The sequence below is a fragment of the Elephas maximus genome, chromosome 7, assembly GCF_024166365.1.
Source record: "Elephas maximus indicus isolate mEleMax1 chromosome 7, mEleMax1 primary haplotype, whole genome shotgun sequence".
NCBI classification, from domain to species: domain Eukaryota; kingdom Metazoa; phylum Chordata; class Mammalia; order Proboscidea; family Elephantidae; genus Elephas; species Elephas maximus.
In genome coordinates this window covers 59,164,352-59,236,440 of record NC_064825.1, presented here as the reverse complement: position 1 = coordinate 59,236,440, position 72,089 = coordinate 59,164,352, and the positions used below count along the sequence as shown (strand labels likewise).

Here is a 72,089-nt window from a genome sequence, read left to right as displayed (position 1 = left end):
CTTAAGGGCAAACCTGCACATGACATTAAATTAGCAAAAATTTGTTGAATTAACCTAAACTAGTCCAAAGAGCCACCTTTTGGAAATAGGGCCAGAGTTTATTTTCCTAAAGATAGTTCCTTCCCTAGGCTTCTCCTTGAACTACTTTTCTTTACTCACTGCAGAAAACACATTTTGGTTATAGGATGCTCCTGTTTCCCAAAAAGTATGTTGGAGATGTGTCTCAGGATATCTGTTAATGAGAATGTAAAGAGGAACAAGATGAGATGTGTGTATGTGTGTATGTATAAAACATCACTATGTCACTGAACTAGGATTGAGTGGAGGTGACACAGCCAGTCTGATGGTTGAGGAGCAAAACACATTTGTGAAAAGCAGTCCTGAGAAATTAGGAAGATGCTATGTGGAAGGAAATCTAATGAAGGTGGGAGATCAGAAAGTTGGTGTTTGGATCTGAGCTAAGGGATGGAACTGGTAAACTCACACATATTAGGGGCCTTTACATAATTTCAGCTCCCGCTTACAACTACAACGTACCATCACTCACTAACTATATCACGTTCCCTTTCCAGAATAGGGTAACTTGGATGCTCCCAGCTATTTTACAGAACCTATTGTGATCTATGATTTCTGAACTTCTTTTCTGCCTTTTTCATGGTGCATTATAAGTATGGACAATCCCATCATGGCAGTGTCGGTGTTAATGTCTCTGTCTTTTTTAAAGTTAGAGCAGTACCGAGTTCAGAACATGCTGCAACATGAAAACATTGTAGAGTTTGTATTTATTCATGCTGTGGTTAGTTTCACTGATACAGTGATGGGAGAGAATATTTTTAAGTTTGCAGTAAACTTGTTGAACTGAAACAATTGAATCTCTCTTGTATGCCTTGGGGTTGAGTCTGAGTTGTAACTGGTCCTGTGCCATGTGCAGTGCTTCGGTGTGTATTAATGTTAATGAGAATAGGCCACAGTTAGAAACTTTGTCATTACTGGTGTGTTCTGTGATAGACTCTGGGTATGGGTAAAATACCTATGGTGACTGGGCTTGTGGGATCTGGGAAGTGCCATATCTAGAGCACACCTATGTGTTGTCTTGCCTTGATGGTACTCTGAGTGCAATGAGATCTGATGTGGTGGCACCAATTAAAAAACAAAAAATCTCTTGCCTTGACTCTAACAGGGGCTCCAAGGGCTGTTGAGGAGGTATACTGGCATGTGCCATTTGGATTAGCACTTGCTCATGGTGTTTCCGATTTTTTCAAATAGCATATTGTGGAATCGCTTTAAAAATGTCATAATCCTACTATAGAAAAGGAAGATACTTCATGACGCATTCACTCCCTAAGTTGCATTAGTCAAATCTTTTTCTCCAGTGGGTTCCAATCATATGAAAGTCAGTGTCAACACCTTTTCATCCATGAAGGACCTGCAAGTAGATTTACCTTTTTATTAACCTCTTCCCTTGACCTTTCAAATCTGCCAGGTTCTTTTAATTTCACTTTCTAATAAAAAGAATAATAATTCAAGTTGTAGTAGGGGAAAGAGCCCACCTAAAATTATGTTCCAGGCATTTGCTCAGTGTGCTGCAAGTATTATTTTATTAAAGTTAATAACAAGTCTAAAATTGGTAGTACTATTGGGTGTAGTGGTTAAGAGCTAAGGCTGATAACCAAAAAGTTAGCAGTTTGTATCCACCTTGGCAACTCTGTGGGGCAGTTCTACTCTGTCCTATAGGGTCTCTATGATTTGGAATTGACCTGATGGCAACAGGTTTGGTAATTTGCGCCCATAAATATTACAGCCTAGGAAACCCCATGGGGCAGTTCTACTCTGTCCCATAAGGTCACTGTGAGTTGAAATTGACTCAACGGTGCACAACAACAACATTGTCCCCATTTAGTCCCTGGGTGGAATAAACAATTAAGCCCTTGATTACTAACCTAAAGGTTGGAGATTCAAACCTACCCAGAAGTGCCTTGGAACAAAGTCCTGGCAATCTGCTTCCAAAAACTTCCATCTTGAAAACCCTATAGAGAGTGCAGTTGTACTGTGCACACATGGAGTTGCCATGAGTTAGAATCAACTTGACGGCAAATTGTTTTTATTGTCCCTGCTTTCAGAGAAGTCAAATTTGGCTCAGGCCAGTCAAGCAACTTCCCCCAGAAATTCAAAACTATGTCTGTCTGACTCAATAGCTGCTGCTTTTAAGTAGTTTTTTTTTTTTTAATATGTAAAACTGGGTTAATAATACTGATCATGTGGAGCTGTCCTGAGAATTAGAAGTTATTGACATGTGATGTGCCTTCTCTGCCTTGCATGTCTCTAAATAAATGTATCATTATTATTATTATTACTGATGATGAGGAGAAAGAGAAATATTTCCCCGGGTCATCCTTTTTCATCTTACCTGCGATTTACTGCATTTAAATTCTCACTATTTTTCATGCGGTGTATTTTATATCTCTACTATTTATATGTAACTTCTTTCTAGCTACAAATATTTAAACAGTCGGAAATTTTTTTTTTATTGATTCTAACATTCCTTCTTTTATGATCAATTATTAGCCCTTTTGGTTCTATTTTGAAATTTGTATCTAGTTTTATCTATTTTTCTACCTATTCTTCTTTTCACTAATATACTTCAAATGAGCAATATTGTTAACCTGACCTGTTATTACCAAATTGCCCTACCTTCATAAGAGTCATTCCATCCATTTTCATGAGTTCAAGTGCTACTTTTTTTTTGGTTGGTTTTGGAAGTATTTTTCTAGCATACTTTTACCCTGGACTCTCTATTTCCAGCTACTTACAGAATATCTTCATCAGATATAATCAAGGCATACCTTATTTAATAAGCTCTGTACCAAGTTCATCATCTCTACCCTGAAGCCATTGTTCTCCACTTTCCCCAATCTTAGTTAGTGGTGTTATATACATTGTCCCAGAAAATAAACCTTGGAGACATCCTCAATATTTTCCTCCATATCCTTCACTCTTCAGGTCTGAACACTCATTAATTTTTGTCTATTCTTCATTCAAACAAGTACATTATACTAGATAGCCACTAGGTGCCATCTGACAGTGTTCAAGCTACTGGGTGATAAAAATCAAAACCAGGATCTGTTCTCGTGGATCATATAGTCTAGGTAGGGGGACCTACATTAACCAAATAATCACTCACATAAATGGTAAGTAACAACTGGGCTACAAAGAAGACATACTATACAGTAAGAGCTTATGTAACCAAATCAGAGGTAATGGGGAAGTGCTAAAGAAATTGATAGGTGAAGGATGAGAATCCATTAATAAGTGGAAGCAGAGGAGGGAAAAGTATTCTAGTTAACAGGAACAGGATGTGTACAGGCTGAGTGATGGCACATATGAGGAAGTGAAAAGCCAGCGTGACTAGGGCTTGGAAAGCACAGGGTAGGTGAGATGAGAGAGAGGTAAGGAAAGATCATGTAGACTCTTGTGGTTAACTTTGAGGAATTTTATCTTCATCCTAGAAGCAATGAAAGGAAGTTGTAGGATTTGTAGCAGTGGTTTAGCATGACTCAATTTAAATTTCAAAGATTGCATCTGATTGTGCAATCAAGAACATAGTAAAAGCAGCTAGAGCCTGGGGCAATTCTACTCTGTCCTACAGGGTCTCTATGAGTCGGAATCGACTCGACAGAACTGGGTTTGGTTTTTGGTTTTTTAGAGCCTTTGTAGGCAAATGAGTTAGAAGGTTATCACAGAAGCCTAGGTTAAGGATGTTGTTATCTTGGACCATGGTGATAGTGCCAGTCACACAAATTGGAGCAGGTGAGTTTTAAGATCGTTTAGTATGTTTAGTTCTCAGAAATAGCTGCCTAATCCAATTTTCTTTCCCTTCACAATTGTTGCATTAGTTAAAGCATCTATAATCTTTTCTTTTAACTGATTTCTCAAACTCATCCCTCTTTACCAATGGTCATTGAAAATTTTGAAAATGCCTGAGGGATCAATACAGTCCCATTAATAAAACATGATTGAGAAGCATCGACTTATACCTTAAGAGGTGAGGGCAAGGAGATATGTGGGGGATTAAGGGAGAGGTATTGAAGGTTATATGTCATTTGAAAAAGTACTCCATTAATTCCTAGGGTAGCATGTAGGGTGGGCAGGGAGGTGAAACTTATTGTACCTGTTTGGATTTGCTGTATCATTCTTGTAAAATAAATTAGGCTCCATGTCTCAACATCCTGGAATTTTATAGGTTGTGACATAGTCCTGCAACTGCTCTTAATGACTTAGGTTTACTTACCACAACCACCAACCTCTGCTCTGATCTGTTTCATTATAGAAATTTTCATTTATTAATTGATTGAAATTGCCATGGATTTAATTTTACTTGGGTCCACAATGAAGACCCATGGAAGCAGCAGTTAAGAAATCAAAACATGCATTGCATTGGGTAAATCTGCTACAAAGGACCTTTTTAAAGTGTTGAAAAGCAAAGAAGTCACCTTGAAGACTAAGTTACACCTGACCCAAGCCATGGTATTTTCAATTGCATCATATGCATGCAAAAGCTGGACAATGAATAAGGAAGACTGAAGAGGAACTGATGCCTTTGAATTGTGTTAGTGAGGAATATACCATGGACTGCCAAAAGAACAAACAAATCTGTCTGGAAGAAGTACAACCAGAATGCGCCTTAGAAGCAAGGATGGCGAGACTGGGTCTTACATACTTTGGACATGTTGTCAGGAGAGATCAGTCCCTGGAGAAGGACATCATGCTTGGTAAAGTACAGGGTCAGAAGGAAAAGAGGAAGAACCTCAACGAGATGGATTGACAGGGTGGCTGCAACAATGGGCTCAAGCATAACAACAATTGTGTGCACGGTACAGGAACAGGTAGTGTATCTTTCTGTGGCACATAGGGTCACTATGAGTCGGAACTGACTTGACGGCACCTAACAGCAACAATTGTTTAACTCATTTAACAAATATTAATAAGGTGCTTATTATGTGTCAGGTAGTGCTGTACATAGAGGGTACAGCAGAGACTGAGTCACACTAAGCATTTGACGTCATGAAAGTTAAATTAAAGTAATGCTAGTATTTTGTTTCTTTCCTCCAAACCAGGTCCCTATTGTCATAATAATAATTTTTTTTAAACATTTTGTAGGGAAAATTTCTAAAAAGATGCTTTGGTATTCTAAGAATATTATGGATTCAGAATGCTCCAGGTCTTAAGATTAACATCAGAAAAACTATTGTGTACGCTTCAGCCGATACCATTACTACGCAGTCATCCTCACCTTTTATGTGCATAATCTCTTTTTGTGTTTAATAAGCACTTCCATGTATATGATCAGAGTTTATCGTCACCATAATTTTCAGAGGCTCTCTTTGCCACTTCCTGAATCCCTCTCTGCTTTCAGACTCTTAATTCCCTTGGGAAGCTCTGATGAGCTTCTCCCTGGAACCGATTTCCATCCTTTGCAGCAGACTGCAATTATTTCTTGACACAGGCTCCTCATATCTCCCAACCTCTTTTGTGCTTCATTTTCAGATATGCTGCAAACTTTTCCCACTAAGTGGCTGATTACTCAGGGTAAAAGTTTCCCTTCTGAGATGAGAAAACAGAAGGAAAGGCTTCCTTTGTGTTAGCTGAGGAGCATTAGCATTGATAGTTCCCTCACGTTTGCATGCGATGTTCCTCCTTCAGGCGCCTGTGTCTGTTTGTGTGGCCCTGTGTTTGTTGATACCAGTTTATTTATCACTGTGTGTCCTCTGCTGCGTGCTTTTGTGTTAGGGTCTGCTGTGTCATTACGAATCCAGGCTATTCTCAATCCACTTTCTGTCTCTCTATCTTGCTCACCTCAGTCATTGTTGTGTGCCGTTGGGTTGCCTGTCGACTCACAATGACTGCATGTGACAGAGTAGAACTTCCCCACATGGTTTTCTAGGTTGTAATCTTTATGGGAACAAATTGCCAAAATCTTTCTCCCGTGGAGCTGCTGGGTGGGTTTGAATCGGCAACTTTTGGTTAGTAGCCGAGTGCTTACCTTTTGCACCACCAGGGCTCCTTTCTCTCTTGCTACTTCCCTTGAAGGTGGGTCCTATCTAATAGAGACCCTGGCTGAGTCACTGGAGCACCATAATTCAACAAATCTCTTTAGTTACTGCCACATGGGCCTCTTCCAGCATAGCCAGGAGCTGACTCACCTACCTTTGCCCGTCATCAGGAAATAGTTTGTAGGGAACTGCAGGCCACAGACCTGTGTGTGGTCAGATTCTCAATAGTCAGGGCCGAAGAGTTATATCAGAGCTCTAGACCCTTGGGAGAGGCATCTACACAGTGAGCTCTCTCTCTGGACTTGGGGACTTCCATACACAAGAGGAGAGAGCTCTGTGCTTTCTGGTCACAGACACCATCTGGTTTCAGATGACCTGTGTGCATCCTCTCAGGCAGTACTTTCCCTGATCTAGTCCCAGGAGTATAGTCCTTCAGAGGCATGATGGCCTCGCACCAACACTTTAAATTTCACCATAGTACCAGGTTAACAGTTATTTTTGGCACATAGACAGTGAATTCAGGAAAAGGTCACTATAGGAAACAAACCAGAATTTCATCAAAGTCAGCTTAGAACATTTTGTACATTTGGTAAATGGCTGAGCCAGAATTTTAATTTAAGAATTCGAAATCTTGAGCTGTATCTGTTAATAAGAATAAAATAAGATAAATTCATTAAAGTACTATAGGGTTGCTATGAGTACTGTACCTCTTATGAAAACCCTGGTGGCTTAGTGGTTAAGAGCTATGGCTGCTAACTAAAGGGTCGGCAGTTTGAACCCACCAGGGGGGCCTTGGAAACCCTATGGGGCAGTTCTATTCTGTCCTATAGGGCTTCTATGAGTCGGAATTGACTCGATGGCAATGGGTTTTGGTTTGGTACCTCTTATGCTATACATATGATACTTATTAATATAAACTTAAAATAAATATATTTATATAATAATGTATTTATATAAATATAATTAAATAAATATACATTAAGTAAAAGAGAAAAAAAATTATTTATAGAAACATACTAGTTAAGAATATGCCTTTTTGTCCACTTACGTGTTCTATGATCTTGGCCAATTTAATTTGCTTTTCTAAGCCTTGTTTTTTTTTTTATTTTCCACAATTAAAATGATAAAAATTGTATCTATTTTTAGGATTGTTGTAATGATATGAGAAAATAATGCTTAGACAATGCTCAGCACACTGTTTACCAGAGATAAGTTGATAAACAAACACTAGCTGTTATTAGTCATCTTTATGGAATCCAGCAGCTTAAATTTAAATCCCTTTTCTGCCATTCACAGCGGGGATATGTTGAACACATTTCTTTACCTCTGTGAACCTCATGTTCCTCCTCATAGATTCACAAAGGTGGTAAAAAATAACAACTCACCTTTCACATGGCATTTCTCAGAACTGGAGCGCTGGTGGTGCAGTGGTTAAGAGCTTAGCTGCTAACCAAATGGAATTCCGATTGGAATCCACCAGCTGCTCCTTGGAAACCTTGTGGGGCGGGTCTGCTCTGTCCTGTAGGGTCCGTAGAGTCGCTAAGAGTCAGAATCAACTAGAGTAAAATGGGTTTTTCTCAGAATTAAATATGATAATGCATTTGACTAGAATAGAAGAAGGTTTTTACAGTTTATTAAAATGGACATTGAACTATTTGAAAGAGCTTTTTTTTTTTTTTGGTGTTGAATTTGAATAGAAAATGTACAGGTACTTTTTAGTTAACGATTAACTTGTCTCTTACTTGTTCAAGAAATGTAGTTGTTTTGACCACTAGATGTCAGTAATGCTCAAGTTACAAGCAAAGTTTGGGTTTTTCCACCCAAGTTTTTTTGAACATCTGCTATGAGCTAGACAATCTATCTTTTAGGGGCTCTATTTTTTATTATGAGTCGGAGTCGACTCGCCTGCACTGGGTATAAATATAAGTTGGTTCAAAGAAAGTTTGATTATTATTTGGACATTACTAATATCTAGTGGTAAAATAAGGTATATTTCATGAACAAATAAAAAGAATCTAGTGTGAGCTCTCTTATTAGGTGCTGACAAGTTGATTCTGACTCACAGCAACTCTATGTACTTTGAGGACTAAGGTACACCTGACCCAAGCCGTAGTATTTTCAATTGCCTCATGTACACGCGAAAGCTGGGCAATGAATAAGAAAGACTGAAGAGTTTAGCGTTAGAATTATGGTGTAAGTAAAGAATATTGAATATACCATGGACTGCCAGAAGAAGGAACAAATCTCTCTTAGAGGAAGTATAGTCAGAATGCTTCTTAGAAGTAAGGATGGCAAGGCTCTTTTTTTAACTTACTTAGGACATGTTATCAGAAGGGACCTGGACAACATCATGCTTGGTTGAGTAGGGGATCAGTGAAAAAAAGGAAGACTGTCAATGAGATGGATTGACACAGTGGCTGCAACAGTGGGCTTATAAATAGCAACAATTTTGAGGATGGCACAGGACTGGGCAACATGTTTGCTGTTATACATAAGGTCCCTGTGAGTTGGAATCAATTCAAAGGCACCTAACAACAACTACACATATATATTATTTTACTGGTGTTAATGTTTCCTTTTGTCACAGAAGTTTTATCTCTGAACTTTAAGTTCTCCGAGGCATTGGGACTAAATGCAAATATATTTCAAGTAGTTAATTTTGCAGTTGTTGAAAAAGACTAATACAAACTTCACAAAAGAATATTTAAGGATGGCCAATAGGTACTGAGGAAATCCTGGTGGCATAGTGGTTAAGAGCTGTGCCTGGTAACCAAAAGGTCAGCAGCTCGGACCCATCAGAGCTCCTTGGAAACCCTGTGGGGCAGTTCTGCTCTGTCCTACAGGGTCGCTATGAGTCGGAATTGACTTGATGGCAACAGGCTTCTTTTTTTTTTTTTAAATAAGTACAGAAAATATGCTCAATGTTACCAGTCATCAGGGAAATGATAATTAACACTGCAATCAGATACCAGTTCCACCTCACTGGAGTAGCTAACATTCAAAAGACTGGAAACAGCAAATGCTGGTGAGAATGTGTAGCAACAGGAATGCTTATATTTTGTTGGTAGGAGTGTAAAGTGATGAAACCACTTTAGATAACTGTTAAGAATTTTATTCAAACTTGGCACCTGGAAAACAGAAGGGTCTCAAAGCATCTGAAAATTTTTTATAAGCTTTTTTGAAACACAATAATATCAAGGCTCTGATTAGATATTTTAAGTTGTGGATTGATAAACTGATCGACTGGATCAACTTTGAAAGGGTTTGAAAAAATATTGCATCTGAGTTGAGCTTCAGAGACGTTTACTTCTTTAAGTTAGACCAAGCTGTATCTTTTTCCATGAGTGGGAACTGACTTGGCAGTAAGGATTTTTTTTTTTTTTTTTTTCCTCTTATATCTGTTCCCAAGGTGCTGGTAGATAATGAAGTGAGAAAAAAATGTACTAATATTATGTGAGTTCAACTGGTTTCTATGTTCTGGAAAGTATCGTGTAATACACAAAGTTCTCCCAAGGAGAAGAAAGTGTCTGGGAGAGTAAGAGAGGTTTATGGAAAATGATATTATATTGGAACATTTAATCCTAATAGAATATAATTAACTCTGGCTTCATCTTATCTCTTGTCACTATTTCCTAATTTATTATCTTTTTTCTTCGTATGATGTCATATATATTTTTATTAAGACTGTGTCTAAGTGAACTTAATATCCTCAGGACTGGCAGGTCCATGGCTTACTTAATGCATAAACATAAGCATGTGTGCACACATACTCGTGTACACAGCTTCATACACAAATCAGTACTCAAACTGCATACAGATTATTCCCAGAATTCTAGGGCCATGTTCCGGTCTAGGGCAATGATGCTTTGACACAGATCACACAAGTGAGTGAAGCTTGAAGCTAGACACTGGGCATTCAGAGGCTGAATGTAAAAAAGTATGCAGGGCCTTCGCTAGGATGTGCGGTATCCAGGACAAATTTTTTTTGTGCGTGTGAGTCACTTGCTATATAAATTGTTTGACTAAAAATGTGTTACTAAGTCATGGACCCATATGATATATAGCAATTTATCACTGAAGGCTTACAGTAACAGGTACCGAAGCAGTGCTTATATATTTCATTGTTGTCAAATCACCACACATGAAGATTCTTTAGCGTAGAAGCATCTTCTCTTTCTGCTAGGTCCCAGAACCATCTATTCATGCTTTTTTATTGTCAGACAGGCCATTCCCGGCCATCCCATTTCTCCTGGCACAAGCAAAAGTTAGCAACACTGTTATCACTCACAATGTCATGGGTCTTCAGAGCAATGTAGATCTTCTTGCCTCTAGCAAAAATTCAATTTGTTTAATGCTAATTTGCACCATTGCTTATGATACTGCGTCATTCATTGTGCTGCCCATGAATAAAGACTTCCAATGACTATCTCAGAGGTTGTTTCTGTGCTTCATTGATCAGGGCCACAAATACCAATCTTAACCAGAGCATTAAGGAAAACGTGAATGATAATCCCTTTTTTTTTTTTTTTTAGCTTGAAGGCGGTTTACTGAAGCAATTCGACTTTCATTGGAAAAAAATGCTCAGAGCTTTGGGAGGAAGCACATAATGATATAATTATCTTCCAATGCCATTCCATGTTTTGTTTTTTCAAGTTGATATTTTTAGCCAAAGAGTTTAGTTTGCAATTTATAAAATTGTATCGATTGTCTAAGATTGAGTACACAAATATTTTTTATAATTACAAACCCTGGTGGCATAGTGGTTAAGAGCTACGACTGCTAACCAAAAGGTCAGCAGTTTGAATCTACCAGGTGCTCCTTGGAAACTGTATGGGGCAGTTCTGCTCTGTCCTATAGTTGCTATGAGTTGGAATTGACTCGACAGCAATGGGTTTTTTTACTAACATGGGGTTTATTTTAGATCATCATCTTGGAAAAAAGAAATCATATATTCTATTTAAGTACTAGAATTAGAGATCAATAATCCATAAAGAAAAACAGATCATTTTCATCTCCTCATTGTATAACTTTGAAGATCTGACATCAGCTGCGAGTGAGTATGAAGTTATCCTGAGGTAAGAATAGAAACCCAATGCAGTGTTTCAGAACTTGGTGACTTTCCTTCCCTGAGTTATAAGTCTTGTCATATGAAAACCGACTGAGATGGTTCCAGCAGATAATGTTTATACCATCAATTTATTCTTTCATTTCATCCTTTCGTATTTTAGTTCTTTTTTTTTTTTTTTTAACCACTGAGTGTCTTGGTTATCTAGTGCTGCTATAACAGAAATACCACAAATAGATGGCTTTAATAATGAGGAATTCATTCCATCACAGTCTAGGAGGCTAGAAGTCCTCATTCTGGATTCCAGCTCCAGGGGAAGGCTTTTCTCTCTCTGTTGGCTTTGGAGGAAGGTCGTTGTTGTCAATCTTCGTCTGTCAAGGAGCTTGCCAGCTCAGCGACCTCCTGTCCATAGGATGCGTTATTCTCCTGGCTCTTGTTTCTTAGTGATATGAGATCCCTACGTTTCTGTGTTCGCTTCTCTCTTTTATATCTCAAAAGTGATTGACTTAAACATAATCTAATCTCATAGATAGTGTCCTGTTTCATCAATCCTGCCTCATCAATACCTGCTTCCAATCCTGCCTCATCAATACCACAGGATTCACAACACTTAGGAAAACCACATCAGATGACAAAATGGTGGATAATCACACAATACTGGGAATCGTGCCCTGGCCAAGTCAACACACATTTCTGGAGGACACAATTCAATCTATAACACTGAGCAAAATTTTTTTACCTTCATTTAATTTTTTTTTTGTATTTTCTACATAATTTATTGCGAAATAATATTAACACTGTCAAATAAAGTATTGTCTTCACTTGCTTCTATTCATCTGTCTTAATGACCAGTTCTTCATTTTTCCTTCCCAAAATGTTGCATGCCACTCTTCAGGCAATGAATCCTTGAATGCCATGGTTAAGGACCTGAACATTCATCCACTGCCTACCTATAAGATGTAACTTTTTGTTCCACTTGTAACATCCAATTGTGTGGTCCTAGTGGTTTTGTCATAGCCATCATATCTGACAAATTTTTGTAAAAACATTTTTCCCGATGACCTTTATATATCTTCAAAACTCAGATTTTGAATCTTCAAGAGACTGGTTACCAGGCTCACGGCTTCACTGTGGTGGCCAGACAGCATGGTCATGCCTCACGTGCCATTATCACTTGGTGGCAGCCTCGAGGAAAGGTCTTCATTTAATTTAATTTTGCTAAATGTATCACTTGATGTTATGGATTGAAGTGTGTCCCCCCAAAATGTGTGTCAACTTGACCAGGTCATGATTCCAAGCATTGCGTGGTTGCCCTCCATTTGGTGATCTGATGTGATTATCCTACATGTTGTGAATCCCAACCTCTATGATGATAATGAGGAAGGGCCAGAGGCAGTCGTGTTAATGAGGCAGGACTCAATCAACAGGATTAGGCTGAATCTTGAGTAAATCTCTTATTTATTATTATAATAGTAAACGGTAATTTAATGAGTATCTTTTAAATTCTTTTTTTATTTTTACTTTTTTTAATTATTGCATTTCAGATGAAGCTTTACAGAACAAACTAGCTTCTCATTAAAAAATTGGTACACATATTGTTTTGTGACATTGGTTACTAAACCCACAAAATGTCAACACTCTCCCTTCTCGACCTTGGGTTCCCAATCAACAGCTTTCCTGTCCCATCCTGCCATCTAGTTCTTGCCCGGGGCTGGTGTGACCCTTTAGTCTCATCTTGTTTTATGGCCTGTCCAATCTTTGGCTGAAGGGTGAACATCATAAGTGACCTCATTACTGAGCTAAAAGGGTGTCCTAGGTCCATACTCTCAGAGCTTCTCCAGTCTCTGTCAGGCCAGTAAGTCTGGTCTTCTTTTGTGAGTTAGAGTTTTGTTCTACATTTTTCTTCATCTGTGTCCAGGACCTTCTATTGTGATCCCTGTCAGTGCAGTCAGTGGTGGTAGCCGGGCACCAACTAGTTTTTCTAGACTCTGTCTGGTGGAGGCTGTAGTGCCTGTGGTTCATCTTTCATTTGAACTAATCTTTCTCTTAGGTCTTTGGTTTTCTTCATTCATTAATCATTGTTCTTCATTCTCCCTTGCTCCTGAAGGCCTAAGACCAGAGGAGTATCTTAGATGGCTGCTCACAAGATTTAAGACCCCGGACTCTACTCACCAAAGCAGAATTTATAACATTTTCTTTATAAACTATGTTATGTCAATTGGGCTAGATGCTCCCCAAGACCATGGTCCCCACAGCCCTCAGCCCAGTAATTTGATCCCTCAGGGAGCCTGGATGTGTCACAGAGCTTCCATGACCTTGCCTTGTGCAAATTGTGCTGGCTTCCCCAGTATTGGGTACTGTCTTACCCTTCACCAAAGTTATCACTTATCTATTGTCTAGTTAGTGTTTTTCCCTCCCAACCCCTCCCCTCCCACATAACCAACATTGTTTCTTTTTGTGTGTAGACCTTTTCACGAGTTTTTATAGTAGTGGTCTCATACAATATTTGTCCTTATGTGATTGACTTATTTCACTCAGCATAATGGCTTCCAGATTCATCCATTTGTGAGGTGCTTCGCAGATTAATCATTGTTCTTTATTGTGGCAAAGGACTTCACTGTGTGTGCGGACCATAGTGTGTTTATCCATTCATTTGTTTGTGGGCACCTAGGTGGTTTTCATCTTTTCACTGTTGTGAGCAATGCTAGCAATAAACATGGGTGTGCATATGTCTGTTCCTGCTATAGCTCTTATCTTTCTAGGATATATTCCTAGGAGTGGGATTGCTGGATCATATGGTACTTCTAGCTTTCTTAGGAAACACCATGTCATTTTCCAAAATGTTTGTAGCATTTTGCATTCCCACCAGCAATGCTTAAGTGTTCCAATCTTCCCCCAGCCTCTCCAACATTTGTTATTTTCCGGGTTTTCTTTCTTTTTTTTTTTTTTTTTTGATTTGTGCCAGTGATGCTGGGGTGAGAAGGTATTTCCTTGTGGTTTTGATTTGCATTTCCTTAATGGCTAGTGATCACGAGCATTTCCTCATGTATCTGTTAGCCACTGCATGTCTTCTTTGGTGAAGTGTCTGTTCAATTTTTAATCAGATTATTTGTCTTTTTGTTGTAGAGGTGTTGGATTTTCCTATAGATTTTAGAGATTAGATCTTTGTTGGATTTGTCAGCCAAAAATTCTTTTCCAGTCTGTAGGTTTTCTTTTTACTCTTTTGGTGATGTCTTTTGATGAGCATTAAGTGTTTAATTTTTAGAAGATCCTAGTTATCTAGCTTATCTTCTGGAGTTTGTGTGTTGTTAATTATGGTTTGGGTCCTGTTAATGCTGTGTATTGGGGCCTCTAGCATTGATCCTATTTTTTCTTCAATGATCCTTAGAGTTTTTGGTTTTATATTTAGGCCTTTGATCCATTTTGAATTAGTTTTTGTATATGGTGTGATATATGCATCTTGTTTCGCTTTTTTGCATATGGACATCCAGTTTTGCCAGCACCTTTTATTAAAAAGACTATCTTTTCCCCATGTGATGGACTTTGGACCCTTGTCAAAGATCAGGTGACTGTAGGTGGATGGATTTACATGTGGGTTCTCGATTCTGTTCCATTGGTCAATGTATCTGTCCTTGTACCAGTACCAGGCTGTTTTGACTAATGTAGCTGTATAGTATGATCTGAGGTCAGGTAGCGGGGGTCCTCCTACTTTATTCTCCTTCTTCAATAGCTCTTTACTTATCTCTTTCCCTTCCATATGAAGTTAATTAGCTTTTTCATCTCTTTAAAGAATGTGGTTGGTATTTGGATTGGGCTTGCATTGTATTTGTAAACTGCTTTGGGTAGAATTGACATTTTTACAATGTCAAGTCCACCTGTTCATGAGCCTGCAATGTTTTTCCATTCTTGTAGCTCTTTTTTGGTTTCTTACAGTAGTGCTTTGTATTTTTCTTTGTATAGGTCTTTTACATCCACGGTTAGATTTATTCCTCAGTATTTTATTTTTTAGAGGATATTAGACATGGTATTGGTTTCCTGATTTCCATTTCATTGTTCTCTTTGTTGTTGTATAGGTATCCAACTGTTTTTTGTATGTTTATCTTGTATTGTATCCTGCTACTCTGTCAAATCTATTAGTTCCAGTAGTTTTCTTGTGGAGTCTTTTGTTTTTTTTTATGTATAGTATCATATCATCGGCAAATAGGGGCAGTTTTTACTTCTTTTTTACCAATTTTCTTCTTATCTTATTGTTCTAGCTTGGACTTTCGGCACATTGTTAAATAGGAATGGAGATAAAGGGCATCTTTATCTCATTCTTGTTCTCAAGGGGAATGTTTTCAGCATCTCTCTGTTAAGAATGATGCTGACTGTTGGTTTTCTATGAATGCCACTTATCATGTTGAGTAATTTCCCTTCTACACCTATTTTATTGAGAGTTTTTATAGGAGTGGGTGTTGGATTTTGTCACATGCCTTTTCTGCATCTAATGAGATGATGATGTGATTCTTTGATTTTATTTGTGTGATGGGTTATATTGATTGATTTTCTAATGTTGAACCATCCTTGCATACCTGGTATGAATCCCACTTGGTTGTGGTGTATTATTTTTTGATATGATGCTGAATTGTATTGGCTAGAATTTTGTTGAGAATTTTGCGTCTGTATTCATGGGAGATATGGGTCCGTAATTTTCTTTTTTTGCAGAGTCTTTGCTTGGTTTTGATATCGGGGCTATGCTGGCTTCATTGAATGAATTCAGAAGTGTCCCTTCCTTTTCTATGTTCTGAATTAGTTTGAGTAGTACTGATGTAAGCTCTTCTCTGAATGTTTGGTAGAATTCTCCAGTGAAACCATCTGGTCCAGGACTTATTTCTGTTGGGTGGGTTTTTTTTTTTTTTTTTTAAATTACCTTTTCAATCTCTTCTTTTGTTATGGGTCTGTTCAGATTTTCAACATCATTTTGTGTTAGTTTGGGTAGACAGTGCGTTTCTAGAAATTTGTCCTTTTCCTCTAGGATTTCAAATTTGTTGGAGTACAGTTTTTCACAGCACTCTGTTATGATCCTTTTAATTTAGGTTGGGTCTGTTGTAATGTTCCCTATTTCATTTCTTATTTGGGTTATTTGCATCCTCTCCTGTTTTTCTTTAGTCAATATGGCCAGTGGTTTGTCCATTTTGTTGATCCTTTCAAAGAACCAACTTCTGGTTTTGTTGATTCTTTCTATTGTTTTTCTATTTTCTATTTCATTTATTTCTGCTCTGGTCTTTATTATTTCTTTCCCCTGGTACCGTGGGCTCTTTTGCTCTTCTCTATTTGTCCAAGTTGTGTAGCTAATGTATTAATTTTGTCCCTTTCTTCTTTTTTGATGTGTGCATCTATTGCTATAAGTTGACCTCTGAACAGTACCTTTGCTGTGTGCCAAAGTTTTTGTATGATGTGTTTTCATTCTGGTTTGATTCTAGGAATTTTTTGATGCCATCTTTGATTTCTTCTATTAAAATTTTTTTTTTTTTTTTAATACCCAGTGGTTTTTAAGCAGGGTGTTATTTAGTTCCCATTTAGTTGATTTTTTTCCTTGTTCTTTCTGTTGTTAATTTCTACTTTGATGGCATTGCGATCAGAAAAGACACTTTGTATTATCTCAGTGTTTTGGATTTTGTCGAGGGTTGCTTTGTGGCCAAAATGTGGTCTATTCTGGAGTATGTTCCTTGTGCACTGGAAAAGAATGTGTATTTTGTGGCTATTGGGTGGAGTGTTCTATATATGTCTATGAGATCAAGTTGGCTGATTGTGTCCTTTAGATCTTCTGTATCTTTGCTGAGTTTCTTTCTACTTCTTCTGTCCTTTACAGAGAGTGGTCTGTTGAAGTTCCTCACTATTGCAGAACTGTCAATTTCTCTTTTTGATGCTGTTAGAGTTTGTTTTATGTCTTTTGGAGCCCTGTCATTAGGTGTGTCGTTGTTTATTATGGCTATATCTTCATGATGGATTGCTCCTTTAATTGTTATACTATGCCCTTCTTTGTCTTTTATGGTGGATTATGTTTTAAAGTCTATTTTATCTGGGAATAGTATTGCTACTCCTGCTTTTTTTTTTTTTGTAGTTGTTTGCTAGCTATATTTTTTCCATCCTTTGATTTTTAATAAATTTGTTTTGTTTCTAAGACATAAGTCTTGTAGACAGTGTATTGATGGATCCTGTTGTTTTGTCCATTCTGTCATTCTCCATCTCTTTATGGGTGCATTTAGGCCATTTACTTTCAGTGTATTATTGATAGGTGTGAATTTATTGGTCATTTTGTAGGGCTTTTTTTGTGGTGCTGAGGTTTGCTTTGTCCCTCTTACTCTCCTGTGCTGAATTTCTTTTGTTTGTGGATTTAAAAGAAATTTGTTTTTGTAAGTTTTGTGTTTACTGTGACTTTTATGGTTTTCTTCTTCATTTTGAGGATTAAGTTTGTTAACTTTCTTTGTGGTTACCTTGAAATATACTCTTACCTTGCTAAGTTTGAACCAGTCTTTTTTGATTTGGTATCACCTTGCTTTCCACTCCATTATAAAGCTCTACACCTACATCATTTATTCCCTCTTTTATTGTTCTGATGTTGTTTACAGATTAACCCCTCTGGTTTTCTGTTGTTTTTTAATTTTGATTAATCCTTGAGAGTTCATTACCTAGCTTGGTATCCAGCTGATGCTGTCTTGCATCCTAGATTCAGGCTGTCATCTGATGTTTTTTCTCAAACTGAAGGACTGCCTTTAATAATTCTTGTAAATTTGGTTTGGTTTTTGCATAGTCTCTTAATTTCTGTTTATCTGGAAATGTCCTTATTTCACCATCATATTTGAGTGAGAGTTTTGCCAGATATATTATTCTTGGTTGGCAATTTTTTTCTTTCATGGTTTTATTTATGTCATCCCATTGCCTTTTTCTTACATGGTTTCTGCTGACTAATCAGAGATTATTCTTATTGTTTCCTCTCTGTATGTGACTTTTCATTTTTCTAGAGTTGCTTTCAGTATTCTTTCTTTGGTTTTAGCAAGTGTGATCATAATATGCCTTGGTGATTTTCTTTTGGGGTCTATACTACATGGTGTTCATTGAGTTGCTTGGATGGTCAGCTTTCCATCTTTCATGATATTAGTGAAGTTTTCTGTCAGTAATTCTTCAATGATTTTCTATGTTTTCCATTTTCTCCCCTTGTTCTGGAACTCTGACTGGCAAATTTTTGCCTTTGAATGTATCCCACGTCGTTCTCAGAGTTTCTTCATTTTTCTTCATTCTTTTTTCTGAATTTTCTTCAAACAAAGTGGTATCCATGTATTTGTCTTCAGTTTCGCTGATCCTGTCTTCTATTGTTTCAAACTTGCTCCTTAGACCTTCTGTGGCACTGTCTAACTTTGAAATCTTTTTTATCTTTTGGATTTCTAATTGCTGTTTTTGTATGATTTCTAGTTGTGAATTTATTTTAACATTTTGTCCCTGTACTACTTTCCTGAATTCTTCCATTATTTTGTCTGTCTTTTTCATGATTTCATCTGCCTGTCCCATGATTTTGACTATTTTTTTCCTCATTTTTGTCTGCTTTTTCCTTCAACTCTTGGATATCTCTGAATAGTAAAGATTTTAATTCCCTATTATGTGTTCCAGTGCCTTTTCTTCTGTCATCTAGGGTTTTCTTTTGGACACCAACTGGAGCCACCCTGTCCTTTTTTTAGTAGGTTTTGATATTGTCTGCTGTCTTCAGGATATTCAGTATTTATTTTCTTCTTTTATTGATTATAGATTTGTTTGTTTCATCTTGCTTTTTTGTTTTATTTGGTTATGTCTGAGTATGTGGGCTGGGCTTTCTTTGTTGTTTGCTCCTCTGTGAGCATGATACTTCTTACCACCTTGTTGAGTGGGCAGAGCCAGTCGCTCAGTTGTGATGCAGCTGGGCAGGTCTAGCAGAAGGGGAGGGGCTGGGATGGGTTGTTTGTGGCAAGTACTGGGGCAGACAAGGTGGGGCCGGGGGTTGGTGTAGGGCAGGTTCCAGTAGACTGTGCCTGTACTGTTTGGGGGTGCGATGTTCAGCACACAGTGCAGGTAGGCAAGAGGGAGGGGAAAGGTTGTGATGTGTGAAGCTAAGTGGGTATATGGAAGAAGAGAAAGAGGAGCCAACAAAAGTGCTGAGGGAGCCTACCTTTGGAGTGGTGCAGAGCTGGGGAAGCTTTGTGCCAGTGGCTTTCTATCCAGTCAGTGAGGCACAGGCCAACAAGAAGGAAAAAGACACACAGCTAGATGGGCAGGAGAAAGGAAAGGAAGGAAGGAGGGGAAAGAGAGATAAAAAAACTGGATTAGAAAAAAGGACAGGAAAAAGGCACACTTGGCTATGTGGTAAGGAGAAAGGAATGGAAGGAATGTGGAGAGAAACAAGAAACTGAGAAAAAAAGAAAGAAAAGAAAGTGCTGGGTGGTTGGGAGGAAGGAAAAGAAGGGAGGTAGAGAGAAGACAAGAAACTGTTGGAAAAAAAGAATAAGAAAAAAATGGCTTGAGAGAGGCCATCAGAAGCGGTGTCCCCAGCCAAGCGGTGTTGCACAGCCTTTCCAGAAGGAGTGGAGATGGCACATGGTGTGAGGTGTTCAGGAGAAGGATAAGGAAGGGAGGTAGAGAGAGACAAGAAACTGAAACAAAAAAGAAAAAAGAAGAAAAAAAGAAATGCCCCCGGGGAGTCCACTAGAAATGGATCCCCAGCTGAGCAGCACAGCACAGGCCATCAAGAAGGAGCAGAGGAGGCGGGGCCAAGATGGCGGACTAGGTGGACGCTACCGCGGATCCCTCTTGCAACAAAGACTTGGAAAAACAAGTGAATCGATCACATACATAACAATCTACGAACCCTGAACAAGAAACACAGATTGAGAGATGGAGAACAAACAAATACGGGGAGGCAGCGATTGATTTCAGAGCCTGGAGCCAGCATACCAGTCAGGTGACCTTCGGCGCCCGATTTGGGGCAAAGCCCAGGGAGGCAGATGGCACAAACAAGGGGCCCAGCCCTGGCCCCCGAACTCATTCCTGGAGGGGGCCCAGCCAGTTCGCACGGGTGGCGTGGAGACGCGGCTGGTGGGGGAGGTCCCCGGGGGGCAGGGACTGGTCTTGGAGCGGGGAGAGCAGCGTCCCAGCCAGGAAACCGTCCCGCCGGGATTTTGGTGGGGCGCGGGCACGGCATAAGCGGGGGGAGCAGCTCAACCCCTGAACTGACCCCGGGAGGGCCCAGCCGGTTCGCACGGGCGGCGTGGCGACCCAGCCGGTGGGAGAAGTCTCTGGGAGACAGTGACGGGTCTTGGAGCGGGGAGAGCGGTGTCCCAACTGGGGAACCGTCCCGCCAGAATTTTGACTGGGCACAGGTACGGCATAGGCACTGAGAGCTGCTCCATCCCCCTGAACTAGCCCCGGGGGGGGCCTAACCAGTTCACGTGGGCGGCGTGGAGATGCGGCCGGTGGGGGAGGACCCCGGGGGGGGCAGCAACTGGTCTTGGAGCGGGGAGAGCGGCCTCCCAGCCAGGACTCACAGTCACGGCTCAGGGGCGGGGAGCTGCTCTGCTCGCCTGAGCTGACTCCGGGGGGGAGCCCAGCTGATTCGCAGAGGCAGTGCGACGACGCGGCTGGCGGGACGGGGAGTCCCCGGGAGGCAGCGACTGATTTGGGAGTTGGGAGTGCACCGTCCCAGTAGGGGAAACTTGACGCTGGACATGGGGCTGGCAGCGGAGGATCTGGCCGTGACGCCAGCGGGCCAGACCCCCCGGGGGCAATCTCCACACAGCCAGCACACATAGACGACATGCCCCGCGGAAATCTCAGATATAATAGTCATTCCAAGTGAGACAAGCAACTCTGGCTATATTCTGAGGTGCTACTCTCCTATCTCTCTGATCCCTCCCCCACCCTCCCCAGGCGGCTTCATTAACATCCAAATAGCCTGAGCCAGAGGGAGAACTCTGATAGGGATCTGACTGCATTTTTTTTTTTTAGCGGATTTTCTGGAAAAACTAGTTTCCCAGTGATGGCTCGGAGACAGCAGTCCATATCAAACCACATAAAGAAGCAGACCATGACAGCTTCTCCAACCCCCCAAACAAAAGAATCAAAATCTTTCCCAAATGAAGATACAATCCTGGAATTATCAGATACAGAATACAAAAAACTAATTTACAGAATGCTTCAAGACATCACAAACGAAATAAGGCAAACTGCAGAAAAAGCCAAGGAACACACTGATAAAACTGTTGAAGAACTCAAAAAGATTATTCAAGAACATAGTGGAAAAATTAATAAGTTGCAAGAATCCATAGAGAGACAGCATGCAGAAATCCAAAAGATTAACAATAAAATTACAGAATTAGACAATGCAATAGGAAGTCAGAGGAGCAGACTCCAGCAATTAGAATGCAGAGTGGGAAATCTGGAGGACCAGGGAATCAACACCAACACAGCTGAAAAAAAATCAGATAAAAGAATTTAAAAAAATGAAGAAACCCTAAGAATCATGTGGGACTCTATCAAGAAGGATAACCTGCGGGTTATAGGAGTCCCAGAGCAGGGAGGGGAGACAGAAAACACAGAGAAAATAGTTGAAGAACTCCTGACACAAAACTTCCCTGACATCATGAAAGACGAAACGATATCTATCCAAGATGCTCATCGAACCCCATTTAAGATTGATCCAAAAAGAAAAACACCAAGACATATTATCATCAAACTTGCCAAAACCAAAGATAAACAGAAAATTTTAAAAGCAGCCAGGGAGAAAAGAAAGGTTTCCTTCAAGGGAGAATCAATAAGAATAAGTTCAGACTACTCAGCAGAAACTATGCAGGCAAGAAGGGAATGGGACGACATATACAGAGCACTGAAGGAGAAAAACTGCCAGCCAAGGATCATATATCCAGCAAAACTCTCTCTGAAATATGAAGGCGAAACTAAGATATTTACAGATAAACACAAGTTTAGAGAATTTGCAAAAACCAAACCAAAGCTACAAGAAATACTAAAGGATATTGTTTGGTCAGAAAACCAATAATATCAGATAGCAGCACAATACGAGGTCACAAAACAGAACATCCTGATATCAAGTCAAATAGGGAAATCACAAAAACAAACAAATTAAGATTAATTAAAAAAAATTATAATACACATAACAGGGAATTATGGAAGTCAATAGGTAAAAGATCACAATAATCAAAAAGAGGGACTAAATACAGAAGGCATTGAACTGCCAGATGGAGAGTGATACAAGGCGATATAGGACGATACAACTTAGGTTTTTACTTAGAAAAATAGGGGTAAATAATAAGGTAACCACAAAAAGGTATAACAACTCCATAACTCAAGATAAAAGCCAAGAACAACGTTTAACGACTCAACTAACATAAAGTCAAACACTATGAAAATGAGGATCTCACAATTTACTAAGAAAAACGTCTCAGCACAAAAAAGTATGTGGAAAAATGAAATTGCCAACAACACACATGAAAAGGCATCAAAATGACAGCACTAAAAACTTATTTATCTATAATTGCGCTGAATGTAAATGGACTAAATGCACCAATAAAGAGACAGAGAGTCACGGACTGGATAAAGAAACACGATCCATCTATATGCTGCCTACAAGAGACACACCGTAGACTTAGAGACACAAACAAACTAAAACTCAAAGGATGGAAAAAAATATATCAAGCAAACCATAAGCAAAAAAGAAGAGGAGTACCTGATTTCAGAACCTATTATACAGCCACAGTAGTCAAAACAGCCTCGTACTGGTACAACAAAAGGCACATAGACCAATGGAACAGAATTGAGAACCCAGATATAAATCCATCCACGTATGAGCAGCTGATATTTGACAAAGGACCAGTGTCAGTTAATTGGGGAAAAGATAGTCTTTTTAACAAATGGTGCTGGCATAACTGGATATCCATTTGCAAAAGAATGAAACAGAACCCATACCTCACACCATGCACAAAAACTAACTCCAAGTGGATCAAAGACCTAAACATAAAGACTAAAACGATAAAGATCATGGAAGAAAAAATAGGAGCAACCCTAGGAGCACTAATACAAGGCATAAACAGAATATAAAACATTACCAAAAATGATGAAGAGAAACCGGATAACTGGGAGCTCCTAAAAATCAAACACCTATGCTCATCTAAAGACTTCACCAAAAGAGTAAAAAGACCACCTACAGACTAGGAAAGAATTTTCAGCTATGACATCTCCGACCAGCGCCTGATCTCTAAAATCTACATGATTCTGTCAAAACTCAACCACAAAAAGACAAACAACCCAATCAAGAAGTGGGCAAAGGATATGAACACACATGTCACTAAAGAAGATATTCAGGCGGCCAACAGATACATGAGAAAATGCTCTCGATCATTAGCCATTAGAGAAATGCAAATTAAAACTACGATGAGATTCCATCTCACACCAACAAGGCTTGCATTAATCCAAAAAACACAAAATAATAAATGTTGGAGAGGCTGCGGAGAGATTGGAACTCTTATACACTGCTGGTGGGAATGTCAAATGGTACAACCACTTTGGAAATCTATCTGGCGTTATCTTAAACAGTTAGAAATAGAACTACCATACAACCCAGAAATCCTACTCCTCGGAATATACCCTAGAGATACAAGAGCCTTCACACAAACAGATATATGCACACCCATGTTTATTGCAGCTCTGTTTACAATAGCAAAAAGCTGGAAGCAGCCAAGGTGTCCATCAATGGATGAATGGATAAATAAATTGTGGTATATTCACACAATGGAATACTACGCATCAATAAAGAACAGTGACGAATCTGTGAAACATTTCATAACATGGAGGAACCTGGAAGGCATTATGCTGAGCGAAATGAGTCAGAGGCAAAAGGACAAATATTGTATAAGACCACTATTATAAGATCTTGAGAAATAGTAAAAACTGAGAAGAACACATACTTTTGTGGTTACGAAGCGGGGAGGGAGGGAGGGAGAGAGGGAGAGGGTTTCTTATTGATTAATCAGTAGCTAAGAACTGCTTTGGGTGAAGGGAAAGACAACACTCAATACATGGAAGGTCAGCTCAATTGGACTGGACCAAAAGCAAAGAGGTTTCCGGGATAAAATGAATGCTTCAAAGGTCAGCGGAGCAAGGGCGGGGGTCTGGGGACCATGGTTTGAGGGGACTTCTAAGTCAATTGGCAAAATAATTCTAGTATGAAAACATTCTGCATCCCACTTTGAAATGTGGCGTCTGGGGTCTTAAATGCTAACAAGCGGCCATCTAAGATGCATCAATTGGTCTCAACCCACCTGGAGCAAAGGAAAATGAAGAACACCAAGGTCACATAACAACTAAGAGCCCAAGAGACAGAAAGGGCCACATGAACCAGAGACCTACATCATCCTGAGACCAGAAGAACTAGTTGGTGCCCGGCCACAATCCATGACTGCCCTCACAGGGAGCACAACAGAGAACTCCTGAGGGAGCAGGCGATCAGTGGGATGCAGACCCCAAATTCTCATAAAAAGACCATACTTAATGGTCTGACTGAGATCAGAGGAATCCCGGCGACCATGCTCCCCAGACCTTCTGTTGGCACAGGATGGGAACCATTCCCGAAGACAACTCATCAGACATGAAAAGGACGGGTCAGTGGGTGGGAGAGAGATGCTGATGAAGAGTGAGCTAATTATATCAGGTGGTCACTTGTGAGTGTGTTGGCAACTCTTGTCTGGAGGGGGGATGGGAGGATAGAGAGAGAGGGAAGCTGGCAAAATTGTCACGAAAGGAGAGACTGAAAGGGCTGACTCAATGGGGGAGAGCAAGTGGGAGTACGGAGTAAGATATATGTAAACTTATATGTGACAGACTGATTGGATTTGTAAATGTTCACTTGAAGCTTAATAAAAATTAATAAAAAAAAAAAGAATGTCAGATAACCTAGAAAGGCTCCAGGAGATTGTGGAAGGGACATAAGTAAATTGTTCCATTTACTGCAGGGAAGCATGAAACTCTTCCCAAGAGTGCCTGTGCTAAATTTCAGGGTCCTTTTTTTTTTTTTATCATCCTTCATATGCCATATTTATATACAGCTTGTATCCCCATTGACCCCCATTTCCATCAAGTCAACTCCAGCTCATAACGACCCTGTATAACTTTACTAAAAAAAATCCCCTTGCCTGCACATTTATCTCTGATACCGTGCTGCCTAGCTAACTATTTAGACTCATAGTCTCGTATACTCATAGACTCATATACCAGTGTGTACAGAAATGAAACTAGAGTAGGTAGGGTCACTGGAGTTCAACACAATCTGGAAAGTACTTCTTGGAATTAATATGAGGCAGAATTTTCAAAAAGAGTGGGTACCATCTGCCAGCTGTTTCAGGACAGCATTTATAAGCAGGTGAAAGAGACGAAAGAAAATCTATGTAATTTGCCAAGCAAGGATGTTTTGACTTCACTGCTTTACCTGTATTTTTTTGTAGAGGGGCAACAGTGGAGTGGTCAGAGACAATGGAGAAAGCAGTAGTTTATTTAGATTTCTGGAACTAGCTGAGGAATAAGAAAAGGGAGATGGAATGGCAAATGTGGTATTCAGAAATAATAAGATTGAATGGAAAATGAGAAAGAAAAAGAGCATAGCCCAAGAGGTAATTGGGGTAATAAAAAGAATGCGATCAGGAACTGGACACAAATAGATGCACAGATAGAGAGATTAATGATGTTGGTAAAGATTAAATTCCTCTTATTTCTTAATATAAAGAATATATTTTGATATGCTGTATAGGATGAAACGATTGTGAAATATATTAATCAAATCATGTATTTTTACAATAAAATTTTCACATATTTGGAAGCAAAACTTGACACCTTAAAAAATACATTATAAAAGTGACCCCATATAACATAAATTGTCAGAAGTTGAGTAGTTTGTCATTAATAAATTTATTATATCTTGGGATTGTTTTTGGTTTTGGAAATTTTGTTCATCAGAGTATTTTCATTGCAACCATACCAAAACACAATCAAGCTGATTAAGAAATTACTTTCCCTAAAATGTCATTTAATAAAGATACAGAATTTGTCAGGAACGATAATGTTTTATACATTTTATTTCATTACATCAAAACTATGGGCCAGGTTTAATCATCTCCATTTTATTGAAGAAGAATATTAGCTGTACAAACAGCAGGGCTAGATAAATCTCAGAACATTAAGATTGAATATTAATAAAAAATAACAATACCAATATGCAGTGGGGTGGGAGCTGGAGGCAGCAGCTGCAGCAACACCCAGAAAAATAAAACCCGAACAGAAGCTTAAAATCTAGAGAAACAAAATGCAAAAAACAAAACTGATTTGAGAAACCTAGCAACCTCTAATTAATTTTATATAATTTTCCCCATTACAGGCTCAAATAGTTATAAATTAAAAAAAAAAAAAATTTTTTTTTTGACAAATCATAATTTTGAAAACTAAGAAACCCATTACCATTGAGTCGATTCCAACTCATAAACCAAAAAAAAAAAGCCAAACCCAGTGCCAGCGAGTCAATTCCGACTCATAGCGACCCTACAGGACAGAGTAGACCTGCCCCATAGAGTTTCCAAGGAGTGCCTGGCGGATTCGAACTGCTAACTCTTTGGTTAGCAGCAGTAGCAGTTAGCCGCTATGCCACCAGGGTTTCCTTCCAACTCATAGCAACCCTATATGACAGAGCAGAACTGCCCCATAGAGTTTCCAAGGAGTGAATTAGGGCCAACAGGCCAGAATCTATGAGAAATTTTAAAATAATTATAAGGTAGGTGGTCATGAAGAAAATTCTACTCACTATAAACAGGATGACATATACACTTTAAGGAGAGAGAGAACGAGTAAGAGGGGAAAGAAAGGTGGAGGGAGGGGAGGGGAGGAAGCAGAGAGAAAGAAGGGAAGGGAAGAAAGGAAGAAAGAGAGGAGAGAAGAGAAAAGGGAGGGGAGGGGAAAAAGGCTAGAAAGAGAAAAGGATGAAGGGAGGAGAAGAAAGGGGAGAACTGAAAAAAAAATGGAAGAAGACACTCTTTTAAATCTCATATCTCCCTAGAAGCCAAGTGTTGTGAGGCAGAACCAAATGGGTGCTGAGGAAAAAGGCCCAACTCTCCTATACCAACCTTGCATGCTTTGATTAGATTTAGAACCAAGACCAGGTATAAAGACATATCTAGAATTCAATTTAGTTGAACTGTATTTCCTATTAAATTATAAGAGCTACTAATTTCCCGAAAGGAATGGAAAAGGAAGAAAAAGACAATTTAACATACAAAGAGTAGTGGAAATTATCTCGCTCCTGCAGAATTTCCAGAACCATTTCAGATTGGTCATACATGTGGATGTGCAGAGATAAAGAAAACAAAACAAGCAACAAAATAAACCCCAAACAAATGGGAAGACACAACGTTTGGTGAGCATTCTACATGACCTTCTTCCTCTCATAAGTGTCTACTAAGAGTTATGTTGTATGTTTTATTGAACTAGCAATATTCAGGTAAAATTAAAAGTGGAATCTTCTCTCTCTTTTTCCCTGATTTCTGCCTCTCAGTACCAATAAATGAAAAATTTAACTTTCCTTGCATGAAAAATTACCACAGATGTGGATTATTTCTCAAGAAAGCTTAAAGCTAATTTGAAAGCTGTTTTATAGAAAAAATGAAAAATGAACAATACCCCACAAGGATGGCTTAATTATTTTGTGGAATGACTAAAGATGAGAAGTTTGAATTTAAGACTTTTATATTTGGCATATATTTGAAGAAGGATCAGTCGTTGGAAAATATGGCCTTGGTGATAGAAAATGCTGGAGGTCGCATGATAGAGTTTTGCAAGACCAACGACTTCTTCATTGCAAATACCTTCTTTCACCAACATAAACGGCGACTATGCACATGGACCTTGCCAGATGGAACACACAGAAATCAAACTGACTACATCTGTGGAAAGAGACCATGGAAAAGCTCAATATCATCGGTCAGAATGAGGCCAGGGGCTGACTGTGGAACAGACCATCAACTGCTCATATGCAAGTTCAATACAAATGTTTGAGAGATGATTTGTCCCAGCATTTATGAACGGAGTTAAAATTGCCCATGCCTTTTGACCCCATAAACATTGATCCTACTTCTAGTTATCTGAAGACAGGAAAGGATAAGTGTTATAAACAGAATGGATAAGGATATTCATAAAAAATATTTTTGATAGAAAACATTATAAATAATTCAAATATTCAATAATGAAATGCTTAATTAATTTTAGTACAGCAATAGTATGGAAGGGCTCTCTGGGTGGTACAGTTAATGTGTTTTGCTGCTAATATAAAGGTTGGAGGTTCAAGCCCATCCAGAGAAGCCTTGGAGGAAAGGCCTGGCAATCAGCTGCTGAAAACCCTGTGGAGCAAAGTTTTACTCTGACACATATGGGTGGACATGAGTCAGAGTCAACTTGATGGCAGCTGGTCAGTAAATATAATGGTATGAAAATATACTCACAAAATAATATTAGGGAGAGAATGTGAGAGTGTACAAAATCCCATATAGTCTGAAATTTGTTTTTTAAAAAACACCAAAATATTATACATATAGTTATAAAATGATTGAATGAAATACACAGCTCTTTTTACTGTGGCTTTTCCTCTGTGTTGGGATTACAAGTGATTTACCAACTCTTTGTTACACGTTCCTGCAGTTTTCAGATTTTCTGCACCAAGGACACATTTCTTTCATAATTAGAGGAAAAACATTTAAAAAATGCTTGGTGGCTTGGTGGCTATGTTTCCCACTTGGGAAAATGCATTTTTTGATGCACTTTTTCTTTCTGTACTTCAAAGCCTCTAAATACAGATCTGTTACTCAAAGTTCATTCCCTTTCTAACAGATCCCTCTGAAACTTCTAATTGAAAAAAACTCAATAAGCCTGGAGACATCTTGCTGGCAATTCCCCAAGGAAACTGAATACCCTATGTAAGGAGACATCAACCCAGGTTTTGAAGAACACCCACGGGTTCTCAGCCATGCATAGGGATTTAATTGTGCCTAGTAGCACAGAGGTGAGTTTAGGCAAGTTCAAAATAATACCTATTTTAGGAAAATGCAAATTGCTCGCTAAGAATGCAACAGCTTAAAATATGGGGACAGGTAACAAGAGGCAATGTTAGCAAAAGGCAACATTGTTCTCGTTTCCTTCTACTTCTTCCCACTCATTTCATCATGGCACATACACAAAAGACTGGGGACCCTGTATATTTTGATTCTCAATTTCTCTGGTGTAGGACTATGAAATAATTGTTTCTCCACGTGGTGACATTTCTGGAGAGAGATTGTGAGACTTCCATCATGGGAAGGGATCGTTTATTGGAGATGCCTCGGCTTAGGAACCAGAGACCATCAAACTCTAAAACTTGCAGTTCCTTTGTATGTCCTCCCTTCCATGGCAACTTCTGTGACTTCTGGGCGGTAGGATCAGCCATATCTCAAGAAGCAATTTCCAGAACGTTTAGGTTGCAGGAATATATTCCATGTGTCTTTATAGCCATGGGATCCATGCTATCACACTGCAAGTGTCTATTTAGTTCTGGATGGCAGGGGTGTCTGGCATTAACTCTGTGCTGCATGGGCTATTTCAGAGGTTAAGGACCATTTTCTTATTAATTTTTTATTGTGGTAAATACATAGGGAACAAAACATTTTCCTTTTCACAAACCTTCACATGTACAGTTCAGTCCCATTAAATATGTTCATCGTATCATTTTCTTTTTTCATGTAACAGAAATACTTTAACCACTAGGAACCTTCAATTTTCCTCGTAACACATGAGTCTTATCACTGAAATCACACGGGTAAGTAGAGGATCACTTTATTCTCACCTGTCCTTATTAGGAGCTTAACTTTCCAGTTTTAACAGAGCTAAAAATTAGCACTTTTGTCCTACCTTAAATTTGATATTCCATATGAAATTTGCCAATAATTACCCACATAACTTGCTCAAGATCACACATTGTTGATGCTCAATAACATATATGGGAATGAATAGATGTTTGAATTAGTAAACTTGTGATATATTTGATATGTTTGCTACTCCTGAATCTGTAAATGCCTTAAAATACCACTCAACTCTTTCTGCTGCCTCGACAAGAAAGAGCATGCAAAGACATGATAGTATCTATTGTAGTGATCACTTGCCCATTTAGAACAAAAGAGATATTATCTAAATTAAATAAGAAAAGGCAGTCAGTGTTCCTTAGGACTCCAGGAACCTTCTGGCTATAATTCTGCTATTGAGGATGGGTTGTTGTTAGTTGCCACTGAATCTGTTCTGACTCATGGCAACCTCAGGTATAACAGATAATGTTGATGGATTTTATCTGTGACATCTTTATGGTCATTGATATGTTTGAGTCCATTGAGGATGGATAGAGAACTTAAAAAAAAAAATGTGCAAGGTAGGGAAACCAGAAGGAAATGATGTTGTATCTGACTGAATTAAAAAATTTTAACGGAACCTTCACTAAAATTTCCTAAAATTTACTAATGATGTAGCAATGTAAATACTTTTTTTTTTCTTCTTTTCAAGAACTTCTTAAGCAATTTCACATAGCGGAAAAAGCATGACATAAGATTAACAGAGTTTGAGTACTAAAAATACCAAATCTTTATTAAATCAAATATCCATTACTTTCAGTTACTTTACTGAGCATCTAGAATGTACGATCTTTGTGTGTGTGGTGTTATATAATATTTGTGCTTTTGTGATTGACTTATTTCACTTGGCACGATGCCCTCCAGATTCATCTATGTTGTAAGATGATTCACAGACTCGTTGTCCTTTATATCTGAGTAATATGTCATTGTGTGTGTCTACCAGAGTTTGTTTATCCATTCATCCATTGATGGGCACTGAGGTTGTTTCCATCTTTTTGCTCTTGTGAATAATGCTGTGATGAACATGGGTGTGCATATGGTTATTCACATTATGGCTCTTATTTCTCTAGAATATATTCCGAAGTGTGGGATTGCTGGATCATATGGTGTGTCTATTTCTAGCATTTTAAGGAAGTGCCATATCATTTTCCAAAGTGATTGTACTATTTTACATTTGTACCAGTAGTGCATAAATTTCCAATCTCCCTGCAATCTCTTCAATATTTGTTATTTTCTGTTTTTTTTTTTTTTTAAATTAGTGCCAGTCATGTTGGGGCGTGATTTTATTTCATTGTGGTTTTGATTTGCATTTCTCTAATTGCTAGTGATCCTGAGTATTTCCTCATGCGGCTGTTAGCTGCCTGAATGTCTTCTTTGGTGAAATATCTGTTCATGTGCTTTCCCCGTTTTTAAGTTGGTTTGTCTTTTTGTTGTTGAGGTGTTGAAGTATTTTGTAGATTTTAAAAATTAGACTCTTGTCAGATATGTCATAGCCAAATTTGTTTTCACAGTCTATAGGTTCTCTTTTGACTCATTGGGTGAAGTCTTTTGATGAGCATAAGTGTTTAATTTTGGGGAGCTCCCACTTATTTAGTTTCTGTTCTGGTGTTTGTAAATTGTTAGTTATGATTTATATACTATACATGCCACGTATTAAGGCCCTAGCATTGTCCCTATTTCTTCTTCCATGATCTTTATTGCTTTAGATTTTATATTTATGTCTTTCATCCATTTGAGATAGCTTTTGCATATGGCGTGAGGTAAGGATCTTGTTTTATTTTTTCACAGATGGACATCCAGCACCATTTGTGAAACAGACTGTCTTTTGCCCATTTAACAGACTTTGGGCCTTTGTCAAATATCAACTGCCCATAGATGGTTGGATTTAGGTCTGCGTTCTCAATTCTGTTCCACTGGTCGATTTGTCTGTTGTTGTGCTGGTACCAGACTGTTTTGACAACTGTGGCTGTATAATAGGTTCTAAGATCAGGTGCCGTGAGGCCTCCTACTTCGTCCTTCTTCAGTAATGCTTACGCATCTGGTACCTCTTCCCTTTCCATGAAACTTGATTTCTTTCTCCATCTTATTAAAGAAGGCCATTAGTATTTGGACCAGGATTGCATTGTATCTGCAGACCGCTTTGGATAGAATTGACATTTTTCACAATGTTGAGTCTTCCCATCCATGAGCAAGGTATGTATTTCCACTTATGTAAGTCTGTTTTGGTTTCTTGCAGTAGTGTTTTGTAGTTTTCTTTCCACAGATCTTTTATATCCCTGGTTGGATTTATTCAGAGGTACTTTATTTCCTGGGAGTCTATCATAAAAAAAAAAAAAAAAAAAATCATAAATGGTATTTATTTGTTGATTTCCTTTTCAAAGTTCTCATTGTTGGTGTAGAGGAATCCTACTGGTTTTTGTATGTTAATGTATCCTTCTACTTTGCTGAAATCTTCTATTAGTTCCAGTAGCTTTTCTGTGGATTCTTTGGGGTTTTCCGTGTATAAGATCATGTCTGCAAATACAGATAGTTTAACCTCTTCATTAGCAATTTGGATGCTCTTTATTTCTTTTTCTTGCCTTATTGTTCTGACTAGGACTTATAGCACAAGGTTGATTAAGAGCGGTGATAAAGGGCATCCTTGTCTGGTACCTGTTCTCAAGGGATATGTTTTCAGCCTCTCTCCATTGAGAATGATGTTAGCTATTGGTTTTGTATAAATGCCATTAATTATGTTAAGGAATTTCCCATCTATTCCTAGTTTGCTGAGAGTTTTTATCAGGAATGGGTGTTGGACTTTTTCAAATGCCTTTTCTGTGTTGAGACGATCATGTGATGATTCTTTTGTCTTATCTACGTGATGGATTACACTGATTGATTTGCTAGTGTTGAACTATCCCTGCGTACCCACCTGGTCAAGATGTATTATTTTTTGATATGCTGTTGAATTCTACTGGCTAGAATTTTGCTGAAAATTTTCATATCTATGTTCAAGAGGGATATTGGTCCATAGTTATATTTTTTTGAGGTGTCTTTTCCTGGTTTTGGTGCCAGGGTTATGGTGGCTTCAAAGAATGGACTTGGTAGCATTTCTTCCTTTTCTATGCTCTGAAATAGTTTGAGTGGTATTGGTGTAAGCTCTTATCTGAAAGATTGATAGAATTCTCTGGTGAAGCCATCTGGATCAGAGCTTTTTTGTTGTTGTTGTTGGGATTTTTTTTTTTTTATTATTACCTTTTAAATCTCTTTATTTGTGATGGGTCTGTTTAGTTTTTTACCTCAATTTGTATTAGTTTAGGTAGGTAATGTGTTTCTGGAAACTTTTGCATTCCTCTAAGTATTCAAATTTGTTAGAGTACAATTTTTCGTAGTATCCTGTTATGATCGTTTTCATCTCAGTTGGATCTCTTGTGATATCCCCCATATCATTTCTTATTCATATTATTTGCTTCTTCTCCAGTTTTTCTTTTTCATTGGTCAGTGGTTTGTTGCTTTTATTGATCTTTTCAAAGAACCAACCCTTGGTCTTGTTGATTCTTTCTATTGTTTTTCTGATTTCTATTTCATTTATTTCTGCTCACTAGTCTTTATTATGTCCTTTCTTCTGGTGCTTGTGGGCATCTTTTGCTGTTCTCTTTGTTATTTGTTTGAGCTGTAGGGTTAATGTTTTGATTTTGGCCCTTTCTTCTTTTTTGATGTGTGCACTTACTGCTATAAATTGACCTTTAAGCACTGCTTTTGCTGCCCCAAAGGCTTCAGTAAGATGTGTATTCATTCTCATTTGATTCTGTGAATTTCTTTATTTCATCCTTGATTTCTTTTGTTACCCAGTAGTTTTTAAGCAAGATGTTGTTCAGTTTCCACATATTTGACTTTTTTTCTCTGCTGTTTCTGTTCTTGAGTTCTACTTTTATGGTATTATGATCAGCAAAAATACTTTGCATTATTTCAATGTTTTAGATTTTGATAAGGCTTGCTTTGTCACCTAAAATGTGGTTATTCTGGAGACTGTTCCGTGTATGTTGGAAAAAAATGTATACTTTGCTCTTGTTGGGTGGGGTGTTCTGTATATGTCTGTGAGGCTGTGTTGGTTGATTGTGGCATTTAGATCTTTTGTACCTTTATTGAGTTTCTTTCTAGATGTTCTTTCCTTCACCAAAAGTGTTGTGTTGAAGTCTCCTACAGTTCTTGTGGGAGTGTCTATTTCTCTTTTAAATGCTGTTAGAGTGTGTTTTATGTATTTTGGAGCCCTGTCGTTGGATGCATATATATTTATCATGGTTAAGCCCTCCTGGTGTATTGACCCTTAATTATTATATAATGTCCTTCCATATTCTTTTTGGTGGATCTCGCTTTAAAGTCTGTTTTATCAGAGACTAGTATTGCCACTCCTTCTCTTTTTTGCTTATTGTTTTCTTGGTATATAATTTTTCCATCCTTTGAATTTCAGTTAGTCTCTAAAGTGTCTCTCTTGTAGATATCATATATATAGATCATGATTTTTTATCCATTCTGCCACTCTCTGTCTCTTTACTGGTGCACTTAGGCCATTTATATTCAGTGTGATTATTGATAAGTATGAGTTTACTGCTGTCATTTTTTTTCTTTTGTGGTGTTAACAGTTTCTTTTTACTGCTTACTCTTCTGCACTGAGTTCTTTTTGTTTATGTGTTTTCTTTTCATCTCTTTCATTATTTTTGATTTTGTGTTTGCTGAATGTTTATTTTATTTTTATTTATTTATTTGTGGGTAGGTTTGTTAAGGTTTTTGTGGTTACCTTGAAATTTACATTTATTTTTCTAAATTTTAACCAGTCTTTTTTTTTTTTTTTTTGGTATCGTTTTGACTTTCTTTCCATATGAAAGTTCTATCAGTACACCATTTATTCTTTTTTTGTTGTTGTTGTTGTGACATTGTCATTTACAGATTGACGTCTCTGGTTCCCTATTTTCAGTCTTTTAGCCTTTTGAATTCCGTATCTGGGTTGGTATCTGGTTGATCTGTCCTATGTCCTAGTCTTGGATTTTTTTTTTTTTTTTTGATGTTGGTTCTTTGTCCAGAGGACTCCGTTTAATATTTCTTTTAATTTTGGTCTGGTTTTTACATATTTTCTTAATTTCTGCTTATCTGGAAGTAACCTAATTTCATCATCATAACTGAGAGACGATTTTATTGGCTATATAATTATTGAGTGGATTTTTTTTTTTTTTATCAGGGTATTATATATATCATCCTATTGTCATCTTGCCTGCCTGGTTTCTGCTGAGTAATCATAAAAAAAAAAAAAAATCATTGCTTAGTCTTATTGGTTCTCCTTTGCAAGTGACTTTTCATTTATGCCTAGCTGCTCCCAGGATTTTTTGTTTGTCTTCGGTTTGGGCCAGTTTGATTATGACATGTCTTGGTGACTTTCTTTTGGAGTCTATCCTGTATGGGATATGGTGAGCTTCTTGGATAGATATCTTCTCATATTTCATGATATTAAGGACGTTTTCTGCCAGCAAATCTCCAACAACTCTCTTTGTGTTTTCCATTATCCCCACTCTGTTCTGGAACTCCAATTACTTGTAGGTTTTCTCTCTTGATAGTATCCCACATAATTCTTAGGCTTTCTTCTTTTTTCTTCATTCTTTTTTTTCTGATTTTTCCTCAGACAAACTGATATCAAGGGATTTATCTTCAATCTTACTAATTCTGACTTTCATTGTCTCAATTCTGCCCCTATGACCATCTAGAGTTGCCTAATTCTGAAATTTTATTGTTTGGATTTGTAGTTACTGGTTTCAATTGGTTTCTAGTAGCCTATTCATTCTGTCATTTTATTCTTGTATTGTTTTCCTGAATTCTTCTATTGCTTTGTGTGTTCCTTGGTGTAATCTGTGTTGTCTCTGATTGACTTCTTGAACTCTTGGAAGGCTCTGTAGTAGTTTTTTGAGTTCTTTATCAGGAAATTCTATTTCCTTATCTTCCTCTGGCAAGTTTTCTGGTTCTTTATTTTGGCCACTGGCTAGAACCATCTTGTCCTGCTTCTTTATGTGATTTGACATTGATTGTTGTCTCCAAGGCATCAAGAAGTTATTATATCTATTTTATTTTTGTTTTTTGCACCCTGGATTTTTGTTTTGTTTTATTTTGATATGTGCAAGTAGGCTGGGTGTGTTTGCTACTCCAGTTGTTAATCTCGCCACGTTGAAGCTCTCACCTCCTGTCTCCAGGTGGGTGGAGAAATTACGAGGTATTTGAGCCCAGAAATCTGTTCACTGTTCTTGTGGGCTTGCTGAGGATGTAGGTGGTGTTTTCAGCAATGTGATGCATCTGTCCTGCTGATTACCTGGCTGTGGGTGCAGGGGGTGTTCTCCTTGGTCATTCATTGTGTGCTGTGTATGCTCTGCCACTTGCTGAATGATTGTAACCAAGGTGCGTGGGTCATTGGTCACCAAGTGCATGGTGTGGAGGCTCTCATCCTGGTTGGGCAGGGCTTTGGGGGTGGGGTGTTTGGAGCAGGCACAGGTCTCTGGTTGTAGTCTGGTGTAATGCGGGGGTGAGACAATAGACTGTTGGCTGCCTCCATGTGCCTGGGTGGAGTGCATGCTCCTGTCTGCTAGAGCGCATGGTAGGGGGTTAGTGTAGCTAGTCTTTGGGTGCCCAGTGTTGTTGGCTTTAGGGATTGGGGAGCAGCACTGGTTCCTAGGCCCTCATTGTGGGCAACTGGATTGACTGAATGGTAACACTAGCCCCCAGGCCCATGGTGTGGTTGATCAAGGTCCCTTCTTTGGGGGCAGGGTGCTGTCAAATGGCACAGATCTGCAGCTTCCACTTGGCTGCTGCAGGTGAAAATGAGTTTCACTGGAATTCCTGCCTGCTTTGTCCTAAGGTCATGCTGTTCCAGGTCAGCCAGCAAAGCACTGGTACAGGTGATCAGCAGGGTTGAGGGGCACTGCAAGTCTGTGAGCCTTTGTACCAGTGTCAGGGCTAAGGGGCAGGCACCTCAGACTAGTCTGAGAGCTACAGGCTTAGGGGATATGGGGTGTCAAATGTCAAAGATCAGAAGTTCCTACTTGGCTGCTGATTGTGAAAATGGATTTCAGCCCGAAACTCTGCCTGCATTATGCCAGTGTAGGTGTGCTGCGCAGAAATGGCCAGCAAGGCATAGGTGGGTGTGATCAGATGTGTGGAGTGAGCTGCAAGCCCATGGATCCCCCCACGCCAGTGGCTGGGTAAAGGGGTGGGTACCTCCAGACCAGGTCTGTGAGTTTCTGGCTTAGGGGATGTGGTGGTGTTCAATGCCACTGAACTGATGTCGGAGTGGGAGGAAGGTAGATAAGGAAGAGAGAGTGCTCCTGGGCCTGTGGAGCTCTGGTGGGGGTATGGGGCTGTGGTAAGCATGATGGGTTGGTAGCATGCACTTCATTTTCATAGGTCTGGTGTCACTTCTGTTTGATTCTGGAGTTGCATGTCCAGTTGGACCTTGCTTAGCTGCACCAGGTGAGGTGGGATCCTTCTTGGGATGCTGCTGCTTATGTCAATATGCCTGCACTGTACAGGTTTGACTAGCAGGACACCAGTGATTCAGCAATCCATAATTCTCCATTTCTGCTGTTTTTGAATTGTCTCTCCTTCCACCTGTCACTCAGTCTAATTCTTCAGCTTTGTCTTTGTTGCCTTGGGTGTCTAGATTGTCATATATATTTGATTCTCCCCTTTTTTGGGGGGGTCTTTGTTGCAGGGGGACAAAAGGAAGCACTAGACTATCCCACCATCTTGGCCCTGCATCTTAGAATATATGATCTTGAGCAAGTTATATGATATACTATTGTCTCCTAGTTTATATGAAACATAAACTTTCTTCATAATCTTTAAAGCAGGACAAAAGTATTAATTTGTGGGTTGCTACTTAAACTGTAAAGTTAATCTACTAATAAGGACTGATCATAGTTGGTGATACTCTACTCATATTTGTGTGATTTTAGTGACAAGACTCAGGTACAAAAGTCTGGGGAAAATCTGAGAGGAGAGAGTAGGAATGCCTTTTTGGAAGGAAGCAGACAACTGCAGCCCCAGGCATGTCTTTTTATTGGGATATGGTAAGTGTAATAGGGATGCTGGGTAGAGGTGTGGAAAGTGAGGACAGTTACTTAGACAAAGTATAAAACAACTAGTAGTGTAAAACTGTACTTCTTATCTAATTTTAGACATTATAGATCAAAGACTCAGTCGCTAGAGCTGGAAAAAAGATCTGATTATCAAAATAAGATGAAAGTAAATGACATTTAGGAATCTTAAGGTCTAAACCACTGCCTATTATCTGATCTCTACTCTTATCTCTCTCTTTCCTTTCCATGCAGAAAAAAATTGCTGTTAAAGATTGTAAAAAGCCCTTTTATCGGTCATTATGTCTGGTGCCAACAGCTTCAGCCTGACCCCAGGGTTCTTTATCTTGAATGGTGTCCCTGGACTGGAAAGTGCACACATCCGGATCTCCCTGCCATTCTGCTTCATGTACATCATCACTGTAGCGGGGAACTGTGGGCTCATCTACCTCATCAGCCATGAGGAGGCTTTCCACAGGCCCATGTACTCTTTTTTAGTCCTGCTGTCCTTCACTGATGTCACTTTTGCAACACTAGTGCACCCAATACACTCTGCACATCCTGGTTCAACCTCAAGGAGATTAACTTTAATGCCTGCCTGGTCCAGATGTTTTTTTGTACACATGTTGACTGCGATGGAGTCTGAGGTGCTCATGCTCATAGCACTGGACCATTATGTGGTCATCTGTTACCCCTTGCATTATGCCCCCATCCTCACCAACCCTGTCATCACCAAGGCTGGTCTTGCCACGTTTCTGAGGAGTGTGATGCTCATCATGCCATTTACCTTCCTCACCAAGTGCCTGCCCTACTGCCAGGGCAACTTCATTCCTCACACTTATTGTGACCACGTGTCTGTGGCCAAAATGTCCTGTGGCAATTTCAAGGCCAATGCTATTTATGGTCTCTTGGCAGCTCTCCTGATTGGGGGCTTTGATATGTTTTCTATCTCAGTGTCTTACACGATGATCCTGAGGACAGTGGTGAGTTTGTCATCTGCAGATGCTCCTCACAAGGCCTTCAGCACCTGTACCTCCCACATTTGTGCTATTGTCATCACATATGTTCCAGCCTTATTTACTATTTTGACTCACCGTTTTGGGGGAAAAATATTCCCCACCATGTCCATATCATTATTGCTAATCTCTGTTGGATGCTGCCTCCACCCTGAACCCCATTGTTTATGGAGTCAAGACGAAGCAGATCTGGGAAGGAGTTATCAAATTATTTTTTAGGGAGGAAGATGTCTTAACAATGAAACAGATTGATGATTTAATACCAAAAAAAAAAAAGGGAAGACAAAGAACACTTTAGAGAAACCTCGCGAGTGTAAAATTAAACCAAAGTGGTCTCATTCCAGAAAGCAAGATTCATTGAATATTTTATATAATATTATCTGAATTATATTTTGTGGCACCCTATCTATTATAGTAAACCCTGGTGGCATAGTGGTTAAGTGCTATGGCTGCTAACCAAAGGGTCTGCAGTTCGGAACCGCCAGGCGCTCCTTAGAAACTCTATGGGGCAGTTCTACTCTGTCCTATAGAGTCGCTATCAGTCGGAATCGACTTGACAGCTCTGGGTTTTTTTTTTTTTTTTTAATCAATGATAAAAAATAATTAAATAAAAAATATGCCACCTGCATTAGGGAAGTTCTCTCTTAAAAAGAATTCCACATCAGTGTAATTTCTAGGTTGTTAGGAAGCAATTGTATTGCTTAGACTTCTAATATATTTTGCATGTCAAACAAATCTCAAATGTCATGTACATTGGGAAGGAAATTAAAGGATATCCTGATCCTTTGAAGACCTATTCTTGGAGGGAAGTAATAATATATTAAAGCGTCTTAGAGTCTGTGTAAAAAGGTCTTTAAAAGTCATTTGTTTCAGTGACTCCTTTTACCACCACTATTTCTTTCACTGCACAGTTTTGTGCGGCTTGTTTTAGTTAAGCCTAAGTTTCATTGGCTTTTCACAATCAAGAAAAATTATATTCATATATTTACATCAGTGTGATCTAAATGAAGAATAGTGGTAAATAGAGTAATGAGAATTTAGAACGAACAATTACTCAAAGGTAATTCTGAGAGTTTTTTTAAGGAGATAAAGACTAAGTCTTATAAATATTTGCAAAGTGGTGGTAAAAAATAGAAGAGATTCACCAGTAAAATATATAAACATTTTGGTTTGGCTGACTTTACAGAATTAACCAAATAGCTATCCCACTCTGGACAGGTGTAAGGGAAGTATATACTCAGTAAGAGAAGATGACAGAGGAATAAGAACTCAGTGTCATGGGCTATCAGAGAAAGGGGAACAAAAGTTGATAAACGTATTACCATTGAGTCAGTTCCTGCATTGGAACCCTACAGGACAGAGTCGAACTTCCCTGTAGGGCTTCCAAGGCTGTAGTCTTTAGGAAGGCAGATTGCCACATCTTTCTCCCACAAATCAGTTGGTGGGATCCAATGCCCACCTTTCAGTTAGCAGTCCAGCATTTAACTACTGCCCCACAAGGTTCCAAAAAGTGATAGGAATGGTGGATATACGAGCGAGAATGAGCTGTAGGAAAAGAGAAAGAACAGTTTACTACGCAAAGTTTTGTGCCCTTGCAATTGATATTAATAGGAACAGATCTTCTGTTTCTTGGCTAGGTAGCTGAAGTTCTGTGTTAGATGCTTTATAAAGTAAAGCCTTTCAGAGGACTTATTATCAGTGAGTAGTCCCTCTCTGTCTTAAAAAAAAAAAAAAAAAAAGCACACTTCCTTATGCCTGAAATTTGCTCTTTCTCCTGGCAGAGACTTTGCACATTTCCTTTTCTCTACCTGGAATGTCCCATCATTCACCATTCTTTCTTCTTCATCTTAATAATCTTTCTTATCCTTTAGTTGTTAGTTTAAAAGTCATTCATCTCCCCCTGTATTTTTACTTCAGATGATTGTCCATCACAATTCATGTAATGTCTGACTCCTATATTGTCTGAGAGCAGGAAATAATACTTTTTTTGTCTTTTGATTTGTTTTACTTTAATTCCAATGTCCACAATAGGACCTGGGACTCAGTAGCTATACAATATGTGTTTGATACATGAATGAATGGATGAATAATCTGCTTTTGTGCTTAGTCAATATGATATTTAAAATTAGTACAGAAAAAAATGCTAGATTACAGTTGACAAAATTTCTCAACAACCCCCCCAAGCTAAGACAATCTTATTTATTTCATTGTGTATTAAATGTTAGTTCAATTGTAGAGAAAAGATATTTTTTCTAAAAATATATCTTTTGCTGGTTAATAAGTGAAATGTTTATTTTTAAATTATGTATTCCTTATTATACTTCTTTTACACTCAAATCTATTCCAATTTTTGACCATAATTAATCAGTGCAGTAAAATGATACTTTCTACAATAGCTAAAATAAAGTAGGATATCTTATCAGCTTTGACAAATTTAGAAACAAAACTACTGAATAATTGGTAAAAATGTAATTCATATACACTAAAATGAATTAGCCTGTATTTTCAAAGTAAGGTAGCCTGACATCACCTTCAAAGGTATCAACTTTTAATCCCCACTACAAAGATTTGGAGAAGGACATCATGCTTGATAAAGTAGACAGTCAGTGAAAAAGAGGAAGACCCTCAATGAGATGGACTGGTACGGTGGCTGCAACAATGGGCTAAAGGGTAACAAGCATCGTAAGGATGATGCAGGACTGGGCAGCGTTCCCACCTGTGGTACATAGGGTCTTGCCAAGAGTTTGAACTGACTTGATAGCACCTAACAAGAACAACAAAAACATTCAATTTTCAAATTTACCATTTCTTATCCATATGACTATCGACATATTATTTAAACTTTTTGTCATTCTAGTCCCTCATCTATAAATCAGAGAAGATAATGGTATTTCTCTCATAAGGTAGTTGCGAGGATTCCATAAGTAATCCATCAAAAGTTTTTAGAACAATGCCTGGCACACAGTAGGACCCTCCCCCCGCCCCCAAATAACAACAACAACTAGGTACTGTTACTCTATGCACCCAAATTAGAGTTGTCTAAGCCTCACCAGGAAACTGTGGGGGCATAGTGGTTAAGAGCTACGGCTGCTAACCAAAAAAGACGTCATTTCGAATCCACTAGGTACTCTTTGGAAACTCTGTGGGGCAGTTCTACTCTGTCCTATAGGGCCGCTATGAATCGGAATTGACTTGACAGCAATGGGTTTGGTTTTTTTAAGCCTCACCACATAATTGCCAGAAATTACTGTATAAAACTTACTTGCCGTTTTTTCTGACAGACAACTTAGGGTTTACTACCATATTGCCAACATTCAAGTTTTCTGTTACACTCTCCATATTTCATCTTTCCCATTCTTACAACCAGTCAAACACCAAGTGTGTGCTGAATGTCCCAATATCGTTACACCCTGAGCTACAGTACAGAGATTTTAGCAGCGCTGTGGTGGATAATCGTCTCCAAATTATGTGTTGCTCTTTCCTTCATGAGCCCAGAATCAACTCTATTACATGCAGAATATCATCACAATCTTATAGCAGTATTTGAAACAAAGCCATTTAGAAAGTAAAAGGCCAGAGCCGACAAATAAGCAAAAACAGTTCCACCTTTACTGGTAAACTCTTTTGCAGCCATGTGAGTTTAAACATGCCTTTTTCTAAGCCTCTCTTCCCATTCCCTGCCAAACGCAAACTCTTCCTCTCTCAAGAGAACAAAAATGTAAAATCTCTATCAATTGATTTGAAAAGTTTATTTTTTAAAACAAAGTGAAATATCCTGGGGAAGGGCATGCTGAGGTATCTTACATAATAGCAATAGTGTTTTTTTTTTCAAGCACAGTGGAAAATTCTTTCCTATAATTTGACTCCAAAGAGGTGTTGATGGCTCAGAGCTAATTTACATTACCCCCAAGTCAGGCACAAGCACTGACCTTGTCTTCTGTAACCAGGCCCTGTTCCCATGCAGCAAAACATGAAGCAGCCAAGAAGCTACATTTCGATCTCTGCCGGGTCCCTGTGTAGCCTGAATACTCTGTGCACACTGATCTCTGTGCCCTGTCTTTTTCTATAACCCACTGCCGTCGAGTCAATTCCGACTCATAGCGAGCCTACAGGACAGAGTAGGATTAAGTAAATCTCATTCTGGATTAAAACCTATTGAGTTTTGTGAATTTTTTTGCTAACCTAAACTTCATACCACTGTTGATAGTTATAAAATGTACATTCATCAATACTTAAGTACATCATTGAGAGACATTAGAAAAGTATGCAATTTTTTTCTATGAGAAATGTTGAAGACTATGATATATAATGTAGAGTTTTTCGAAATTATATTGGGATAAAAGTGCTAACATAATTTAGAGTATCAATTTCTGGTTGCTTTGAGTCACTTCTGACTCCTGATGACCCCTTGTAGGTTGGGCTAGGATTGTGCTCCATGGGGTTTTCAATGGCTGATAATTTGAAAGTATATTGCAGGCCTTTCTTCCACGGTGCCTCTGAGGGGACTCCAACCACTAACCTTTCAGTTAATTGTTTGGTGCTTATCTATTTGCTCCACCCAGGGACTCCAAGTTGTTATTAGGTCCTCCTAAATTGGTATTTTGGGGCTTCCAATCAGAATTTCAGCTTGAAGATAAATAGAACTGTGTACCCCTATACCCCAAACACATAGAAAAACTGGTTAAATATATTTTTGAAACTATAGGGAGCAAAACTAAAAGCAAGAAAATAATCTTGAGATTCTGGAAATAAAGAGGGAAATCATAGAGGAAAACAGGAGATGAGAACTCACTGTTCCAAGACCCTACTTAATCACATGCTTTCAGCATTGCAAATTTATTGCCCATGTGAAATGATGATGCATAACACACAACCTAGAATCTGGATTCACTGCACAGTTTTTGAATGGGAACTAAAATATCTATATCCACCAGCTCGAAGACACAGATAAAGTTATACTATTATGATGATCTGAGGAAAGACCAATGTAACACATCTTGCAAAACAAAAACCAAACAAAACCAAATACTAAACTTATTGGCATGGAGTCAATTCTGACTCATGATGACCTCATGTGTCACAAAGCAGATCTGCACCATAGGGTTTTCTTGGCTGTAATCTTTAGAGAGGAAACTCTGGTGGCCTAGTGGTTAAGAGCTATGGCTGCTAACCACCAAAAGGTCAGCAATTCGAACACACTAGGTGCTCCTTGGAAATCCTATGGGGCAGTTCTACTCTGTCAGATAGGGGTGCTATATGAGTTGGAATCATCTCGATGGCAATGGGTAAGGTAAGGTAATCTTTAGGGAAGTCCCTGGCTGGTGCAAATAGTTAAATGCTCAACTACTAGCCAAAAGGTTGCCAGTTCAAGCCCCCTCAGAAAACAGGCCTGGCGATCTGCTCCCAAAAAATCACAGCCTTGAAAACCTAATGGGCTCTACTTCGGGTCGACTTGGTTCCAGCAGCTAACAAAAACAAGACGGCCTCATTAACATACCAAAAGAAAATTCTTATTTCCAGACACGGTTATATTCACAGGTACGGGGTAAAGACTTCGACATATGTATCTGAGGTACACAATTCAATCCATAACAAATAGTATGTGCATCATTAAGATTGCAAGATGTTTTCTGAATGTTTCAGCTGTTTCTTCTCATTTGGAGTTGTGTGAGGTCAACAAGTGCAAGTCCTGGAAGCTTTACTCCATCCATGTCATTAAGGTCAACCTTACTCTGAGGAGATGGCGCTTTCCCTGCTCTCTTTTGAGTGCCTTACAACCTGAGGGGCTCATTTTCTGGCACTGTATGGAACAATGTTCCACTGCTATTCACAAGGTTTTCACTGGATAATTTTTTTTGGAAGTAGATTTCCAGGTGCTTATTCCCGTCTGTTTTAGTCTGGAAGCTCTGTTGAAACCTGTCCACCATTGGTGACCCTGCTGGTATTTGAAATACCTGTGTCATAGCTTCCAGCATTACAGCAACGGACAAGCCACCACAGTATGACAAACTGACAGACAAGTGAAAGTAACAAATACTATGTGTATCATTAACATTACAAGATGTTTTCTAAATGTTTATACTATTTTGTTAATGTAGAAACAAAGAAAAATATTAGAAAAATAGACATTCTCAGCTTTTGTGTCTTTTTAAGGCCTTTTTTGGTACTGAAGTCTTCAATATGTATTTTATACAATATCTCCTAAAATATGTTGCTTTTTCATAGTAATCAAAAGCTACAAGATACATTATTTTGATTCTTGTGTATGTTAGGAGTCAGGGGTCAAAATTTATTTTTGTCATATGGATATCCAGTTGACCCAACACCACTTAATGAAATAAATGGTATTTCTCCACTAAACAACAGGGCCACTTCTGCATACCTTGCATGGATTTATGTCTGGTCACTCCATCCTGTTCCAGGGGTCTATTTTCTTCCAGAGTTATACTGTCTTTATCACTATAATTTTATAAGGAATGTTAATATTATAAAGTTATCAAATCTTATTTTTCGTGTTCAAAAAACACCACCAAAATACGTGGAATAAAACACAGAAACAAGAGAGCCATTACTTTCATCCATGAAAGAATGGCTAAATTGTGGGGGTCTCCTGCAATTGTCTGGCCTACAGCCACGATCTTGTGTTTGTGTTGCTATAAAAATATCGTGTAGGCTATTGGTGGCATGTTGCGTTTTCAAATAGATTATCGTATCAGCTTTTTATTTTTAAAAATGAAAAAAATACTGGTAATTTCTGGGAATTCGGTTATTTCACTGAATTTAAAAATCATTTTGGTGTAAAATTTTCTCTGTACTGTGCTTAGTCTTCCAATTCCAGAATGTATAAAGTTTGAAAGTTTACAGTGGAGACTCACATCTTTGGTTAAATTAATTCCAAGAATTTGATATAGTTGAAAAGGTTAGCATTTTTAAATCTTTGTTTTCTAGTGTATGTTGTTGTCAAGTGCCATCAAGTTGGTTCAGACTCAGAGTAACCCTATGTACAACTGAAGGAAACAATGCCTGGTCCTGAGCCATCCACACAATCGTTGTTATGCTTGAGCCCGTTGTAGCCACTGTGCCAATCCATCTCATTGAGGGTCTTCCTCCTTTTTGCTGACCCTCTACTTTACCTAACCAAAGAGTCGGTAGTTTGAATCCGCCAGGAGCTCTTTGGAAACTCTGTGGGGCAGTTCTACCCTGTCCTATAGGGTCGCTATGAGCTGGAATCGACTCGACGGCACTGGATTTTTTGTTTTCTACTTTACCAAGCATGATGTCCTTCTCCAGGGACTGATCCCTCCTGATAACATGTCCAAATCATGTGAGACGTATTCTCACCACACTCGCTTTTTGATGATGAATGTGACACCATTCCTCTTCAGTTTGTCATTCCTGGTGTAGTAGACTATATGATTATCTGATTCAAAATGTCCAATACCAGTCCATTTGTCCCTACTAATGCCTAGAATGTCGATCTTCAAGCATTCCATTTCATTTTGACAACTTCCAGTTTTTCTTGATTTGTACTTCCTACATTGCACATTCCAATTATTAATGGATGTTTGCAACTGTTTCTTCTTATTTTGACTCATGCCACATGAGGGGATATAGGTCCCGAACGTTTTGCTCCAGCCACGTCAATAAGGTCAATTCTACTTTGAGGAGCCAGCTCTTCCCGGTTGTATTTTGAGTGCCTTCCAACCTAAGTGACTCATCTTCTGGCACTATATCAGACAATCTTCTGCTGCTGTCCATATAAGATTTCCAATGGCCAATAAGAACTAAAAAGTAAATACAGTCAATACAAATAGGATATTTTTCTCATATTTAGGTAAGACATTTTCCAGAATAAAGCATAAATAATCTCAGAAATATATTCCTTTTTCTGAATAGACTCAGTGACAACAGGTTTGTTCTGGTCATGCTTCCCTTAAGGAGCCTTGGTGGTGCAGTGGTTAAGTGCTCAGCTGCCCACAGAAAGGTTGTCTGTTCAATCCCACCAGCCACTCCATGAGAGAAAGGTGTGGCATTCTGCATCTGTAAAGACTTATAGCCTTGGAAACCCTCGTGGGCTGTTCTGTCCTACTGGGTCACTATGAGTCAGAATCGACTTGATAGCAATTCTTTTCTTTTCTTTTAATGTTGCTTCTCTTAATTTCTCTACTTGCTTCTGTTGCGTGCATATACAGAGCTTAGAGTTGATTGTTTGGATGTATTGAGAAGAAAATAGAGTAGTGAGCCTATTTTTCAGCAACTTTTGACAATTTAGCATACACTAACCAAATACTTATCAAAAAATTAATTTAAAAGCTGATCTTACTTTCTCAGTAATCAGTTGTGTGTGTATACATAGCTTTTAAAATCTCTTTTAATGATATCTTTGAAAGCAGTTGGAAAAATATGATGTTGTATGAAAACTTGAAGTATGCACATACGAACCTGATAGAAAGAACCTTGATGCCAATTCTGGCCTTCAAGGAAACACTACTTTTACATAGAAAACCCATATCATTCTTTCAACCATAATGCAAATTTCTAGAATTGTTTTAGCCTTGCAATTCTTAGCTTCGGATCACAATAAATAGGGAAACTAATAAGCAGGTAATAAGCTCCTATATGATTTAAATGAATATACCAGTTTTTAGAACATCTACATCATACATAACAAAGAGGGAAAAAAGCATTTCAGTAGTTTTTTTATTATTTTGATTGTGGAGAAACCTTATTAAACCTGAAGAAAAAATGTTTTGATACAATCAGTTTTAATTGCACTGAGTCAAACCTTTTATGTACTGTTTCTCAAAGTGATCTTGATCAGTGTTTTCTTGCTTTGATTTCTGCCTAATCTTATATTAATATTTTCTCTCAAAATTTTAGGCATATTCTTGGTGTGTTTGATGTGCTTTCTGTTTATCCAGAAAACATTTGAGGGTGGTTTTCTTTCTTGTCTTTGTCTTCTTTTACCTCAAAAACATATTTCACGTGAACTCATGGAAATATTGAAAAGGGAAGACACCAGATCCACAAAAGGTGATTTAACACAAAGACTAGGTGGGAGGGAATTTTTGCATCAGAATCATGCAGCAGCTGAGGGAGTAGCGTTTTTTAGAGAAGCAGGAGGACAGAAGCTCCCCAGAAGGAAGGTAGATGATATAGGGGAGGACAAGAATCGATACGTTTAACTGTCAAGAAAATAACAGTAAGAAAATGTTTCACAATTTTGACAGAGAGTTAAAATATTTTGAGATAAGTACACCAAACACTAAGCATAAATAAAAGAAATTATTAATCAAAATGAAATATATTGAATGAGGAAGAAAATATTTTGTGACTCAGGAAGAGATAATTCCTACACGATTATAAAGGGTGACCCCACGTATGTGAGAGTGGACCTGGGCTTCACAGGGTTTTCAATGGCTGATTGTGTTTTTTTCCCTGAAGTGATCTCTAGGACTTTCTTCTGAGGCTCTCCTGGGTGGACTTGAACCAGGAACCTTTCAGTTGGCAGCTGAGCTCATTAACCCTTTGTGCTACCCAGAGACTCCAAAAGCTAGTAAGGAGCTAATATATCTGAAAGTGACTGTGGGAGCTGGACTTTAAAAGCTGGAGTATTGGAGCAGGAGATTTTTGTTTTTCATTATTAGTCTTCTGGAACTTTTTGACTTTTAAAAATAAATGCGCATTTCTTTGATAAGAATGAAAAAAATAATAATTAAAAAAAGTTTTAAAAAGGTGCAGTTTTGTGTTGAATTCACAACTCAGAAATTAAGAAGCCTCTTCCATGCCATTTACTCAGTTGTAAAGGGCCTGATTAATAACAGTACTCCCTGGGCTTGTAATGATGATTAAAATAATTAATGTCTGTAAAATTCTTAGGCTAGTGCCTGTTATATATTAAGCATAAATGCAAACCATTGGAACCCTCGTAGTGCTGTGGTTAGAGCTCAGGCTGCTAGCCAAAAGGTCAGCAGTTCAAATCCACCAGCTGCTCCTTGGAAACTTTATGGGACAGTTCTACTCTGTCCTGTAGGGTCAGTGTGAGTTGGAATCGACTTGGTGGTAACTTTTTTTTTTTTTTAAGTATGATTCATTAAGAACAACTATAAAAATATCCCCATCATATCTGTTGGATTACTGATGAGGTGATCAATGAGTTTTTCCTCAAGAAAACTACCAAAGGGAGAAGTGTTTATTTATTAACATTTCAATTAGACATCATAACAACATCCTCAGAAAGAACATAACATAATTATACTTGATTACAAATCTATGAAGATTGAATCTATGTTTTTGTGTTAAAATAATCTAGCCATAATATGATTGAATCTGTGACATTGTTATCATTGTTACTGGGTGCTGTCAAGTTGATTTCCAACTCATAGTGACCTCATGTATCTGAGTAGAACTGTCCATAGCGTTTTCTAGGCTGTTTTCTTTATGTTATGGGACCCCGGTGGCACAGTGGCTAAGCATTTCCTGCTAACTGAAAGGTTGGTGGTTCCAACCCACAAATTGCTCCATGGGAGAAACATGTGGCAGTGTGCTTCCATGAAGATTTGCTACCTTGGGACCCTATGAGGCTGTTCTGCTCTGTACTCTAGGGTCGCTGTGAGTAGGAATCAGTTGGACAGCAACGGGTTTGATGTCTTTTTAATAATTCTGAGAGTAGATCATCAGATCTTTTCCTGAGGAGCCCCTGCATGGGTTTGAACAGACAACCTTTTGATTAGCAGCAGAACACTTAACTGTTGTGTCACCAGGGCTCTTTATCTGTGACATAACCACCAACAACTAAGCCTAATTCCCTTGAATCGATTCCTGTGACATAAAAACCCATTGCCGTTGAGTCGATTTGTGGAATAAATTGATGAATTAATGAACTAACAAACAATACAGAGTTCGTTTAAACTAAAAAAAAAACTATGTTTCAGTAAATATTCCCTGACGTTAAAAAAATGTTATTTTGATATTAAAATGCAACATTTGACAGAGAGACGGAAACAGGTGGGGAGAGAGACTACGATGGATCTTTTTATTTCTTCTTTTCCTAATCTAGAGGATTAAAAACACAAAAACAAAAACTGATAAGCTGCTTAATAATCATACCAGCCTGATCATGTTAATGCTGAACCAAACAGACGTGATCCCAACTTCATTCATTTTCAGAGGGATCCCAGGACTAGAGGACATGCACATCTGGATTTCCTTCCCATTCTGCTCCATGTATGTTGTGGCTATTGTAGGGAATTGTGGACTCCTCTACGTTGTTCGCTGTGACGACTCCCTGCACAGGTCTATTTACTACTTCCTGGCTGTGCTTTCCCTCACCGACATTGTCATGTGCACTAGTACAATCCCTAAAGCTCCCTGCATTTTCTGGTTCCATCTGTAGAAAATCAGCTTTAATGAATGCCTGGTTCAAATGTTCTTCATTCACACCTTCACAGGGACGGAATCTGGGGTGCTCATGCTTACGGCCTTGGTCTGCTATGTGGCCATCTGCTACCCACTGCGCTCTGCAACCACCCCCACCATTCCTGTCATTGTAAAGGGTGGGCTTGCCACTTTTCTGAGAGCAGTGTTTCTCATCATTCCTTTGATTTTCCTCACTAAGTGCCTACCCTATTGCAGAGGCAACATAATACACCATACCTACCGTGACCAGTTGTCTGTAGCCAAGTTATCCTGCGGAAATATCAAGGCCAATGTTGTCTATGGCTTAATGGCTGCTTTCCTGATTAGAGGTTTTGATATTTTGTGCATCACAATTTCCTACACCATGATCCTCTGGGTGGTGGTCAGCCTCTCATCAGCAGATGCTCGGCAGAAGGCCTTTAGCACCTGCACTGCCCACATCTGTGCTATTGTTTTCTCCTACAGTCCAGCTTTCTTCTGCTTCTTTTTTAACCACTTTGGAAGCCACAGAATCCCTCCATCTTGCCACATCATTGTGGTCAATCTGTATCTTCTCCTGCCTCCCACTATGAACCCTATTGTCTATGGGGTGAAAACGAGCAGATACAAGACTGTGTCATATTCTTTCAGGTTCTAAGGACACCAAACCCATAAGTGCATGCAAGAGATATTTTTCAGGGAAAAGAAGAAAAGGGAAGGGAAGGGGAGGGGAGGGAAGGGGAGGGGAGGGGAGGGGAGGGGAGGGGAGGGAAGGGGAGGGGAGGGAAGGGGAGGGGAGGGGAGGGGAGGGGAGGCGAGGGGAGGGGAGGGGAGGGGAGGGGAGGGGAGGGGAGGGGAGGGGAGGGGAGGGGAGGGGAGGGGAGGCGAGGAGAGGGGAGGCGAGGGGAGGGGAGGCGAGGGGAGGGGAGTGGAGGGGAGGCGAGGGGAGGCGAGGGAAGGCAAGGGAAGGAAATAGAATGAAAGCAATGCTTCTGCCTGCTGTTTAGCCAAGCGTCAATGATGCATTTTCAAGAGTACAGTTTGGCCTTGACAATGGAAAGTGTTGAGTGGTGCATTTTTCTTAAGTGTCTTCAGAATTCCACCATTGATGGAATGTCCACCACTCTCACTACGCAGGTTTACCTCCTCACTCCTGTGAAGGACTGATCTCATTACTAACCCTAGTTTCCATGATCAAAAACCTAATGAGAAGCTGAGGCAATTATGGAGAGAAATGAATAAAGTAAGATATAATTAATCTGCAGCCAGATGCCAGCTTGTTTTGTTTTCAAATAGTGACGGCAGCTTAAAAGTTGGAAAGTGGCCATGAAGGCACAACAATTGTTCTCTGTTCACCTGAAACAACAGAGGAATAAAGGAAGTCAGGAATAGGAGGAGGATATGGACGTGTGGCTAATTGCTTCCATGAACAAGTGCCTCCTCTGCCATGAGGCCAGAAGAACTGGATGGTGCCCAGATATCATTACTGAACACTTTGATCAGAAATTCTATACATGAATCCTGATCAGGGAAAATTCAGAAGAGAATTTCAAATTCTTATGGAATTCAGATTTTCTAGAGCTTTGGAGGTTGGATGAACCCCTGAAACCATTGTTCTGAAATATTCTTTAAACCTGATACCAAAAATATCCCCTAAAGTCTTCTTAAAACCAAACAATAAAAAAAAAGAAAAACAATAATCCATTGCCATCAAGTCGATTCCAACTCATAGCAACCCTATAGGACAGAGTAGGACTGCTCTATAGGGTTTCCAAGGAGCTCCTGTTAGATTCGAACTGCCTCCCTTTTGGTTAGCAGCAATAGCTCTTAACCATTACACCACCAGGGTTTCCTAAAAGCCAAACAATAGTTTAGCTTAACAATTAGAGAATGTCTGGCTTGAGAATTATGACCTTTTAAGATCTATCTACCCTCCCCCTACAAGCTATTTTTGTAAGTGCCACTAGGTCAATTTTTTACAAGTTGCTGCAAAAAAGTTAGCATAGAGAGCTTAGAAAAATATCTTGAGGGAGGAGGGAGCGGTTGGCAAAGAAACGTAGTAGGCATGCGTTATTTGTGTAAAATACGTATATGGGCTCAAATTAACGACAGTAACTCAAGAGATCAGACAGGAACCTTAAGAGGCAGTGAGTTTATGTTAATGGGGGAGGAACAACTCAGAAAACAGGGGTGATAATGGCTGCACAACTCAAAGAATGTAATCAACGTCACTGAATTGTACATGAAGAAACTGTTGAATTGGTGTATGTTTTGCTGTGTATTCTCAAAAACGACAATAAAATAAATTATCAAAAAATAGCAATTGGAATTTTCAGATTGAAAGACAGTTATTATTTTTCTCTGTAAAATATTTTCCTCATCATTATAAAATTCTTCTTTCTTAATGATATCTGCCTTATGGAGAAGTTAGAAAGTATCCCTTGAAGTTCTTAGTTAAAGGAAGTTTCAGCCTCTGGTTTTCAAATTTAGAAATAAGTTAGTTCGCTGATCCTGTCTCTCCCAGCCTGGCCCAAAGGAAACTGCTTCTCTACAAACTAGTGGGATATGCCATTCCTTTCAAGATGGCCTTCAAAGACACACAGCCTAGAGGAATAGAAAGATCTGTTAATCAAGTATAAGGAGCAATAACGATAAATGTTTTATGAGCAGAGGATGAGGGGGTGGTCAAAAGTACTTTTCTTCTCTTGTTTCCAAATGAAACTCAAGGAGTTAAGTTTACTTTCTCTTTGATTTTAAAGATTCTTAAAAATTAATAATGAGGGGAGGCTGAAGAAAATGGTTATGATACATTAACATCACAGAAACCATGACAATTAAATAGGAGTATAAAGTAAATGTAATTTTTTACTTTAATCTCTCCCTGTCCAGCTCACAAGGATATATAGTTTTTCCTCCAATTCAGTTTATGTGTACTCATTAAGTGGCATTTCATTATTTCGAGTTGCTCTCTACTCTCTCATTTTAAAATTCTACAAAAATCACTACCCATTCCTCAAAATATACTTGTTCTTCATGTGTCACCCATTTATCTACTCACTTTAACAGCAAACCTTCTATAACTAATTGTCAACATTACATCCTCAGCCCAAAACCACTTTCCCTATAGTTTGTCTTTTTCTTCCCCTGCCCATGGCCTGAAATTGCTTTGGACAATTTCATCAGTGCCTTCCATGTTAACAAAGCAAATAGATCATTCTTTAACCTCATGTAACACTAACTCTCATGAATATGAATGTAATTCATTTATTCTTGATTTCTTGAAATTCTCTCAATTCTTATTTCAGAAACACTACACATTTTGTTTTTCTACACTCTTGTTGAATGCTCTTTATGACCTCATTTCATAGTTTCTCTTTTTTCTGCCGTATGTATATATATATATATAACTTATTTTTGCAAAAATCTCAAAATTTTAATGTGGCTGATTCTATCATTTTGAAAATTACATGTGGATCTTATTTATGACACTGCCTGACACCCTAAGACAATGAAATGGTATTCTTCCAGATGTTCTCATATTAGATTTACATACTTATGTTTCAAAACTAGGTTTTAATAGAATAAGATTTCCATTTTGTTTGTGGTTTGAGCCAGAGATATAACCTTATTTTTCTCTGTATATTGAGCCAGTTTTTCCAAATATCATTTATTAATCAATCTTCAATTGTCAACTGTTTTATCAAACTTCTGCTCTTCACCGGGTTTCCATATTTCTGTTTCAAATCTCTAATTGTCTGTTCCTTTTCTATTATTACATCTTGTTTACTAATATGGGTTTGTATTAATCTATACCTATATCTGCATAGCTATATATATTTTACCTATTATTGATAGCTATTTTTTTATGTACATTTCTACGTTTTCTATATAGACTAGGCTTTTTTTACATCTTTTCTATTCCAAATAAATCTTATGGAAAGATAAGATAAGGTTGATATTTATCTGAATTTATGAATTCACCATAATTTGTGGAAATCTGACATCTATGTAATGTTATAATCTTACCCATGAATACATGTTGACAGGCACTGTGTCATGGGAGTTCAGAGCAAGCCCTCTAGTAGCAGATTGTTACTTCTTAATTGACTTTGGACAAAGTACTTAAATTACCTATGCTTAAATTATCTGTAGTTTTTTCATCTATATAATGGAGGCCATTATGGTACCTCCCACAAGCAGTTGTTATCTGATAGATGTAGCCGTGGATGTGGATGTTGATAGACAGATAAAAATTTTGGTGCCTGAAATAGTGAGTGCTCAGTAGTCTACTGTACTATTTCTATATTGATTCATGTCTTCCTATGTTTTTCAAAAGCTTTTAAAACTTTATAGATAAATATATTTATAGTCATCTTTTGATTCATTTCATATACTACTTTTTTTTTGCTATTGTAACTGTGATTTTTTTTTCTTATTATCCCTTGTATTACATCAGTGCTAGAGGAGAGTAACATTATTGTTTATTCTAAATTGATGTGCTATCCAACTACTCTGTCCCCCTTTTTTATTCCAACTGTCTGTCTCAGTGTTATTTACAGATCATATATTATTAGAAAATAATGACAGTTTTACCTCTCACTTTTATAATGGTGTACCTCTTGAGTTTTTTTTTTTTTTTCTCTTTTTGACTTGGTTAAAACCACTAGTATATGGTGATGATGAACATACTTGTTTTGCTGTTGATGTTAAAAGATTGAGTTTAAACTATCTTCATTGGGTATTATGCAAGCTTTTTTTTTGGCATATGTGTTTTATCAAATTAAAAATATTCATTCTTTGTTTTATGAGTGTTTTTTAATTGTAAATAGTTATAATAGAACACTACAAAATTGTTTCCTATGAATATTAAGATTGTTGTTTCCTTGTTTAAAATTTCCAGCAAATGAAAAAGTTTGAACATAGTTAAATGTTCACCAAATAATCATTGATTTTGTGTTTTTGTGTGACTAAATGGATGGGCCTTTTATATTGACCTTTTATATGTGAGTAAAACTAATCAAAAGAGTAGAAAGTTCATTGTTTGCGAAGAACATATTTTAAGTTTTTTGAAAGCCTGTATTTGCTAGCAAAGATCAAAGACTGCAACCTTCAGTATGGAGTCTTTGATAAATGCAGAAATGACTGAAGTTGTCAAGGGTTTCATTTTACTTGGACCCACAATCAATGACCATGGAAGTAGCAATAAAGAGATCGGACGATATATTGCACTGGGAAAATCTGCTGAAAAAGACCTCTTTAAAGTGTTGAAAGGTAAGGATGTCACTTTGAGGACTAAGGGGCACCTGACCTAAGCCATGGTATTTTCAATTGCCTTATATGCATGAGAAAGCTGAACGATGAATGAAGAAGTCCAAACAGGAATCAACACCTTTGAATTTCGTTGTTGGCAAAGAATATTGAACGGATTGCCAAAAAAACCGAATAAATTTGTCTTGAAAGAAGTAAATTCAGAATGTTCCTTAGAGGCTTCGTCTCACATACTTTGCACATGTTATCAGGAGGGATCAGTTCTTGGACAAGGACATCATGCTTGGTAAAAGTGGAGGGTTATTGAAAAAGAGGAAGACCATCAAGGAGATGGATTGACACAGTGGCTGCAACAATGGGCTCAAGCAGAGCAAGAATTGTGAGGATGGTGCAGGACTGGGCAGTGTTTCCTTCTGTTGTTCACAGGTCGTTATGAGTCAGAGCTGACTTGGCACCACTTAACATCAAATTATTTATTGACATCTTTTTTTTTTATGAATTATGGAATATTTTGCTGATTTGAAAAAAGCAAACCCTGTACTCAGAGATTTTACAACTGTGCAGGGTGTGGGGGGAGAGAAGAGCTGAAGTGAAAAAGGGAAAAGGCTTAAATAACTCAGTAGTATAAGTATTGTTAGCAGTCGGAAATGTATAAAGAAAAGATTTGTTATAGAAATGGAGTTTGGGATTGGCCTCAAAATAAGGCAAAATATGGCCAGTAGAGATTTTAATCTAGTCAGAGAAATCACAAAACCTTGGGATTGTTGTTGGTATAGATGGAGTCCATGGGAAAGAGTGAGCTCATGAATTAAAAATGAAGTTCTACCACATACTAACTCTGTGACATCACACATGTTTCTTGTTGTGCCTCACTTTCCTCATCTATAAAATAGAATAAATAATGAAGCCTAACTCAAAGGAAGTTATTATGAGGATAAATTTTTTGAAATATGTAACACGCTTAGAATAACTTGTGGCATGTAGGAAGTACTGTATAAGTGTTTGCTATTTTTTTATTATGGAATGGGTGGGGAAGTACTTCTAAATCTCATTTTCATAAAGTGAGTTTATCTGTCATTTGTGGCAAGTGGTCTGGAAAAGTGGGTTGTGGACACTTTATGCTGCTAAGATATGTATATGTAGTGATAAGTTTACAAAATGAAATAATATAAAATCACTTGCTTTTCTGGCTTGGTATTTATTTGTGTGAGGTGGAGGATAAGACTAGGATGGTTGATGAAATTCTTCCTAAAGACCATTCTTGGGGTTACTCACAAAGAATCAAGTCACCCTGAAGCCTACCACAGAGCTAAGAGCATCTTTTCTTCCCTTTCTGTAACGGGGCTCAGTCTACCCAAACGAAATGCAACATGATGCAAGAATTACAAGTTTCTGTCCTCCGATGGTTTATCAATCACTTAATATCACTTGCTATCTAGAGCTCACTAAACCAGTTACTTGCTAAGTGTCTTCCTTTGCTCAAAACTAGACAGGTACTAGAGATACAAAAATACAAGTTAAGAGAAAATGACTATGAAATTTCTGCATTTGCAAAACTGATTATACTTATAGAGAGGGAGAAGTCATATATTGTTTTGTTTTGGTTTTTTCCTTCAAAATGTTTTTCCAAAAGACTCTTCTTAAAGAGAAGGCTACTTAAAACTCACACATTTGAGCCCATGTATACCTACATTTAATAAAATCTAGCTTAACCATTGTCAAATTAGGATATTTGCTTAATAATATGATCTGAGTATTTGTCTCTAATTATACCCACCCCCTGGGTTTGCCTGGCCTCAAGCTGACAAGGGTTTTATGGCTTTGGGGAGTTGGCTTTATCTCCAGCACAGCTGATCCCTGGATTTCTCTGCGCTGGTCATAAAATGCTAGAGTCCATCTGCAGTAGCTGTCAACCAGCTCTTGGTATACACAGATCACTACTCAAGACTGGATGAGCTTACTCCCTGACAGCCTGCAGTAAGTACACAGTCGGGCTGAGGCCAGCCTTTTCAACCTTCTGCAGAGATTTGGAGAAGCCTTACAGAGCTCTGCTGCTAATGTAAAGGTCTGCAGTTTGAATCCACCAGCTGCTCCTTGGAAACCCTATGTGGCAGCTCTACTCGGTCCTACATGGTCGTTATGAGTGGGAACTGACTTGATAGAAACAGATTTTTTTTTTTTTTGGAAAGAAGATTAGGACTCAGCTATGATAAGAGCATGTGCACTAGTCATTGCTCCTACTAAAGCAGCCTTTTTTTCACAATTGTCACCTCTTGTGTTTTTTTTAAATACCTGTAGCCTCCGATTGATTGATCCTGGGTAATGCTTTAAGAATCCTCCTGCAAAACTAAGCCAGCTGGTGATATTTAAAACAAAAACAGTTTCAGAGCTAATTTTGGTTCAGGTACAAACGCTTATTAGCAAGCAGACACAGGTTCATAAGACCTAGTCTTTAAATGGTGGATTTCCTTGTTCTCTGCCTTTTTAGGAGCTCTACTAGGACAGTGATGGAATAATACTAGAGGGACAGAATAAACCTCCAATGACTCTTTCGAGTGAAGCACACTCTGAGCCAAATTAACCTGAGTACTGAAAATTTTATAGAAACTTGACATGACATAATATTAAATGTTCCATATCCACTATGTCCCAATATATAAAAATATTAAATTATGGTGAAGTATATTAGCACCAGCATTTTTCGGAATCATTCTCATTGTGGTGTGAGATTTTATTAGTTGTTTTTTTTTTTAATCTTTATAATTCTTCAAAAAGTTTTCCTATCCCAGTGCTCAGCTGGCCTTATAGTTGGTTCAAATGTTCTTGCTAGTTTTTTCTTAGCTCTCTGGCTCCTAATAAACAGGTCCCTGGTGTCAGGTCTTGATGGCTACTGTCCTGGCGGAGGGAATAGTCATCCAGACTCATTAAATTGAACACACAAATATTAATTCTCTTTCTATCTTGAAAGGATTTTAATTAGGAACTTTCACAATTCATATGAAATGAGTGATCATATTCATAGAAGTGATGCCTTTGAGTTATGGTAGTAGAGCCCTGGTTTCAAAGTGGTTAAGAGCTATGGCTGCTAACCAAAAGGTCAGCAGTTTGAATCCACCAGGCACTCCTTGGAAACCCTATGGGGCACTTCGACTCTGTCCTATAGGGTCCCTACGAATCAGAGAATATTGAATATACCATGGACTGCCAGAAGAATGAATAAAACTGTCTTGGAAGAAGCACAGCCAGAGCGCTCCTTAGAAGCAAGGATGGTGAGAGTTCATCTCACACACTTTGAATATGTTATCAGGAGGGACCAGTCACTGGAGAGGGACATCACGCTTGGTAAAGAAGGTCAGCAAAAAAGAGGAAGACCCTCAATGAGATGGATTAACACAGTGGTTGCAACAATGGGCTCAAACATAGCAATGATTGTGACCATGTCGCAGGACTGGGCAGGGTTTTGTTCTGTAGTACACGGGGTCACTATGAGTTGGAATCAACTGGTTGGCACCTAAAAACAAGATCTTATGGATTATAACAAAGGATTCTAGGGGCTAAGGAAAAATTTCAAGTTCATAGGGCTACATGTAGTCACATTTTTATCTAAAACATTTGAACATTTGTAAAAATGACACAATTTTTCACTCTTCTAAAGGGTTCTGTACAGAATTTCTTGGTGTTTCAGTCTAGATCGTTATGTTTTCTAAGATAGATGCCAGCTGTACTTCTTCCTTACTAATCCACTAGCATTTTGCAGTAATGTAATATAGCATAGTGGGCTACATCAATGAGTAGAAATTGAGATTGTGGGTGCCCCTGACTTGTTCATTCAATAAGCAGTTATCTTTGAATTTTCACTAGATGATATATATTTACATTATAAATGTCCTCTTTTTTCCTGGTTTAACTTAATTTAAAAAGTTATAAGTGGATATAATCAAATGCTTCTCTGATATATCTCAGCTGTTGTTATTGTTTCTATTTAATTTCTTAACATAGTTAATTACAATTAAAATATTTCCCATGTTAAACCTTACATCATCATGCATGAAATGTGTTTTATATGTTGCATAATTAGATTTGCTAATATTGGATGTTCATAGTTGAAATAGCCTAATATTTTTTTCTTTTAAAATGTCTTTTCCAGTGGAACTTAGTTAGCTTATTCTCACGACTCCTTGACAACATACACACTGTAGTAATTATATAATCGAAGATGATTTATGAAAATTCTTTGGCATATTTTTCTGGTGTTTTTAAATTTCCAATTTATGTTTTAGTTTCATCTATTATTTTCAGTCAGTTTTACTGAATTATTTATTCTCTGAAAATTATACAGGAATTTTTCATTTTTAATGATAAAGTAATGTGCTGTATTCTTTAAACCAAAACTGTTGCCATCCAGTTGATTCTGACTCATAGCAACCCTCTAGGACAGAGTAGAACTGCTCCATAGCGTTTCCAAGGAGTGGCTGGTGCATTCAAGCTGCTGACCTTTTGGTTAGCAGCCGAGCTCTTAATATATTCCTTACTATTTTTTAAATTAATTTTTCTGCTTGACGTTACCTGAGTTTTAGTTATTGTGTATTTCTGTCTTAATTATAGTGTTTTTGTGTCTTACCTTTGTTTTCCCTTACACAATTATTGAGAGTTTGTCTATGTTACAATTGTCTTTAAATAATAAAGCTTTCATTTTTAGAGAATTCGAATTAAATTTTTTCCAATTCAGTAATGTCTTTTTTTTTGGTTTCTTTATGTTTACTCAGTAATTAGTTATTACAATTCCTTGAGTTAACCGATTAGTCCACTAATTTCTAAAACAATTTTTGGTTTGTACTATGTACATTTGAAGTTATAGATTTATCAAATAAAATTTTAACCATATTCCTAAAGTTTTAAAATTCTCATTGTTCTTTACTTTTTGTGATTTCCATTATTACTTTAATATGGAGTCATTTATTATTTCATAGTATTGTTCATTTTTTTCCCAAATGTTATGCATTTATTTTGTTTCATTTATATCAGCTATGTTATGGGGCAGTTCTACTCCATCCTATAGGGTGACTATGAGTCAGAATCTACTCAACAGGAATGCGTTTGGTTTGTTTTTTTTTAGAGGAATGTTAAATACTGGGATTTCCAGTCTATATTTCTCTCTTTTATAGTTGCTTGACTTTAGACATGTCTTTAGCATTTCTGTATATCAGTTTTCACGCTACAATATTGGTATACTAAGCTACTTCATATATTTTAACTGAAAATCAAATAATACTCATTAGTGTTTCACAAACTCTCAAGTATTCAAATAACAAAAAGATTTTTATGCTATTCTCTATTCTTATGTGTGTCTGGAAGTCCCCATGCATGTGTACTTCTACTGTGAGTCTATGTATTCACTCTAAAATTAAACCAACCCATTAACAAACCCAAACGGAGGGGTCCAAGCTGTGGTATCAGCTCACTTTCATCTTGTCCTGTTTCTGGGACTTACTACATGGAAGATCATGAGGAAGGACTTGGTTTTCTCCAAAGTTCTATTTTCTGTTATAAGAAGGTAGAAATGATATGACCTGTCTTACAGAGTTTTTGTGATGATTAACTGAATTAGCTCATAGAATGTATTATCACAGTTCTTGTTTTGTAAAAAATGCCCAACAAATGTTTAGTGGGATGATTAGCATAATGAAGATGATGGTGATCTCTCTTTTAATGTCATGATTGGGAATAACAGTTTTTTTAAAAAAAAGACTACGATAGAGATAATCAAGAATAATAACTTGAATAATTTTCCTTTTAGGGAAGGATGTTCCAGTCTCTCAGAAATTCTAACAGCTCTAAGTTCCAGCTCTCTGAGTTCATCCTGATGGGATTCCCAGGTATTCATGAGTGGCAGCACTGGCACTCCCTGCCCTTGGCTCTGTTCTACCTCTTAGCTCTTGGTGCCAATATCCTTATTCTGATCACCATCAACCAAGAGGCTACACTGCACCAGCCTATGTACCATTTTCTTTGTGTCTTGGCTGTGGTGGACATGGGCTTGGTTACCACCATCATGCCCAAGACTTTGGCCATCTTGTGGTTCAATGCTAAGGCCATCAGTCTCCCTGAGTGCTTTTCTCAGATGTATGTCATACATTGTTTTGTGGGCATGGAGTCAGGCATCTTCCTGTGTATGGCTATTGATAGATATGTAGCCATTTGCCAACCTTTACGATATCCATCAATAATTACTGAATCTTTTGTGGTCAAAGCAACTGTATTAATGGTACTGAGAAATAGCCTGTTAACCATTCCAGTGCCAGTGTTGGCTGCTCAGAGATACTACTGCTCCCAGAATCAAATTGAGCATTGTCTGTGCTCTAACCTTGGAGTGACTAGCCTCTCCTGTGATGACAGGACAATCAACAGCATGTACCAGCTACTTCTGGCTTGGACACTCATGGGCAGTGACCTGGGTATGATTATTTTATCATATGCTTTGATACTGCAGTCTGTGCTAAGGTTGAATTCAGCAGAAGCTACCTCTAAGGCCCTGAGCACCTGCACTTCCCATCTCATTCTAATTCTTTTCTTCTACATGACTGTTGTTGTCATTTCCATCACTCACAGTGCAGCAATGACAGTTCCCCTCTTCCCAGTTCTACTCAATGTGTTACACAATGTCATTCCTCCCGCCCTCAACCCTATGGTCTATGCACTCAAGAACAAGGAGCTCAGGCAGGGCTTGGGCAAGGTACTTAGACTGGGCATCAAGAACAGCTAATTTGATGATGGTGCTCATGGTTGTTAATTTCTCCATATACTTGCCAATATATTCTCTGAAGATTTCCAAATGGCAGAAGAGATAAGGAAAACGGACAATATTCCAGATTTTCATTAATATAAGGAATCAGTGGCAACTACTGAAATTTAAAAAAGGGGGAAGGGATCACTAATATTTGAAATCTTTGTAAGTCAAGCAAAAATCTTAATAAAATAGAGGAAGATAATGATCTTGATTGTCTTGAGGAATCTAAGAAAAGAAAAATTGGAATATGTGGCCCAAAGTTCCTCAGGCCTCTCTCATATTGCTTCCTATGCATTCTTCATTCTTGCTGCAGAATATCTTTCTTCGTTTCTGAGTTCACAAGGAAAAAAAAAATACTTATTGCCAAAACGGATCATATTCATTAGTTCAAGAAATTTCAGAATCAGTTGGAATATACTATTCCTATGTCAGTTATCCAGGGGAGCATTCTCATTGTCCCAGTTTGGTTTGGGTAATCCATTCTGGAATAATTGATTATGGTCCAAGAGTCATATGTTTGATGGATCACTGAACAGAGTGACTAAATAGTCCTTACAGTACCCACAAAACAAGAATTTCTAAAATCATGAGCATAGTATCCTTTCATTGAACTTATAAAAACTATTACAACCTGAAAGTCTAGAAGAAAAAAAAATGTATTTTTTTATACTTTGATAGAACTTAAAAAATTTATATGGTTTAAGCACTCTCATATTTTCATATTTTGAAGAGTCAGGGCTTCTAAACTTAATAAATATATTGTGGCTTATTGTACTGCAAAATGGCTCCCAAGGTTTCATGTTGATAGATTGGCCAGAGATGAAAGGGCAATGCCAGAGAGATGAGGAATGTTACTAAGCAAGCAAGCAAAAATATAAATAAATAAAACAAACAACACTTGATATAATTTATTTTGCGGTGGGGAAACATTCTCATAATTTCACTGTTTACAAAATACTTGGGGAACATTAAAAATGAAAAGGCATCAGAACTGGATTTCATACTGCCAGTGCCATGGTTTCATTATCCTTAAAATACTTCACAGATGATTATAACCAAAAGACCACGGCCTTGTTCAAGATAATTTTTTTCATTTTTCATTTATTCTTCTATCTCAGATCATCCATTATGTCATGGATGCTTCATTTACTCAAAGCCATCCCTCTATTTAACTCAAGCTTATTTGGGGGTCTCCTTTAAGTCACCTAAGTGCTAAATCAAATCATCCTGTGTTTTATTTAAAGTTTATTACTTATATATACAATGTAGTTTATTTAACTGTGAATTGACATGGATTACAAACTGCATGTGATAAAAAGCAACAAAATTGAAATTAATGAAATAGGACCTAACAGATATAGGAACAGGAAAATATAGTCCAGTTACACCATTATTATGCCTTTACACATGTTGGCTTTAAAAACCAAGAATTCTGGTAAATTAAAAATTTGTAAAAGCCAAATTAAAACCAGTCGTTCTGGGGAGCCCCAACATTTCTAATTCTGAGATGGGAGTGGTATTATTTTATTTATTTATTTTAATTATTATTGCGCTTTAAGTTAAAGTTTACAAATCAAGTCAGTCTCTCACACAAAAACTCATGTACACCTTCCTGTATACTCCCAGTTGCTCTCCCCCTAATAAGACAGCCCACTCCCTCTCTCCACTCTCTCTTTTCGCACCCATTTTGCCAGCTTCTAACCCCCTCTACCCTCTCGTCTCCCCTCCAGACAGGAGATGCCAACATAGTCTCAAGTGTCCACCTGATCCAAGAAGCTCACTCCTCAACAGCATCCCTCTCCAACCCATTGTCCAGTCCAATCCATGTCTGAAGAGTTGGCTTTGGGAATGGTTCCTGTGCTAGGCCAACAGAAGGTCTGGGTGCCATGGCCACCAGGGTCCTTCTAGTTTCAGTCAGAACATTAAGTCTGGTCTTTTTACAAGAATTTGGGGTCTGCATCCCACTGCTCTCCTGCTTCCTCAGGGGTTCCCTGTTGTGTTCCCTTTCAGGGCAGTCATCGGTTATAGCTGGACACCATCTAGTTCTTCTGGTCTCAGGTTGATGTAGTCTCTGGTTTATGTAGCCTTTTCTGTCTCTTGGGCTCGTAATTACCTTGTGTCCTCCGTGTTCTTCATTCTACAATGATCCAGGTGGGTTGAGACCAATTGATGCATCCTAGATGGCTGATTCCTAGCATTTAAGACCCCAGACACCACTCTTCAAAGTGGGATGCAGAATGTTCTCTTAATAGATTTTACTGTGCCAATTAACTTAGATGTCCCCTGAAACCATGGTCCCCATACTTGCTACACTGGTCTTCGAAGCATTCAGTTTATTCAGGAAACTTCTTTGCTTTTGGTTTAGTCCAGTTGTGCTGACCTTGCCTGTATTGTGTGCTGCCTTTCGCATCCCCTAAAATAGTTATCTATTATCTTATTAATGAATATCCCTCTCTCCCCCTCCCTCCCTCCCTCCCCCTTCTTGTAATCATCACAGAATATTTTCTTCTCTGTTTAAACTATTTCTTAAGTTCTTATAATAGTGGTCTTATACAATATTTGTCCTTTTGCAACGGACTAATTTCACTCAGCATAATGCCTTCCAGATTCCTCCATGTTATGAAACATTTCACAGATTCATCACAGTTCTTTATCGATGGGAAGTATTCCATTGTGTGAATATACCATAATTTATTTATCCATTCATCCTTTGATGGGCACCTTGGTTGCTTCCATCTTTTTGCTACTGTAAATAGTGCTTCAATGAACATGGGTGTGCATATATCTATTCGTGTAAAGGCTCTTATTTCTCTAGCATATACTCCAAGGAGTGAGATTGCTGGATGGTATGCTGGTTCTACTTCTAGCTTTTTAAGGAAGTGCCAAATGGATTTCCAAAGTGGTTGTATTATTTTACTTTCCCACCAGCAGTGTAGAAGGGTTCCAATCTCTCCATAGCCTCTACAACATTTATTATTTTGTGTTTTTTGGTTTAATGCCTGCCTTGTTGGAGTGAGAGGAATCTCATTGTAGTTTTGATTTGCATTTCTCTAATTGCTAATGATCACGAGCATTTCCTCATGCATCTGTTAGCTACTTGAATGTCTTCTTTAGTGAAGTGTTTGTTCATATCCTTTGCCGATTTTTTCATTGGTTTATTTGTCTCTTTGTAGTTGAGTTTTTGCAGTATCGTTTAGATTTTAGAGGTCAGGCACTGATTGGAAATATCATAGCTAAAAACTTTTTCCCAGTCCGTTGGTAATCTTTTTACTCTTTTGGTGAAGTCTTTAGATGAGCATAGGTGTTTGATTTTTAGGAGCTCCCAGTTTTCTAGTTTTTCTTCTGCATTGTTAGTAATGTTTTGTATACAGTTTATGCCATGTCTTAGGGCTCCTAACATTGCCCCTAATTTTTCTTCCACGATCTTTACTGTTTTAGATTTTATATTTATGTCTTTGAACCATTTTGAGCTTGTTTTTGTACATGGAGTGAGGTATGGGTCTTGTTTCATATTTTTCCAGGTAGATATCCAGTTATGCCAGCACCATTAGTTAAAAAGACTGTCTTTTCCACGTTTAACTGCTTTGGGGCCTTTGTCAAATACGAACTGCTCATATGTAGGTGGATATACGTCTGGATTCTCAATTCTGTTCCATTGGTCTATGTATCTGTTGTTGTGCCAATACCATGCTGTTTTGACTTCTGTGGAGGTATAATAGGTTCTCAAATCAGTTAGAGTGAGACCTCCCACTTTGTTCTTGTTTTTCAGGAATACTTTAGCTCTCTGGGGCCTCTTTCCCTTCCATGTGAAGTTGTTGATTTGTTTCTCCATCTCATTAAAAAAATGTTGTTTGAATTTGGATCAGAATTCTGTTAAATACATAGATGTCTTTTGGTGGAATAGGCTTTTGTATAATGTTAAATCTTCCTATCCATGAGCATGGTATATTTTTTCACTTACGTAGGTCTCTTGTTTTCTTGCAGAAGTGTTCTGTAGTTTTCTTTATATAAGTCTTTTACATCTCTAGTAAGATTTATTCCTAAGTATTTTATCTTCTTGGAGGCTACTGTAAATGGTATTGATTTGGTGATTTCCTCTTCGATGTTCTTTTTGTTGGTGTAGAGCAATCCAACTGATTTTTGTATGTTTATCTTGTATCCCAATACTCTGCTGAAGTCTTCTATTGGTTTCAGTAGTTTTCTTGGTGATTCTGTAGGGTTCTCTGTGTATAAGTTCATGTCATCTGCAAATAGAGATACTTTTACTTCTTCCTTGCCAATCTGGGTGCTCTTTATTTTTTTATCTACTGTAATTTCCCTGGCTAGGACCTCCAACACAATGTTGAATAAGGGTGGTGATAAAGGGCATCCTTGTTTGGTTCCTGATCTCAAGGGGAATGCTTTCAGGCTCTCTCCATTTAGGATGATGTTGGCTCTTGGCTTTATATAAATGCCCTTTATTATGTTGAGGAATTTTCCTTCTATTCCTATTTTGCTGAGTGTTTTTTATCATGAACTGGTGTTGAAATTTGTCCAATGCCTGTTCCGCATCAATTGAATAAAATCATGGGATTCTTCTCTTTTATTTATATGATAAAACCCATATGATGGATTACATTAATTGTTTTTCTAATGTTGAGCCATCCCTGCATACCTGGTATGAATCTCACTTGGTCATGGTGATTTATTTTTTGGATATGTTGTTGAATTCTATTCGCTAGAATTTTGTTGAGGATTTTTGCATCTGAGTTCATGATGGATATAGGTCTGTAATTTTCTTTTTTTGTAGTGTCTTTACTAGGTTTTTTTTATTTTTTATTTTTTGCTAGGTTTTGGCATCAGGGCTATGCTGGCTTCCTAGAATGAGTTTGGCAGTATTCTGTCCTTTTCTATGCTCTGAAATACCTTTAGTAGTAGTGGTGGTAACTCTTCTCTGAATGATGGTAGAACTCTGCAGTGAAGCTGGCCGGGTCAGGGCTTTTTTTTGTTGGGAGTTTTTTGATTTCCTTTTTACCCTCTTCTCTTCTTATGGGTCTATTTAGTCGTTCCACCTCTGTTTGCGTTAGTTTAGGTAGGTAGTGTGTTTCTAGGAATGCATCCATTTTTTCTAGGTTTTCAAATTCGTTACAGTAGAATTTTTGATAGTAATCTGATATGATTCTTTTAATTTCAGTTGGGCCCGTTGTAATATCACCCACATCATTTCTTATTTGGGTTATTTGCTTCCTCTCCTGTTTTTCTTTTGTCAGTTTGGCCAATGGTTTATCAATTTTGTTGATTTTTTCAGAGAAAAAGCTTTTGGTCTTCTTAATTCTTTCAACTGTTTTTCAGTTTTCTATTTCATTTAGTTCTGCTCTAAGTTTCATTATTTGTTTTCTTCCGGTGCCTGTGGGTTTCTTTTGTTGCTCTCTTTCTATTTGTTCAAGTTGTAGGGATAATTCTTTGATTTTGGCCCTTTCTTCTTTTTATATGTGTGCATTTATTGATATAAATTGACCTCTGAGCACTGCTTTCACTGTGTCCCAAAGGTACTGATAGGGAGTGTTTTCATTCTCATTGTATTCTATGAATTTCTTTATTCCACCCTTAATGTCTTCTATAATCCAGTCTTTTTTGAGCAGGGTATTGTTCAGTTTCCAAGTGTTTGATTTCTTTTCCCTGCTTTTCCTGTTATGGATTTCCACTTTTATGGCCTTATGGTCAGAGAAGATGCTTTGGAATATTTCAATGTTTTGGATTCTGCTAAGGCTTGCTTTATGACCTAATATGTGGTCTATTCTAGAGAATGTTCCATATGTACTAGAAAAGAAAGTATACTTGGTTGCTGTTGGGTGGAGTGTTCTGTATATGTCTATGAGGTCAAGTTGATTGACTGTGGCATTTAGATCTTCTGTGTCTTTTATTGAGCTTCTTTCTGGATGTTCTGTCCTTCACCGAAAGTGGTGTGTTGAAGTCTCCTACTATTATTGTGGAGCTGTCTATCTCACTTTTCAGTGCTGATAGAGTTTGTTTTATGTATCTTGCCTCCCTGTCGTTGTGTGCATAAATATTTAATATGGTTATATCTTCTTGGTGTATTGTCCCTTTAATCATTATATAGTGTCCTTCCTTATCCTTTATGTTGGATTTAACTTTAAAGTCTATTTTGTCAGAAATTAATATTGCCACTCCTGCTCATTTTTGATTGTTGTTTGCTTGTTACTTTTTTTTCCCCCCATCCTTTGTGTTTTGGACAGTTTGTGTCTCTGAGTTGTGACTCTTATAGGCAGCATATAGATGGATCGTGCTTTTTAATCCATTCTGTCACTCTCTGTCTCTTTATTGGTGCATTTAGTCCATTTACATTCAACATAATTATGGGTAGGTATGAATTTAGTGCTATCATTTTGACAGCTTTTTTCGTGTGTTGTTGACACTTTCTTTATCCCACTGAAGTTTATGCGCTCAGTAGATTATATATTGTCGTTTCCTCATATTCCTTGTTGTTGGTTTTGTTTCTGCTGAGTCTCTATCTTTTTCTTTTCTTTTGATGTGTAGGATATTTAGTCTCCTTTTTGGTTACCTTATTATTTATCCCTATTTTAGTAAATTTAAACCTAACTTTCATTTCTTTGTATCGCCTTGTCTTCCTCTCCGTATGAAAGATCCATGACTACATTTCTTAGTCCCTCTTTATTGTTTTCATGTTGTCTTCTTTTACATAGCAACATCACTTTTTCCCTGTCTTGAGTGTTTTTTTATCTTCAGTTATTTTTGTGATTTCCCTTTCTGGGTTGACTTCTGATTGCTCTGCCCAGTGTTCTAGTCTTGGATTGATGCCTGATATTATTGATTTTCTAACCAAAGAACTCCCTTTAGTATTTCCTGTAGTTTTTTTTTTTTTTTTTGGTTTGTACAAATTCCCTAACCTTCTGTTTATCTGGATACGTCCTAATTTCACCTTCATGTTTGAGAGACAGCTTTGCTGGGTATAAGATTCTTTATCTGTGTGTTCCTTGGCTTGTTCTGCGTATTGCCTCATTTCCTTCCTGATGTCTTGAAGGGTTCTGTATATTAAACTTTTGTATTCTGCATCTGGTAACTCCAGGAATGAACTTTCATCTAGAAGATCCCTTGATTCTTTGTTTTGAGAGCTTGTTGATGTGATCGTGGTCAGTTTCTTTATCTGACTAGGTATTGATTGTTGTCTTCAAGCCATCTATAAGTTATTGCATTAGTTTATTTTATGTTTGCTTACTGTGTCATAGCTTCTTGCTTTGTTTTGTTTTGATATGCCCAGATGGGTTGCTTGAGTTAGCTTGATTATTTTCACCTTTGGAGATCTGATGCCCTGTCCCCAGACAGCTAGAGGTGTTATCAGGTATATCAGTCTAGGAGTCCATTCACTTTTCTTGTATGAATTCAGTTCAGGTGTCCAGGTAGCTGAACTTCAAGTGTGCAGTACAGACTCTGTCCTACAGTCTTAGAGGGGCAGGGGTGGTTGGTGTAGGTACCGGTATCTGATTGCAGCAAGGGGTCACACTCTGAACAAGGCAGGGGGCTGAGAGTCATCCCCCACGTGTCTCTGAGGAAAGCATGTCCATGTTCCCTAGAGTGTACAAGTGGGTGGGTTCTGCAGATGGACCATGGACACTCAAAGTTTTTGGTTGTAAGGACTGGGAAGAACCAGTTATCCTTGGACCCCTGTTATGGGTGGCTGGGTGACCTGAGTGGAGCCACCAGTCCTTAGGCCACTGATGTGGGTAGGTGAGAACCCTGTTTAATAGGCAAAGCAATGGCAAAAATCATACACCCTCCTCTCCACTGCACAGCTGAAACAGTTGTGGTCTGCCCACAAAGGGCCTATTCTCCTGAAATAGGCCCACACAGGTCCATGTAGAGGGAAAAGTTTCTCAAAGACCATGGACTGTTTATGCCTGGATGGCAGTCGCTTCTGTCCTGAGCTCCCCCGGTTAGTGGAGGTGGTAAATTATCTTTTCCCCCGGTTGCAAATTTATTCCCCCAAGTCCGGGAGGATGGCTGTAGGCACTCAATAGGGCCTATCTCAGGCACAGGGAAATCAGCCACAAAGCCAGCTTGGGGGAGAGGACACAAAAAATATACACAAATATTTAATTCTTGCTGAAAGCGCCATTCTCTTCTGGTTCCAGAGGTATGAGTAGGCTGTTTGGCTGGCTGCTTCTGCCTAAGGAAACTGTGGCTGAACACTAGCACCAGCCTGCCACTGCTGCTCCAGGGAATGGTGCCTGAGGGCTGCCCATGTTTCAGGTCTGGTAACTCCTCTCCATTTCTGAACCATCTCTTCCTCTCCCTATCCCTCAGTTCATTTTCTAAGCTTGCTTTGATGTTCAGGGCTCCTAGCTTGTCATAAATATGCTCGTTTCACTTGTTTTGTCAGGTCTTTATTGTAAGAGGGCTCCCCAGAAGTGTCCCTATTCCACCTTCTTGGCTCTGCCCCAGAGTGGTATATTTTAAATGGTATCGAATCAAGATCCAGAGCCGTGGCGGTGCAGTTGTTAAGGGTTCGGCTGCTGACCAAAAGGCCAGGAGTCAGCTTCTCCTTGGAAACCCTATGAGGCAGCTTTACTCAGTCCTATAGTATTGCTCGGAGTCTGAATTGACTCGAAGGCCATGGGTTTGGTTTTGATTAACAGGTTATAGGGTCACTATGAGTGGGAATTGTCTTCTCAGCAATTTTTTTTAACTTTTTTTTTTTTTTTTTGGTTTTAATCAAGATCCAATTGGTGCCCTGGAGGTGCAGTTGTTAAGAGCTTGGCTGCTAACCAAAAAGGCAGTAGTTTGGATCCACCAGCTGCTCCTTATAAAACCCTATGGGGCAGTGTTACTCTGTCTTATAATGTCCTAATGAGTTGGAATTGACTCCACGGCAACAGGTTATTATTATTTTTTTTTTTTAAATCAAGATACTAGTGGTATAATTTATGGCATTCCCAGTAGCATTTCTACAATAAATACAATTGGATATTTGTTATTATTTTATCATATAGTGTACATCACAATTGGTAGATACCCAGTACATTGTTTTGACTCAAAATAGCTGAGGGGCAATATTTTGAATCCATTTAAAAAAAAAAATCAATGATAGTTAATTTACCATTAGTTAGACATCTTTTCTCTAAATATTTACTAATCCTAATAGTATGAGGCATGCTATTATTGTTTTCGAAATCCTGAAAATACTTTTGATGCAACATAATGTCTAGATCAACGTGGGTAGAAGAGTAAGAATAAGAAAAAAATCCAAGGGAAAGACAGCACACTGTACAGGAGAGGTCAGCACAATGGGTCTAAACCAAAAGCAAAGAAGTTTCCTGAATAAGCTGAATGCTTTGAAGGCCAGTGTAGCAGGGGCAGGGGTCTAGGGACCATGGTTTCAGGGAACATCTAAGTCAATTGGCATAATAAAATCTATTAA

The 72,089-nt window shown here is 38.2% G+C and overlaps 1 protein-coding gene and 2 pseudogenes across 1 annotated transcript; all 3 read left to right on the top strand.

Annotated features, from left to right (window-relative positions):
- Window positions 1-38,487: 38,487 nt before the first annotated feature.
- On the top strand, window positions 38,488-39,499 carry LOC126080057 (olfactory receptor 52N2-like; annotated as a pseudogene).
- A 10,821-nt stretch (window positions 39,500-50,320) lies between these two features.
- On the top strand, window positions 50,321-55,515 carry LOC126080056 (olfactory receptor 52N4-like; annotated as a pseudogene).
- A 6,154-nt stretch (window positions 55,516-61,669) lies between these two features.
- On the top strand, window positions 61,670-62,629 carry LOC126079266 (putative olfactory receptor 56B2). The gene has a single exon (XM_049890188.1). The coding sequence runs from the start codon at window positions 61,670-61,672 to the stop codon at window positions 62,627-62,629; it is 960 nt and encodes a 319-aa protein (XP_049746145.1).
- The last annotated feature ends 9,460 nt before the right edge of the window (window positions 62,630-72,089 follow it).

Bases quoted from the DNA above. Each gene is read 5' to 3' on its own strand.
- LOC126079266 (XM_049890188.1), top strand. From the start codon at position 61,670: ATGTTCCAGTCTCTCAGAAATTCTAACAGCTCTAAGTTCCAGCTCTCT.